General features: G+C 43.6%; 2 protein-coding genes and 1 non-coding gene across 9 annotated transcripts; 2 read left to right on the top strand and 1 right to left on the bottom strand.

The window, feature by feature from the left end:
• Positions 1 to 16,689: 16,689 nt before the first annotated feature.
• Positions 16,690 to 39,236, bottom strand: MGME1 (mitochondrial genome maintenance exonuclease 1). Of its 4 annotated transcripts, XM_007960878.3 has the most exons (6): positions 39,013 to 39,136; positions 37,772 to 38,349; positions 34,763 to 34,807; positions 31,611 to 31,830; positions 19,778 to 19,910; positions 16,690 to 17,854 (listed from the first exon to the last, which is right to left on the bottom strand). In XM_007960878.3, exons 2-6 carry the CDS (start codon positions 38,283 to 38,285, stop codon positions 17,693 to 17,695), a joined length of 1,074 nt encoding a protein of 357 aa, XP_007959069.3. In that variant the 5' UTR covers positions 38,286 to 38,349; positions 39,013 to 39,136; the 3' UTR covers positions 16,690 to 17,692. The 4 variants fall into 4 exon arrangements, with proteins under 4 accessions (XP_007959069.3, XP_007959072.1, XP_072864654.1 ...); XM_007960881.3 differs by lacking the exon at positions 34,763 to 34,807 and having other exon boundaries at positions 39,013 to 39,236; XM_073008553.1 differs by lacking the exon at positions 39,013 to 39,136 and having other exon boundaries at positions 37,772 to 38,388.
• An 86-nt stretch (positions 39,237 to 39,322) lies between these two features.
• On the top strand, positions 39,323 to 66,162 carry SNX5 (sorting nexin 5). Of its 4 annotated transcripts, XM_007960861.3 has the most exons (14): positions 39,323 to 39,455; positions 39,695 to 39,777; positions 51,167 to 51,271; positions 52,738 to 52,848; positions 54,097 to 54,218; positions 55,717 to 55,840; positions 56,533 to 56,628; positions 57,766 to 57,871; positions 57,958 to 58,033; positions 59,061 to 59,100; positions 59,188 to 59,274; positions 60,499 to 60,658; positions 64,573 to 64,658; positions 65,354 to 66,162. In XM_007960861.3, exons 2-14 carry the CDS (start codon positions 39,727 to 39,729, stop codon positions 65,402 to 65,404), a joined length of 1,215 nt encoding a protein of 404 aa, XP_007959052.3. In that variant the 5' UTR covers positions 39,323 to 39,455; positions 39,695 to 39,726; the 3' UTR covers positions 65,405 to 66,162. The 4 variants fall into 4 exon arrangements, with proteins under 4 accessions (XP_007959052.3, XP_037849895.2, XP_007959047.3 ...); XM_037993967.2 differs by lacking the exon at positions 52,738 to 52,848 and having other exon boundaries at positions 39,347 to 39,455; XM_007960856.3 differs by lacking the exon at positions 39,323 to 39,455 and having other exon boundaries at positions 39,480 to 39,777.
• On the top strand, positions 45,268 to 45,504 carry LOC119622329 (small nucleolar RNA SNORD17). The gene has a single exon (XR_005238972.1). It is a non-coding gene; the product is annotated as a small nucleolar RNA SNORD17 (small nucleolar RNA).
• Positions 66,163 to 70,555: the final 4,393 nt, after the last annotated feature.

Raw genomic sequence — 70,555 nt, 5'->3', positions numbered from 1 at the left:
GCTGCCTTGCTGGAAAGGTCACATGGAGAGACCACGTGAGAGGCCACACAGACAGGCCTCATAGAGAGAGAAAGGTGTTGAGACCACCTGGAGAGGGATCCCAGTTGACCAAACACCCCCACTGAGCCCAACCCCCCAGTCATCCCTGCCAGGACACCAAACATGTGAGTGAGCCATCCTGGCCGTTCCAGCCTGGCCAAGCACCAGTGGACTGTTGCTGCAGAGAGAATCTGCATAGAATAAAAGAACCCCCGAGCTGAGCCCAGTTAGTCCACAGAATCATGAGAGATAAGCAGATGATTGTCATTTTGAATCACTTAGTCTTGAGGTGGCTTAGCATGCAGCAAGAGATGACCGGAACACCTTCCCTGGCCACCCAAACTCAAATTGCATTTTCTTTCCTCTGCTTTTCTTCTCCTCCTCCTCCTCCTCCTTCTTCTTCTTCCTCTTCTTTTTTTTTGAGACAGGATCTGGCCCTGTTGCCTAGGCTAGAGTGCAGTGGTACAATATTGGCTCACTGCAACCTCCACCTCCTAGGTTCAAACCATTCTCCTGCCTCACTCTCCCAAAGAGTTGGGACTACAGGCATCCGCCACCACACCCGGCTAATTTTTATAGTTTTAGTAGAGGCAGGGTTTTGCCGTGTTGGCCGGGCTGGTCTCGAACTCCTGACCTCAGGTGATCCACCTGCCTTGGCCTCCCAAAGTGCTAGGATTACAGGTGTGAGCCACCACACCTGGCCCCTGTGCTTTTCTTCACACTTAAAATCTCCTGACATTTATACATGTATTTGTTTACTGTCCAGTCCTTCCACTGGTCTGTAATCTTGATGAGGTGGGGAATTTTGTTGAATTTGCTCACTTTCTTCCTGGAGCTCAAGACAGTGCCTAGATCAACACAGGCACTCAATATATTTGTAGAATGAATGTATAAGTATCCATGGCAGGCGTGGTGGCTCACACCTATAATCTCAGCACTTTTGGAGGCCAAAGCAGGTGGATCATTTGAGCCCAGGAGTATGAGAACAGCCTGGGCAACATAGGGAGACCTTCTCTCTAAAATAAATTAAAAAAAAAAAATAGGCCAGGCATGGTAGCTCACGCCTGTAATCCCAGCACTTTGGGAGACAGAAGCGGGCAGATCACAAGGTCAGGAGTTCGAGACCATCCTGCCTAACATGGTGACACCCCGTCTCTACTAAAAATACAAAAAAATTAGATGGGCGTGGTGGCGGGCACTTGTAGTCCCAGCTACTGGGAAGGCTGAGGCAGGAGAATGGTGTGAACCCGGGAGGCGGAGCTTGCAGTGAGCCGAGATCACACCACTGCACTCCAGCCTTCCAGCCTGGGCAACAGAGTGAGACTCCATATCAAAAAAAAAAAAAAAAAAAAAAAGTTGACCACCCTGGCCAACAAAGTGAAACCCCATCTCTACTAAAAATACAAAAGATTAGCTGGGCGTGGTGGCGCAAGCCTGTAATCCCAGCTGGTTTGGGGAGGCTGAGACAGGAGAATCACTTGGACTGGGGAGGCGGAGGTTGCAGTGAGCTGAAATCAACCCATTGCACTCCAGCCTGGGTGACAGAGTGAGAAAAAGAGAAAAAGAAATTTAAATAATAAATAAATATCCAGTCTTCTAAGATCCAAACAGTCCTGCTTTTAGAATGACCCCTTTTCTCTGAGAAAGCAAAACAGAACAAAATACCCAATCGCCAGCTCATAAGGGCACACACTGTTCTGCGAGGTACATCCTGCAACTGGCTTCAGGCATGAAAATCCACACATTTTTCTTGAACTACACCATGGAAGATTGATTGGAAAACGAACTGATGAACATTTAAAAATAAACGACTTTAAACAAACTGAGTTCTATGTTTGGACAATCCCCTCTGTTCTGGGAGGAAGGGGTGAAGAGCGCCCAGGGTGGAGGGCCCTGCTCCAGCTGCCCCCGAGTCCCAGGGCCCCCTCCCTGCAGCCTTTGCCACCTACCAATTCCCCCTCGAGAGGCCTCCTGAGCTCTGGGAGTCTGGCCTTCTACGCAAAGGGGCAGATTTGTGTCACCACCACCGTCCACACAGTTGCTATTTTGGTTCTCTCCCTTGTTCTGTCAGCCTGACATTTCCCCAGCCGATTCCAAGCCCAGTGTACCATTTTAGCTGACGTGGGTGAGCGTTTCGTGGGGACAGCAGATGGATGGAATGACAAATAGCAGGATGGTGGGGACAGCTGAGAAGTGCTTTTTCCTGTGTCGGATCTGTTGGCTGTGCACGTGCCCCGACGTAGTCTAGACACACTGTGGGGGCAGCGCGTGTGCCAGGGCCCAGCCAGCGCGCGGGCTTCCATTTCTTTCTTTGCTGTTAATCATGCCCATCCACACAGCCAATCAGCCAACTAGCCAGTTGTCTCCGTTTGAGATCCACCAGAAGCAGACCCCAAGATAGTAGTTTCTTTGACCCAGGAAGCGTGAGACGGTAGAGGGAAAGTGAGACTGGAAGAGAAGGAGGAGTGGTTATGAGCAGTCACTGCTGTGGACAGCCAGGGCGCAGTGCTGCTGGGTCCGGCCAGGTGACTGTGCAGAAACTGCCCCAGGGTTGTCCCGTGCTGGGCTATTCATCCACTAACTGCTTAAGTGTTGCCCCAGGGTGTTAACTCCACAGAATTTTGGCCTGACCTGCACCCAGACAAAACCCACAGGCAGAAATTCTCAGGTTCTTAGTAAGAAGCCATCATTTGGAACAGCAAGTGCTGAAGGTATGGTCATTTGTAACACTGACCTGTGCATCTGCCACATACCAGGCACTGAGTTAGACCAGCGGCAGAGGAAACATATAATGGGAGGTTTAGGCCGGGCACCATGGCTCATGCATGTAATCCCAACACTTTGGAAGGCTGAGTCGAGTGGATCATTTGAGGTCAAAAGTTCAAGACCAGCCTGGGCAACATTGCAAGACCCCTGTCTCTACAAAAAATGTTAAAATCAGCCAGGCATGGTAGCACATGCCTACAGCCCCAGCTACATGGGAGGCTGAGGTGGGAGGATCACTAGCATCCAGGAGTTCGAGGCTGCAGTGAGCCATGTTGGCGCCATTGCACTCCAGCCTGGGCAACAGAGCAAGACACTGTCTCAAAAAAATAACATAATAATAATAATGATAATAAAAAAGTTGGAGCTTGACCATTGTCTAGTGGGGAGATGGATATGAAAGCAGATATGGTGAATACCTTGGCAGAGGCCCGTGTCAAATGCAACAGGAGGCAGAACAACCACGGAGCATTCCTGGGAAGCTTCGCAGCGCAGGGAACATGAGCTGGGTCTTGCGAGCCAGACTTGAGTTCAGGGTTACGTAAGTGTGGTTCACAGTTCACAGTCTCTCCACACATATGGTGGCTGCCTTCCATGATGGGACAGCTGGGACTCCCTGTCAGAAGTTCTTGGAATTCCTAACCAGGGAGCTGTTTCTTGAGCATTCAGCAAAGGAACCTACCAAAGGAAGGGGCAGAGGCCTCTCCATCAATTCCATGTCCTGGGGTGACACCTGAGCTGCCATGCAGGGAGTGAGGCCTGCCTGGTCATCCTGATGACAAGCTGGAGGTCCTGGAGCTGGAAGGCAGTTGGAGAGGCCACCGGTCCTCTCATCTCTTGGCTGGCTCCTTGATTTTAGAGGCCCCCATGGATAGGGGACGGATGCCATCACATTGCCATTTGTTCCCCTGGTTAATGAGCTGGTGCCTATTAACCAGCTCATTAGCTGGTTCCTCACAGCTCACCTCTTCGTGCCTAGCCTCAGAATAGCCTTACAATCTGCTCTATTTATTCAGCATTTTACAGACTATAAGGCCTTATGACGTGTGGCTCACAATTGGTTCTTACAGGGACCCTGTGAGGCAGGCAAGCTGTCATTAATTTCATTTTTCTTGAGAATCCCCAGGCCTCCAAATGTCAACAGGTGAGCTCACGGTTACACAGCTAGGAAGTGGAAAGTCCCTGAGCCACACCAGGTCTTTGCCCCATGTCCTATACGTGTCTGGAGCTTCATGAAGGGGAAAGTTGTTAAACAGGCAATTTTCTCCCTCTTGTTTCTGGTCTAGCCTCAGTGTTTCCTAAATGACTTGAGAACATTTTATGTACTGCGCTGTGCTGCTCTAAATAACACCAGCGTACACCGTAAAATGTTTATCCGTTTTCCATATTTCTGATTATATTTGGAAGAAAATCTCTGTAGATAATACACCTTTTGTCACCGGCTTTTTGCTTGAATATCTTCTTTTTATAAAAGAGAGAGCAGCCCTCAGATTCTGCTTTTGGAAAGCAGAAGTGAGTTAGAATTAATAGCCCTGGTTTGTTGTTGTTTTTGAAACAGAGTCTCGCTCTGTTGCCCAGGCTGGAATGCAGTGGCGCGATCTTGGCTCACTGCAATCTCCACCTCCTGGGTTCAAGTAATTCTTGTGCCTCAGCCTCCCAAGTAGCTGGGATTACAGGCATGTGCCACCATGTCCAACTAATGTTTGTATTTTTAGTGGAGACCATGTTGGCCAGGCTGGTCTCAAACTCCTGACGTCAAGTGATCCACCCACCTCAGCCTCCCAAATTGCTGGGATTACAGTTGAGCCACTGCACCTAGCTTTGTTTGTTTGTTTTTGAGACAGAGTCTTGCTCCATTGCCCAAGGTGGAGTGTGGTGGTGTGATCTCGGCTCACTGCAACCTCCACCTCCAGGATTCAAATGATTCTCCTGCCTCAGCCTCCAGAGTAGCTGGGATTACAGGCGTGTGCCACCACACCTGGCTGATTTTTGTATTTCTAGTAGAGACAGGGTTTCACCATGTTGGCCAGGCTGGTCTCGAAATCTTCACCTCAGGTGATCCACCTGCCTCGGCCTTCCAAAGTGCTGGGATTACAGGTGTGAGCCACCGTGCCCAGCCATTTTTTTGTTTTGTTTTGTTTTTGTTTTATTTTTTTGGAGAGACAGTGTTTCCTCATGTTGCCCAGGCTGGTCTCAGCCTCCTGAGCTCAAGTGATTCACTTGCCTTGGGCTCCCAACGTGCTGGGATTATAGGTGTGAGCCATCATGCTTGGCCACTGCTTTGTGTTTATTGTATTTATTTTACAATAAATAAATTTATTTATTGCCTTCTATTTAGGGCAGGTGATAGTCACTTCCCATTGTAGTAGTTAACATGCTTCCTTTTGAAGTCAATTTCTTTTTTTTTTTTTTTTTTTTTTTGAGACAGAGTTTCACTTTTGTTACCCAGGCTGCAGTGCAATGGTGCTATCTCAGCCCATTGCAACCTCCATCTCCCGGGTTCAAGCAATTCTCCTGCCTCAGCCTCCCGAGTAGCTGAGATTACAGGTATGTGCCACCACTCCCGGCTAATTTTGTATTTTTAGTAGAGACAAAGTTTCTCCACGTTGGTCAGGCTGGTCTCGGGCTCCCGACCTCGGGTGATCTGCCCGCCTCGGCCTCCCAAAGTGCTGGGATTACAGGCGTGAGCCACCGTGCCCAGCCCCACTCTTTTTATTTAAATAAATTAATTTCGGGCTGGGCGTGGTGGCTCATGCCTGTAATCCCAGCACTTTGGGAGGCCGAGGCAGGTGGATCATGAGGTCAGGAGATCGAGACCATTCTGGCTAACATGGTGAAATCCCGTCTCTACTAAAAAAGTACAAAAAAACTAGCCGGGTGAGGTGGCAGGCTCCTGTAGTCCCAGCTACTCGGGAGCCTGAGGCAGGAGAATGGCGTGAACCCGGGAGGCAGATCTTGCAGTGAGCCGAGATCCCACCACTGCACTCCAGCCTGGGCAACAGAGCAAGACTCCGTCTCAAAAAAAAAAAAAAAAAAAAAAAAAGAAATACAAAAAAATTAGCAGGGCGTGGTGGTGGGCACCTGTAGTCCCAGCTACTCAGAAGGCTGAGGCAGGAGAGTTGCTTGAAACTGGGAGGTGGAGGTTGTAGTGAGGCGAGATCGTGCCACTGCACTCCAGCCTGGCAACAGAGCGAGACCCAGTCTCAGAAAAAAAAAAAAAAAAAAGTGAACCTGTTTAATAGTCTTAAGTGATCCTCAGATATGGAGAAAGCAAAGGTTTTTTTGTGGCACAGGAGTGACTGGAGTTTAGGAAATGAGAGTTTGCCCAATAGGGACTGAACTTTTTCATTATGATGATAACAATAAAACAGCTACTACTATGTTATGTGCCAGCTACTTCTAGTCCTTACGAAAACCCTATGAAGTAGTTACTATTTCACCCATTTACAGATGAGGACACTGAGGCTCGAAAGCTTTAGGTAACTTGCCTGGGTCATGCCGTTAGCATGGTGGGTCGTAAAAATGGTCCCATTGTTCCCTTTCCTGTTCCACAACCCTTTGCCATGTGAGTTTTTGGCTCCTTTCTGCAAGAGGTGGAATTTATTTCTCCATCCTTTGACTCTTGCCTTGGCCATGTGACCTGCTTTGGCAAAGGAGACATTAGTAAGCATGGCCCAAGCTGAGGCTTGTGAAGCGCTGTGCGCTGGGGCTTGTTCTGCTGCTGTCCGGAACCCTTCTGCTACTGCTGTGTGGATGCGAGCCCAGGTTAGCCCTCTGGAGGATGAAAGTCACCAGGTCCAGGCATCTCCATGGCCCCAGCTGACACCAGGCCAACCCTCAGACATCTATGTGATGACATCCTAAATCATCTAGCCCCAGCTGAGCCCACACAGACCAGAAATGCCCAGCTTGACCTCAGAATTGTGAGAAATAAGTTGTAAACCACTGAATTTAGGGGTGATTTTTATTTACTTGTTTTTGAGACAAGGTCTCACTCTGTCACCCAGACTGGAATGCGGTGGCACAAACACGACTCACTGCAACCTCTATCTCCCAGGCTCAAGCGATCCTCCCACCTCAGCCTCCCAGGTAGCTGGGACCGCAGGCATGTGCCACCACACCCAGCTAGTTTGTTTTGTTTTGTTTTTTTCTGTTTTTTCTAGAAGCGAGTCTCGCCATGTTGCCCAGGCTGGGTGATTTATTGCACAGCAAAGCTAGCTGACAGTGTTAGTGAGGAGAAGAGCTGGGGATGGATCTGGATTGTTCTCCCTCCAGCCTTTCCCATGTCAGCAAATAACATGCATGCCCCAAACCTACAACTTACCTTCCATTTATACGTCTTCCTCACTCTTCTCATCCAAACCCTCAGGCAAAGCTCCCGAAATACATCTCGAATCTTCCTTCCAAGCACCTCCTCTGCCATTTCTCTAGGCCAGCCTACCTCTTCTCTCATCTAGACTGAGAGTCAGCAGACTTACTCTATAGAAGTGCAGATGGTAAATACTTGAGGCTTTGAAGGCCATACAGCTTCTGTTACCTACTTAACCCTGCCGCTACAGAAGGAAAGCAGCCAGAGACAAAAGCAAATGGGTGATGCTGTGTTCCAGGAAACCTTGACTTACAGACACTGGAATTCGAATCTTTATAATTTTATAAAAATTATATATGCCATAAAAGATTCTACTCTTAATTTTTTTCAACCATTTAAAAATGTAAAAACAACTCTGCTAACAGACTGTATGAAGACTGTATCAAGCAGCAGGCCAGATTTGGGGGATGAGCCAGTGTGCTGACTCCTATTATAATAGCTCTGTCTATAATAGTCCAGCCAGGCTCTGCTTCAGCGCTTGCCTCCTGCATTCTGCTCTCCAAACAATGCTGATCTCCTTCTCCTTCTCCTTAAACTTCTCCTCCTCCTCTTCTTCCTCCTCCTCCTCCTTCTTCCTTCTTTCTAATAATTTTAATTAAATTAGGCCAGGTACAGTGGCTACTGCCTGTAATCCCAGCACTTTGGGAGGCCAAGGCAGGTGGATCATCTGAGGTTAGGAATTCAAGACCAGCCTGGTAAAACCCCATCTCTACTAAAAATACAAAAATTAGCCAGGCATGGTGGCGTGGGCGTGCACCTGTAATCCCAGCTACTCGGGAGGCTGAGGCAGGAGAATCACTTGAACCTGGGAGGCAGATGTTGCAGTGAGCCAAGGTGGCGCCATTGCATTCCAGCCTGGGAGACAGGAGCAAAACTCCATCTCAAAATAAATAAAATAAAATAGATAAGATAAAATAAAATAAAAATAGAGGTGGAGGTCTCACTATGTTGCCCAGGCTGGCCTCAAACTCCTGGGGCTCAAGTGATCTCCTGCCTTGGCCTCCCAAAGTGCTGGGATTACCGGTGAGAGCCACTGCACTCAGCCCTGATCTTAAAAGGCAATGGAATGGCTTTATTCCCCTGCTTATCCCTGCCTTTCCATCTTAGGGTAAAATCTAAACTCCCTACTGTGGCATATTGAGTTTGACATCACCTGGCTCCCCCGCCCACTTCTGCAGCCTGCAATTCCTTTCCTTTCCTTTCCCCCACTGCCTTCTGGCCACCCCTGCGTTCTTATAGCTCCTGTAACGTGCTGTTCTTTCCTACCTTGGGGACTTCAAACATGCTGATCCTTCTGCTGGAATATTCTTCCTGTGGCTCTCTGCAGTGCTGGCCACGTTTCCTTTCCTCCTTCAAGTATCATGTTATGTGTCGCCCCTCAGAAGAGCCCTGTCTGACCACACAATCCAAAGTTGCAATTCCCCTCCTGGCTCAGCGATCCTCTGTTTTCTTCATGGCACCTGTCGATCTGTAATTTTCATACTGACTTTCTCACTTGTTGTTTGCCCCTTCTCTAGACTGTCAACTCCATGTGTTTTGCAAAAAACTAGCACAAGACAGATGTGGATATTCAATAATAGACATTTGTTGGGTAAAGGAATGAATGACCACCTATAATGGTCAATCTTAGGTGTCAGCGTAACTGGATTAATGAGACCCAGAGAGCTGGTGAAGCATTATTTTGAGGTGCCTGTGAGGTGTTTAAGGAAGAAACTGGCATTTGAATCAGTGGACTGAGTAAGGAAGATCCACCCTCACTCAATGTCAGGGGGCACCATTCATCGGCTGAGGGCCAGGATAACAAAAAGGCAGAGGAAAGGAGGATTTGCTCTGTTTTCTGGAGCTGGAACAACCTTCTTCTCCTGCCCTTGGACATCAGAACTCCAGCTTCTCCAGCCTTCGGACTCTGGGACACCAGTGGCCTCCTGGATTCTCAGGCTTTCAGCCCGAGACTGAGTGCTATCAGTTTCTCTGGTTCTGAGGCTTTTGAACTTGGACTGAGCCATGCTACCAGCTTCCCTGGTTCTCCAGCCTGCAGACAGCAGACCGTAGGACTTCTCAGCCTCCATAATTGTGGGAGCCCATTCCCCTAATAAATCCCCTGTCCATACCTATAGCTACAAGCCCTGTTGGTTTTGGCTCTCTGACTTATACACCGTCTAACTACAATCCCATGACTTTCTTCAGCATCACACCCTTATCTGTACTGCCTCATTAATCTTATTTTGCAAGTCTTGTTTCACTGCATGACTCCCCTAGTTCTACACAAAGCTTTCATTTCTTTTTTTTTTTCCTTTATACACTCAAAACTTTCAAATCACTGAGCTCACAAGTGAACCCACAGCCTCTTATCAAAGGGGTGACCAGCACTAACCACATTTCTCTGGTGAGCCATTCTGGTACCCAGCTTTTTCTGCTGCTCTAAGAAATGGCAGTTTCCTCTGTTGTTTGTCTCTTTACTTATCTCTTAAAACACTATTATGGGCCAGGCATGATGGCTCACGCCTGTAATCCCAGCACTTTGGGAGGCCGAGATGGATGGATTACCTGAGATCAGGAGTTCGAGACCAGCCAGCCAACATGATGAAACCCCGTCTCTACTAAAAATACAAAAAATTAGCCGGGTGCAGTGGTGATGGCCTGTAATACCAGCTACTTGGGAGGCTGAGGCAAGAGAATCGCTTGAACCCAGGAAGCAGGGGTTGTAGTGAGCCAAGATCGTGCCACTGTACTCCAGCCTCAGTGACAGAATGAGACTCTGTCTCAAAATAAATAAATAAATAAATAAATAAATAAATAAATAAATAAAAAGATGTTTTGGGTTCAGATTTGAGAGGTTTTGTTTTTCATTTTACTTAATAGCTACAAAATAAGTAGTATTTTTTTTTTTTTTTTTTTTTTTTTAAGATGGACTCTGGCTCTGTCATCCAGGCTGGAGTGCAGTGGCGCAATCTCTGCTCCCTGCAACCTCCGCCTCCCGGGTTCCAGTTATTCTCCTGCCTCAGCCTTCCGAGTAGCTGGGACTACAGGTGTGTGCCACCACTCCTGGCTAATTTTTTGTATTTTTAGTAGAGATGGGGTTTCACCGTGTTTGTTACATATACATCTGAAATGGTGAAGTAACAGAAAAAGGTAGAATATGAACAAGAATCAAAGTGGGTGGTAAAAACAAAGGCATCGCAAGAGTTCAGTGAAGGGTAGAGTCGGTTCCAAGGAGGAAGGAGCTGATCTTTGCCCAGTGCCTATTCCACGTTCAGCATTTGTCACACATTTCCTATGTTAATCTTTCCAGCAACAGTGAGGTTAGTACTCTTCCCCAAATTACTAGTGAGGAAAAAGGCATGGAGAGCTGAAGTGACTATTAGCATTGCACAGCAGGATTTGAACCAACACCGGCCCAATTCTGAGGCTCCTGCTTCCTGCCCTATACCATTTTGTTTCCTGTGGCGCAGGTAAGTCTTGAGCAGATCATCAGTGGGATTGCGGTTCAGGTCCAAGCTCTTAGGCAAGATATGGCTGAACAAAGGGAGGAAGGGAAGTTATTTTATGCAAAGGTATCAGCACAAACAACAGCTTAGTAATGGGTGAGACTGGTGCTGTGGGACAGTCTAGACTTGCCTGAATGAATGCTTCCAATCACAGTTGACCTTAGCTTGCTGTTGTTTAGAATTTGTTTTCTTTTCTTAACTTTTTTTTTTCTTTTTTTGAGACAGGTTCTCACTCTGTCCCCAAGGCTGGAGTGAAGTGGTATGCTCTTGGCTCACTGTAGCCTCCACCTCCTGGGCACAAGTGATCCTCCCACCTCAGTCTCCTGAGTAGCTGGGCCTGACTACAGGTGTGCACCACCATGCCTGGCTAATTTTTGTATTTTTTGTAGAGACAGGATTTTGCCGTGTTGCCCAGGCTGGTCTTGAACTCCTGGGCTCAAGCAATCTGCCGGCCTCAGCCTCCCAAAATGTTGGGATTACAGGCACAAGCCACCGCACATGGCTTCTTTTTTTCAACTTTTAATATACCATTAATTTAGTGACACTATTACTTAAAGACACATTAGGTTACATTTCAGCAACATCGCTTTTTTACAGTTACCTTTAATGAACATTTTTGTTCATTACAAAATTGTAACATGTTACCTAACCTGTTAGATAACATCTGTTATCTAACAGATCTTTAAAACCATATCTATGTCTCTGATGATTAATATCTAACATTTTCATACACTTTTCAATCCTTTTAGAAGTCCTCACAGCAGAATGGCTGAGGCTGATTGGGACGCGTTAGCTGGGGCTCTGGTGAGTCGACTGAACAGAGTTCCCTGTAGCACCTGTGTGACCTGCACCAACGTGCGCATTGCCATCTCTCCTGCTGCAGAGTCAGTGCTGCCTGTGGGAAGCCCGCCCTGGTTGGAGCTGCAGTTTCCAGCCAGTTTGGTAAATAGCCTCATTTCTAATTTATCTCACTCCACTTTTCTGAACCAGTGACCCAGATGCATTTGGTAGCAAGGGGCCTCGCTGGGCTGCGTAGCCAGGCTTCCACATTATTGTAGTAGAAAAAGTGAGAGGTACAAGCTGCCTGAAAATATAGAGATATAATGGAAGAACGCTCATGTAGTTGATTTTATTCAAAACAGACCTGTGCTGGTGACTAAAATGCCCAAATTACCCTGAGGTAGATGTAGGTCCGCCCATTTTTGGCTTCTGCCCCATAATTGCAGTGTACTCCTCTCACCGCTAGATGGCAGTCGCGTTTTAAAGCAGATTTTGTTCACGTATTAATGCTGTTCCAAAAAAAAAAATGGTTTTCATCCCATCAGATGGGGGGCTGACAACTCTTGTGTTAGTGAATATGCGAGAAATCAGGAAATTTCAGACACCACTGGTGGGACTGTAAGTCGATGTCACTGTTTTGGAGAGGAATTTGGTGGTAATGTTCAAACTTTGACCCAGCAGAGACACGTCCAGGTCTGATCATTTGATAGCAGAATGGTTAACATTTTGTTCCCAACATATGTCAGGCACTTTTCTGAGTGCTTATCTCGTTGAATCCTCGCAATTTCAAGAAGCAGGTACTATTATTTTCCCCCAAATTACAGATGAGGAAATCAAGCACAAAAAGGTCAAGTAACAGGCCGGGCGCCGTGGCTCACGCCTGTAATCCTGGCACTTTGGGAGGCAGAGGCGGGTGGATCACGAGGTCAGGAGATCGAGACCATCCTGGCTAACACGGTGAAACCCCGTCTCTACTAAAAATACAAAAAAAAATTAGCCGGGCGTGGTGGCAGATGCCTGTAGTCCCAGCTACTCAGGAGGCTGAGGCACGAGAATGGCGTGAACCCTGGAGGCCGAGCTCAAAAAAAAAAAAAAAAAAAAAAAAAAGTCAAGTAACTAGTCCATGGTCACAGAGCTAGTGAGTGGCAGAGTCACAATCCACACTGCACTTTCTACTATATTGCATGTGTCTTGTGTGTACCCAGAAAACGCGTGCAAAGGTGTTCACTGCTGCATCGCTGCATCGTCTGGAGTAGCAAAACACTGTTAACCGAACAGTCCATTAGCATGACAATAAAACAGGAGGGAGAAGTGCAGAAGAGTTAAAAGTAGTTATGAAAGATCTAGAATTGGTGAACCTGGAGAGATCTCAAAAACAAAGTTGAGACAAAGCAAGTAAATCTTAAAAACACAGAAAGCAAAACTATATTTTACATGGAAACCAGTACACACAGTAAAACTACAAAAAAAATCCACATCAAATTTATGACAGCATTTATCTCAGGGGAGAGGGAAATGGGATTAAGAAAACAAGGCAACAGCTTTTATCTGTAATGCTTTTTTTTTTTTTTTTGGAAACTGAGTCTTGCTCTGTAGCCCAGGCTGGAGTGGAGTGGCATGGTCTTGGCTCACTGCAACCTCTGCCTCCCGGGTTCAAGCGATTCTCGTGCCTCAGCCTCCTGAATGGCTGGAATTACAGGTGCCTGCCACCATGCCCGGCTAATTTTTATATTTTTAGTAGCGATGGGATTTCACCATGTTGGCCAGGCTGGTCTCGAACTCCTGACCTCAGGAGATCCACCCGCCTCAGCCTCCCAAAGTGCTGGGATTACAGACATGAGACACCGTGCCAGCCTGGTCTATTTTGTTGTTGTTGTTGCTTGTTTGTTTTAGAGACAAGGTTTCACCCAGAATGGAGTGCAGTGGTGTGATCAAAGCTCTCTGCAGTCTTGGATACCTGGGCTCAAGTGATCCTCTTGTCTCAGCCTCCCAAGTAGCTAGGACTATCAGCATGCAGCCCCATGCCCGACGACTTTTATTTTTTTTCCCCCCAAGACGGAGTCTCCCTCTGTCGCCCAGGCTGGAGTGCAGTGGCATGATCTCGACTCACTGCAAGCTCAGCCTCCCGGGTTCATGCCATTCTTCTGCCTCAGCCTCCAGAGTAGCTGGGACTATAGGCGCCTACCACCACACCTGCCTAATTTTTTGTGTTTTTAGTAGAGACGGAGTTTCACCGTGTTAGCCAGGACGGTCTTGATCTCCTGACCTCGTCATCTGCCTGCCTCGGCCTCCCTAAGTGCTGGGATTACACTACGTTTTACTTTTTAGAGATGGGAGTCTTTCTATGTTGCCCAGGCTGGTCTCCAGCTCCTGGCCTCAAGTGATCCTCTAGCCTTGGCCTCCCAAAGCATTGGGTTCAAGGTGTGAACCACTGTGCCTGGCCTGTAACAATCTACTTATTTTATATCTATTTCTTAAGTAAAATGGGAAAAAACCCTCAAATCGGAACCCAAAACATTATTTATTTATTTATTTGAGGCAGGGTCTCATTCTGTTGCTGAGGCTGGAGTGCAGTGGTGCACTCTTGGCTCACTACAACCTTTGCCTCCCAGGCTCAAGCGATCCTGCCTCAGCCTCCCAAGTAGCTGGGACCACAGGTGCATGCCACCAAACCTGGCTAATTTTTTGTATTTTTGGTAGAGATGGGGTTTTGCCATGTTGCCCAGGCTGATCTCAAACTTCTGAGCTCAAATGATCCACCCGCCTCAGCCTCCCAAAGTGTTGGGATTAGTCATGAGCCACTGTGCCTGGCCATCTTTTTATGATTGGATCTTCACAAATGCATTACTCAACCTGACAATTGTTATTGTCAAGGCAACGTACAAGCCTTTTGCTCATTCAGGGGTCTCTCCCCAGAGATTCTCTCTAGTTCCCTTCAATAGAATAAATAACTGAAGTGGATCAGTAGGTTAGACTTCCAGCAGAAGCACATATCTGCTGAACTTTTAGGCCTCTGCTGCTGGAAGGGAGGCAGGCAGGAAGGAAAAGTCAGTTCTACCTTTTACTTGGCATTGATTTAACACATAGCTCCAAACAACTTATTGTTTCTTCAAACATGGAAGTTTCAACTATTCTCTATTTTGTTTCTAAAAAGTTTTTTTCTCCAATGATTCCCTTCCTTCACTTTTTTGTTGAGGGATGGGCAGGAACACAGCGTAGGTTATAATCAAATATTTAATTGCTCAGGTGGAAAGCCTCAGTGATTAAAACAAATTACCCTTCTCCAATTCCTTTTAAAGCCAGTAGGCAAATTGGTTACCTAGAAACACACTGACTTACGATTAACTCCCTTCCTATATTTACCAAGGTCAACACATGTGAAACCGTAGGTTTCCTAGAATTATAATAGGTTTACAGAGGCTAATGTTCTCAGATTATCAGGCTCCAAGGAAGAAGCCAGGTGTAAGGGGGAAAAAGGCCATATATGTGTGTGTGTGTGTATGTATACATACATATATATATATATATATTTTTTTTTTTTTTGAAAAAAAAAAATTGGCTTTTGTGTCAGCATGGAACTTCTGTCAGTTGCTGACTGCATTGGTAAGAATGGGTAGAACTGTGGAGGAAAAGGAAATGCAGTTAGCTTTGAAGCCAATGGTTTTTCTCAAAACGAAACACTGGAAGGCAACGTTTTGTACTTCTGAGAAAGCCTCCTCAGAAAAGCAATATACACACACCTCCTTTAAAAAAATTTAAATTATCCTTGAGAGTCTCTTCTTACTTTGAATGCTCAGTTTCATTTCACTGGAGTTTCATATGCAGTATATCACTTAGGCAAAAGAGATCGCAACCAACAATTCCTAACACACGTGTTAATTTTTTTTTTTTTTTGAGACAGAGTCTTGCTCTGCTGCCCAGGGTGGAGTGCAGTCGTGTGGCCTTAGCTCACTGCAACCTCTACCTCTTGGATTCAAACGAATCTCCCATCTTAGTTCCCCGGGTAGATGGGACTATAGGTGTGCACCACCAGGCCCAGCTAATGTTTTTTTAGTAGAGAAGCAGGGTTTTTACCATGTTGGCCAGGCTGGTCTTGCACTCCTGACCTCAAGTGATTCACCCGCCTCAGCCTCCCAAAGTGCTGAGATTACAGGCATAAGCCACTGTGCCTGGCCTCATACATGTTAATTCTTGAAAAACCGCGACTCATTTAGAAACTCAAATTTGACTTTCTCATCCTATGCTTTCGTAGTAATAATTTTTTTCCATTGACGTTAGCATCTCAGGAGATGTGACCCCCGAGGAGTATCACAATTGTCAGGAGAAACTGGGGAGGCCTTGAGCTCAAGAAAACCTGCCCAGGGATTTACCTTCTCTGTTCGTATACCAAGCACATCCTCCTGGTCACACTCTTCTGAGGGGCTCCCTCATAGAACTTTTCAGGCCACCATCATCTTGGGAGACTTGTGGTACAAAGTGACAGGTCTGAGGCAAATTTCTATTTACACAACACAACACCTGTATTAAAATGAAATTTTGCAGCTGGTCAGTGACTCGCGCCTGTAATCTCAGCACCTTGGGAGGCCGAGGCAGGCGGATCACCTGGGTCAGGAGTTCGAGACTAGCCTGGTCAACATGACAAAACCGTCTTTACTAAAAATACAAAAATTAGGAGGGCATGGTGGTGCACACCTGTAATCCCAGCTACTTGGGAAGCTGAGGCAGGAGAATTGCTTGAGCCCGGGAGGTGGAGGCTGCAGTGAGCTCACTGCACTCTAGCCCGGCTGACAGAGCCAGACTGTCTCAAAAAAAAAGAAAAGAAAAGAAAAGAAAAAGAAATTTTGCTAGGTCTAGCCTCCTAAATTCTAGGTTGAGGCTTATTAGAGCAGAGTGGCAAACTCTGCTAGTACAACTTTTAATTACCTCACTTCATTTCTGACTGGAAATTACAGGCTACAGAAATATGTATCTGCAGCTTGAGAAAAACCCACAACAATGCAGAAGTGTATAGAGATAATACAAAGGTCCGTGGTCCCCCTTGATCCTCCTGTCTCCTACCCAAATCTTGTTTTCCTTGCCAGGTGACCATGACTGAGGGCTTAGTGAGGATGCTTTCTTTTATGCACTTACATAGAACTCTCACCAAAGCTATTGGGCTGGTGGTAAAACTCCGAATTATAAACAAAGTGCAAACGATTTCCAGGTTTATAAAATTATCCTATAAGCACACAAAGTAAACAAAACCAAAGCTTCATTACTCATATCTTGTATTTTATTTCTTACGAAAATGGCTACCCAAAGAAGTCATTGTAGCAGGCTACTATTTTAAGGCAGCAACTATAACTTAAATGCTAACAGACTCACTCCATAAGACAGAAAACCCTTCCCCAGGGCTGTAATGGGCATTTAAGTTTCCCAAACCCAGTGACAACTAATAATGTTTATTACCTATTGAATAGAAACAAATGGATTTTAATAGTTCCCCTCCCCTAGAGCTGAAAAACTCCACAAACAATAATTGACTCTATCTACATGATCCCTTGACTCACGCCAGAAATAGCTACTAAAACACAATTGTGATGTTCAAACTGGCCTCTGGCTACTTCTGGGGGTTATTTGGTGTTATGCAACAGCACATTGCCAGCAAATGGTGAACATACTCTGTCTTTATAGTCGGCAATGTTTAGTTGAGGCTAATCACGTATTTATTTTTTTAAAAGGTTAAATGTAAGCTTTTCCCAGCTGAAATATATAGAAAACCCCAATGTATGAAACAAGTTTTAGGCATTGGTGTTGGCAGCGGTAGTGGGCTGATGTGTCCTCCCTGCACGCAGCTGGGGGTGTGTAGCCCCTTCCCCTCTGGGTGAACCCTGGGGAAATCTTGGCACCCTCAGTCTCACTGCCTTCCAATCTCAGCTCAAAGACTGGGCATCCTGCCTGGGATTCCCCCCCAGAAAAGGTCCCTCAAGGGAATCCAAGAGTCACCAGCGTGACTGCCCATCCTGCGTGTCCTGCTTTCAGGTAAGAGGTAGCATAGCTGGGATTTCGCATGCCGAAGCCTAGCTCTCTACATCTAGACTTTGGGGCTTTTCAGTCTTTCTGGTAACAACACATTTCAACACATTAATACTTCTACTTGTGTTCATGTAGCACTCAGATCCAGTGGCACCTCATTTTTACGCTGGAATAAACGGCAATATATGTTCCCAAACTGTGAGAAGGTGCTGAATGTTCCCAAATAGCGTCCTGTTCCCTATTCTGGTTTCTGAATATTCTGGTTCTTTTTCTTTTCCGTATATTCTTCTAGTCGAAGAAGCCACTTGGCCCAGTACCGGGAACAGAGCTCTGCATCCATGAAATGTGGGTGGGCAGGTGACCCGTCTTTGTAGGCCACCACAATTAAGCCACACTGAACCTAGGAAGAAACACAGGGCAATTCTGGTTTCACTATAGCAGTCCAGAGTTTAGGTTCATTTCCTTCTTACTCCAGGGCAAACTCAGTATAAAACAATCTACAGGATATCTCCTAACTCTAAAGTGGGTTGATCAAAGGCTGCACCAGGACACAAGAACACAAAGATGACAGATAAAACATTAAAGACTGGACTGTGATCATTACAGAGCCATTAAAAAAAAAAAAAAAAGCCCAAGAGGGTAGAAAAGTGCGGTTTTTTTCCTTCTTTGAGACAAGATCCCACTCCCATCGTCCAGGGTGGAGTGCAGTGGCACAATCTTGGCTCACCGCACTCTCGGAGCTGAGGCAGGCACCATTTAAGGCTGATTTTTCTTATTTTTAGTAGTGATGGGGTTTTGTCACGTTGTCCAGGCTGGTCTTGAACTCCTGGGCTCAAGCAATCTGCCCACCTCGGCCTCCTTCAAAGTGCTGGGATTACAGGCGTGAGTCACCACACCCAGCCAAAAAGTGCTATTTATTTATTTAGAGACAGTCTTGCTCTGTTGCCCAGGCTAGAGTGCAGTAGCACAACCTTGGCTCACCGCAACCTCCGCCTCCTGGGTTCAAGCAATTCTCCTGCCTCAGCCTCCCAAGTAGCTGGGACTAGAGACACGCACCATCACGCCCAGCTAATTTTTATATTTTTAGTAGAGATAGGGTGTCGCCATGTCAGCCAGGCTGGTGTTGAACTCCTGACCTCAGGTGATCTGCCCACCTCGCCCTCCCAAAGTGCTGGGATTATAGGCTTGAGCCACCACACCTGGCCTATTTATTTATTTTTGAGACAGGGTTTTACTCTGTTGGCCAGGCTGGAGTGCAGTGGTATGATCTCAGTTCACTGGAACCTCTACTTCCTGGGCTCAAGCAATCCTCCCACCTCGGCCTCCCAAGTAGCTGGCACCATAGGTGCGCGCCACCACGTCCAGCTAATTTTTGTATTATTTTGTAGATATGGGGTTTCACTATGTTGCCCAGGCTGGACTTGAACTCCTGAGCTCAAGCAATCTGCCTGCCTCGGCCTCTCAAAGTGTGTGAGCCACTGTGCCCAGCCAAAGTGCTTTTTTAAGTGGGAGAGGAACAAGGAAGAGATTAAGCGGCGGGATAAAAAGAGATTAAAAAAAAAAGTGAAAACCTCAAGGAGTTCTATTTTTTAACTTTTTTTTCTTTTTACAGTTTTTCTCCTCCTACCCCTCTGACCAAGTTTTTTTTTTTTGAGACGGATTTGAGATGGTCTCACTCTCTTGCTAAGGCTGGTGTGCAGTGGCACAATCTTGGCTCACTGCAACCTCCACCTCCCGGGTTCAAGCAATTCTCCTGCCTCAGCTACCAGAGTGGCTGGTATTACAGGCGTAAGCCACCATGCCCAGCTAGTTTTTGTATTTTTGGTAGAGATGGGGTTTCACCATATTGGCCAGGCTGGTCTCAAACTCTTGACCTCAAGTGATCCACCTGCCTTGGCCTCCCAAACTGCTGGGATTATAGGCAGGAGCCACCGTGCCCGGCCTGGAGTTACAGGTTTTTTTTTTTTTTTTTTTTTTGAGACGGAGTCTCGCTCTGTTGCCCAGGCTGGAGTGCAGTGGCCGGATCTCAGCTCACTGCAAGCTCCGCCTCCCAGGTCCACGCCATTCTGCTGCCTCAGCCTCTCGAGTAGCTGGGACTACAGGCACCCGCCACCTCGCCCAGCTAGTTTTTTTTGTATTTTTTAGTAGAGACGGGGTTTCACCGTGTTTGCCAGGATGGTCTCGATCTCCTGACCTCGTGATCCACCCGTCTCAGCCTCCCAAAGTGCTGGGATTACAGGCTTGAGCCACTGCGCCCAGCCCCAGAGTTACAGTTTTAAGTAAGCATTGAGCAAAGCTTTAAGTAGAGGCTCGGTGTCCTGACCTGAAAGCTGTAATTGGTGTCATGGTTCATGGCACCCATGTATGCCACAACTTGCAGTGGGTTGTCAAATGTACTTTGAATAAAAGGCTTTGGTTTCTCTGATGTCTTCCAATCAATCACACACAGCTTGCCCCTAAAGAGAAACCACAGGAAGACTTTGTAAGTAATAGATGACACTGAAGATCTCTACTAGGTTAACCCTGCTCTTACATATAGTTTGTTGTCACCCAATGACCATCGCTCCTATTCACCATTTTTTTCCTTTTTTTAAAAAGAGATGGGGTTTCATATGTTGCCCAGGTTAGACTCATACTCCTGGGCTCAAGTGATCCTCCCACCTCAGCCTCCCAAGTAGCTGGAACTATAAGCGCACCCCACCACTTTTTCTTTTCTTTTCTTTTTTTTTTTTGCATCAAATAACCAGTGGATTCCTCCCCCCATCCCCTATCCTGGTGGGGTTTATACTTGCCAATAACTGGTGACTCTCAAAGGACTCTATCGGTTCAATCTGTCTTTCATGACTTCAATTTCAAAATCAGCAGTTTATAGGGAGATTTTGTACAAAGCATGTACATTACTTACATGTCACTATAGCTCTAGACAGAGTTACACCTCATGCAAACTCAGTCTAGAGTAGCACTGGCTAAAATAAATAAAATGTGAGTCATGTGTCATTTTAAACTTTCTAGTAGCCACGTCGGAAAAGAAAAAAAAAAAATGCAGCTGAAATTTTAATATTTTACTTACCCAACACATCCAAAATATCATTTCAGCATGTAATCAACAAATGATTAATGGGATATTTTACATTCTTTTGTGTACAAAGTCATTGAAATCTAGTTTGTATATTGTCACAGCACACCTTAGTTTGGCCTGACCACATTCAAATGCTCAATAGCTATAGGGTTAGTGGCTACTCTACTGGACAGTGCAGGCTTACAGATAACTTTATTGTCTTTATAATGGTTTTGTAATATTGCCAAGTTTGACAATCTATGTAATTGAGGAAAGGGCCCCAGTAATTCTAGAAGGCTGACATTCCTGGTTCTTTTTTTTTTTTTTTTTAGATGGAGTCTCACTCTGTCGCCCAGGCTGGAGTGCAGTGGCGTAATCTCGGCTTACTGCAACCTCTGCCTCCTGGGTTCAAGCGATTCTTCTGCCTCAGCCTTCTGAGTAGCTGGCATTACATGTGTGTGCCACCTTGCCCAGCTAATTTTTGTATTTTTAGTAGAGATGGGGTTTCGTCATGTTGTCCAGGCTGGTTTCAACTCCTGACCTCAAGTGATCCACCCACCTTGGCCTCCCAAACTGCTGGGATTACAGGTGAGCCACCATGCTATATTTCTGCCACAGACCACTGTTTGTAGCAATGTACTGTAATTGTAGAACTTAATAAATGAACAAAACAAAACAAAACACCCTAATAGCATTCTGAAAACTATAAAATATTGATGAAAGAAACTGAAAATGATACAAATAAATGGTAAGATATCCTCTGTTTATGGACTGGAAGAATTAATATTGTTAAAATGTCCATACTATCCAAAGCAATCTATAGGTTCAATGCAATCTTTATCAAAACTGCAATGGCAGGCCAGGTGTGGTAGCTCACACCTGTAATCCCCAACACTTTGGGCGGCCGAAGCAGGCGGACTGCTTGAGCTCAGGAGCCTGAGACCAGCCTGGGCAACATGGTGAAACCCTGTCTCTACGAAAAATACCAAAAAATCAGCCAGGTGTTGTGGCTGGAGCCTGCTGTCCTAGCTACTCAGGAGGCTGAGCCTGTGAGGTGGAGTTTGCAGTGAGTCGAGATTGCACCACTGTACAACAGTCTGGGTAACAAAGCCAGACCCTGTCTCAAAAAATAAAATAAAATAAAAATAAACAAATAAATAAATAAATAAATTCTGCCAAGCATGGTGGTTTACACCTGTAATTCCAGCACTTTGGGAGGCCAAGGTGGGCAGATCACCCGAGGTCAGGGGTTCTAGACCAGTCTGGCCAACATGGTGAAACCCCGTCTCTACTAAAAATACAAAAATTAGCCAGGCGTGGTGGTGTACACCTGTAATCCCAGCTATTCGGGAGGCTGAGGCAGGAGAATTGCTTGAACCTGGGAGGTGGAGGTTGCAGTGAGCTGAGACTGCACCATTGCACTGCAGCCTGGGCGACAAGGGTGAAACTCCATCTCAAAAAGAAAAAAAAAAAAAAAATTCCAACATCATTTTTCACAGAAATAGAAAAAAAAATTCCTAAAATTCACATGGAACCACAGAAGACTCCGAAGAGCCAAAGCAATCTTGAATAAAAAGAACAAAGTCAGAGGCGTCACATTCCCTGATTTCAAAGTACAGTCACATGTAGCTTAATGACGGGGATATGTCCTGAGAAATGCATGGTTAGGTGATTTTGTCATTGTGCAAACACAGTATATTACACAAACCTACAGAGGATTGCCTACTACACACCCAGACCTTTGCTCCTCGGCTACAAACCTGTACAGCATGTTACCGTACTGAATACTGCTGGCAAATGTAACACAATGGTAAGCATTAGTGCATCTAAACACATCTAAACATAGAAAAGGTACAGCAAAAATATGGTATAAAAGATAAAAAATGGTACACTTGTATAGGGCACCTACCATGAATGCAGCCTGCAGGACTAGAAGTTGCTCTGGGTGATTGAGTGAGTGAGTGAGTGAGTGAGTGAGTGAGTGAGTGAGTGGTGACTGCATGTGAGGGCCTGGGTGGGACATTACTGTATACTACCGTAGACTTTATAAACACTGTACACTTACGCTACACTAAATTTATAAAAAACATTTTTCTTTCTTCAATAATACATTAACTTTAGCTTACTGTAAGTTTTTTACTGAATAAACTTATTTAATTAATTTTTTGAGATGGCGTTTTGCTCTTGTTGCCCAGGCTGGAGTGCGACAGTGTGATTTTGGCTCACTGCAACCTCCGCCTCCCAGGTTTAAGCGATTCTCCTGCCTCAGCTTCCCAAACAGCTGGGATTACAGGCATGCACCACCACGCCTGGCTAATTTTGTATTTTTAGCAGAGATGGGGTTTCGCCATGTTGGCCAGGCTGGTTTCAAACCCCTGACCTCAGGTGATCCACCCACCTCAGCCTCCCAAAGTGCTGGGATTACAGGCATGAGCCACCATGCCCGGTCACTTATTTAATTTATTGACGCTTGTAATAATACTTACCTTAAAACAAACACATCGTACATCTATACAGAAATATTTTCCTTTTCTTTTTTTTTTGAGACAAAGTCTTGCTGTCACCCAGGCTAGAGTGCAGGGGTGCAACCTTGGCTCACTGCAACCCCCACTTCTTGGGTTCAAGCAGTCTTCCTACCTCAGCCTCCTGACTAGCTGGGATTACAGGCATGTGCCACCACGCCTGGGTAATTTTTTGCATTTTTAGCAAAGACAGAGTTTCACCATGTTGCCTCAGCTGTTCTCGAACTCCTGACCTCAAGTGGTCCACCTGTCTTGGTTTCCCAAAGTGCTGGGATTACAGGTGAGAGCCACCATGCCCCAGCCTCTTTCTTTATATCTTTATTCTACATGCTTTTTCTATTATTAAAATTATTTTTTACTTTTTAAACCTTTGTTAAAAACTAAGACACAAACATACACGTTAGCCTAGGCCTATAAAGGGTCAGAATCATAGTAAATACATAAGCCAGTAATAGTTGTTTATTACCATTATCAATTATATACTGTAGTATACATAATGGTATGTGCTGTTTTGATATGACTGAATAGTCAGTTTGTTTACACCAGCATAACCATGAACACGAGTAGTATGCTGCACTAGAACATAACATCAGTAGATGATAGGAGTTTTTCAGCTCCATTATAATCTTATGGGACCACTGTTTACATGCAGTCTGTTGTTGACTGAGATATTGTTATATGGAACATGGCTGTATAAGGTAAAGCTGTTGTAATCAAACAACAGCATGATAATGGCATAAAAACAGACACCTTAAACCAATGGAACAGGACAGATAGCCCAGAAATAAAACCATGAACTTACAGTCAATTGATTTTCAATAAAGGTACCAAGAACAAACGATGGGGAATGCCTTGTCAATTGTGTTAGGAAAACTGGGTATCGACTTGCATAAGAATGAAATTGTACCCTATCTCATACCACATACAAAAATCAACTTAAAATTTAAGACCTGAAACTGTAAAACTGGTAGAAAAAAACAGGAGAAAAGCTCCCCGACACTGATCTGAGCCATGATTTCTCGGACAGAAGCCCAAAGGCACAGGTAACAAAAGCAAAACCAGACAAATGCATCTAATTAAAAAACTTCTGCATAACAAAGGAAATAATTAACAGAGTGAAGATACAACTCACAGGATGGGAGACAATATTTGCAAGCCACATATCTGATAAGGGGATAACATCCAAAATACATAAGGAACTCAAACAACTAAACACTAACAAAACAAGTAACTTGATTAAAAAATGGGCAAAGGAGCTCAATGAGTATTTCTTAAAAGAAGACATGAATGGCCAACAGATAGATGAAAAAAGCTCAAACTCTCTAATCATTAGTGAAAGGTAAATAAAAATTACACTGAGCTATTATTATCTCATGCCTGTTAGAATGGCTATTATTAAAAAGACAAAAGGGAAGTGCTGGTGAGGACTGTGGAAAAGAGAACCCTGGTAAACCGTTGGTGGGCATGTAAATTAGTATAGCCATTTGAGAAAACATCATGGAGGTTCCTCAGAAAACTAAAACTTCTAAAAACTAAAACCAGAATGACTATATGATCCAGGAATCCTACTTTTGGGTATGTAGTCAAAGGAATTAAAATCAGTATGTTGAAGAGACACCTGCAATCCCAGGTTCACTGCAGCATTATTCACAACCGCCAAGATGTGGAAACAACCTAAGTGTCCATCTATGGATAAATGGATCAAGAAAATGTGGAGATGTGTATATATATATACACACACATTCAAATATATGTATCTCTCTCCACATTTTCTTTACACATACACACACTAGAATACTACACAGCCTTTAAAAAGAAGGAAATTCTGTCATTTGTGACATGGGTGAACATGGTGAACATTTTGCTGAGTGAAATAAGCCAGGCACAAAAAAACAAATACTGCATGATTTCATTTATATGTGGAATCTAAAAAAGTCGAACTCGGAAATAGAGAGAGTAGAATGGTGATTAAAACAGGATAGGGATGGGGAGTGGGGAAGGGGAAAGGGAAGATGCTGATCCACGGGTACGAGGTTTCAGTTAGGTCAGAAGAATAAATTTTAGTGATCTGTTGCACAGCATGGTGACCATAGTTAATAACATATTGTATATTTAAAAGTTGCTAAAAGAGTAGATTTTAAAGGTTCTCACCACCAAAAAATGATAAACAGGTGAAGTGATGGATATATTTAGCTTATTTAATCTTTCCATTAGGTATACATATATCAAAATATATTGTAGCCCACAAATATATACAATTATTATTTGTCAAAAACATTTTTTAACATCATAGCATAAACCCAAATTAAAAGCGCAGTAACAGTTCACAAATAGCTCTTAAATGAAAAGATGCTCAGTCTCAATTATGTAAAATGCAAATTAAAAACACAATGTTATCAAAATTACTAACACTGTATTGTTAAATGTATTCACTCACATTCTTGGTAATTTAAAATGCATACCCTTGACCCAGCAACTTTCCTAAAGAAAGTATAGGATAGCAATGGCTTGATATCCTGGGTACAAGTGAAGTGACAAGTACCTGGGAGATTTAAGAAGTAGTCATGTACAGGTCTACTTCAGACCAACTAAATGTATTGTAACTGCATGTATCACACGTCTAAAAGAAACAGGCCAGGTGTGGGGGCTCACACCTGTAATCCCAGCACTTTGGGAGGCTGAGGTGGGTGGATCACCTGAGGTCAGGAGTTCGAGACCGTCTGGCCAACGTGGTGAAACCCTGTCTCCACTAAAAATAAAAAATTAGCTGGGCATGGTGGTGCATGCCTGTAATCCCAGCTACTTAGGAGTACAAGGCAGGAGGATCGCTTGAACCCAGGAGGTGAAAGTTGCAGTGGCCCGCACCATTACACTCCAGCATGGGCAACAAGGGCGAAACTCCATCTCAAGAAAAAAAACAAACAAAACAAACAAATGAATCTGTGCATCTGCCTAGAACGGTTCTGTAATATACAGAGAGGCACATTCGCTGCAGCACTGTTTGTAATTATGGAAGACTCGAAATAACCGGAATGCTCCCAATAGGGAAATGGATAAGGCTCATTCATACAAAAGTATATAAAACACGAGTTAAGAGAGAAGTAGGGCCAGGTGTGGTGGCTCAAGTCTGTAATCCCAGCCCTTTGGGAGGCTGAGATGGGTGAATCACCTGAGGTCAGGAGTTCAAAACCAGCCTGGCCAACATGGCAAAACCCCACCTCTATTAAAAAGGCAAAAAAAATTAGCTGGGCACCTGTAATCCCAGCTACTCAGGAGGCCGAGGCAGGAGAACTGCTGGAACCCAGGAAGCAGAGGTTATAGTGAGTCCAGATTGTGCCACTGCACTCCAGCCTGGGCGAGCAAGACTCTGACACACACACACACACACACACACACACAGAGTAGTAGATTGGGCAAGGTGGTTCACGCCTGTAATCCCAGCACTTTGGGAGGCTGAGGTGGGAAGATCACATTTCCTTCCCAGTTCTAGATTAGTCTGGGCAACTCAGCAAGACTTATTTCCATAAAAAATTAAAAAAAGAAAAAAGAAGATCAAAATAATAATGCCAACATCTACTGAATATATAGTATGCATTAAGCACTGTTCAGGGAATATCTCATTTTATCTTTATAACAACTCTATGAGGTAGGTACTACCATTTGTCTTATCTTAAAGATGAAAAAATTAATACAGAGAGCGACTAAGTAACTAATCTAAGGTTGAGATGAAAAGCCAAGCCAGCATCCAAACTCAAGCAGCTGGCTCCTGAGCCCAATATCTTACTAGCTTTGTGATACTGTGTATCCAGAGATGTCTGTATATTGTGACTCTCACAGTTCTGCAAGAAATCATACATAAGGGCTGCCTATGCATGGGTATTATACATAGCATTGTGTGCTAAGAGTATAGAAGGCACATATTCTTAGGTTCTCCTGATGCTATGTCACGGATCATTGGTCATTAAAAAAAGAAAAAAACTAAAAAAGAGCGTAGGAGGTAAACTAGAAGAAGATAGTGCCAAATTTAGAACGGCAATCACCTTTGGCCATGGGTGGTTCAACAGAATTTGGGGTTAATCTGTAATGCTATATTTCTTTAAAAAAAAGATCTCCCAGGGATAGGAAAAAAAAAAGTTGTAAGCAAATGCAACAGTGTTAACTGTTAATTATGGGTGGTAGAAAATTATTATATGAGAAAAGAATGTTACAGATCTATAAGAAAAGATCTCTAAGACTTTTTAAAAATAATTTTTTAAGTGGAAAAAGCAGGGTATAGCATGTTGTGTTAAAAAATGAGTGTGGAGACAAATGATTGTACATATGGTTATAAAACATCTCAGGAACACAGGAACTTTTTAAACAGAGGTTTAATACAGAGTGAGTGTAGGGAGTTACTCTTAATAGCATATTACTCATTAAAAATTCAGCAGGGCTGGGTACAGTGGCTCACACCTATAATCCCAGCACTTTGGGAGGCCGAGGCAGGCAGATCACCTGAGGTCAGGAGCTCAAGACCAGCCTGGTCAACATGGTAAAACCCCATCTCTATGAAAAACACAAAAAAGAGCTGGGTATGATAGCAGGCGCCTATAATCCCATCTACTAGGGAGGCTGAGGCAGGAGAATCACTTGAACTCGGGAAGCAGAGGTTGTAGTGAGCCAAGATCTCGCCACTGTACTCCAGCGTGGGCGACAACAGCAAAATTCCTTCTCAAAAACAAACAAACAAAACCGGGCAGGCGTGGTGGCTCACGTTTGTAATCCCAACACTTTGAGAGGCTGAGGCGGCAGATCACTTGAGCCCAGGAGTTCAAGACCAGCCTGAGCAAAATGGTGAGACCCCACATCTACAAAAAATAGAAAAAGTAGCTCGGGGCGGGGCGGGGGGGGTGCATCCCTGTAGTCCCAGCTACTTGGGAAGCTGAGGTGGAAGGACAGCCTCAGCCTGGGGAGTTAGAAGCTGCAGTGAGCCCTGAATGCATCACTGCACTCCAGCACGGGTGACAGAGTGAGACCCTGTCTCAAAAAAATAAAATAAAATAAAATAAAATAAAAAATTCTTAGCTGGGCGCGGTGAATCACACCTGTAAATCCCAGCACTTTGGAAGACGGAGACAGGCGGCTTGCTTGAGTTCAGGAATTCTAGACCAGCCTGAGCAACATGGCAAAACCCCATCTCTACAAAACATACAAAAAAATTAGCTGGGCATGGTTCACACCTGTGGTCCCAACTACTCAAGAGGCTAAGGTGGGAGGATCGCTTGGGCCTGGCAGATGGATGTTGCAGTGAGTCGAGATCACACCACTGCACTCCAGCCTGGACAGCTGAGCAAAATCCTGTCTTTAAAAAAAAAAAAAAAATTCTAGGCCAGGTGAAGTGGCTCAAACTTGTAATCCCAGCACTTTGGGAGGCAGAGGCGGGTGGATCACTCAAGGCCCGGAGTTCGAGACCAGCCTGGCCAACGTGTCGAAACCCCATCTCTACTAAAAACACAAAAAATTAGCCAGGCGTGGTGGTGGGTGCTTGTAGTCCCAGCCACCTGGGAAGGCTGACACAGGGGAACTGCTTGAACCCAGGAGGCGGAGGTTGCAGTGAACTGAGATTGCACCACCACACTCCAGCCTGGGTAACAGAGCAAGACTCTGTCTCAAAAACAAAACAAAACAAAAAACAACAACAAAAAACCTTAGTTTCAAAAATGTTCACATTACCAATATTGAAGCTGACTTAAAAAGCAAAAAACAAACAGTGCTATGAACATATTTTATCATCTCTATGATAAGCATTGGGTGTCAGGAATTTCTTGTAGGCCTTGGGTGGAGGTGACTGTATGGCTTCCTTGGTTTATCTAAAGGGCAGCCAAAAATAGTCAATTAAATCTCTTGGTACACAGGGCTCTTCTCAGATATGACGCAGTTGTGCTATAGGTGGTCTAGGCTAGGCGCAGTGGCTCACGCCTATAATCCCAGCACTTTGGGAGGCTGAGGTGGGTGGATCATCTGAGGTCAAGAGTTCAAGACCAGCCTGGCCAACATAATGAAACCCCATCTCTACTAATAACACAAAAATTAGCCAGGTTTGGTGGCGTGCACCTGTAATCCCAGCTACTCAGGAGGCTGAGGTAGGAAAATCGCTTGAACCCAGGAGGCGGAGGTTGCAGTGAGCCAAGATCGTGCCATTGCACTCCAGCCTGGGCAACAAGAGTGAAACTCTGTCTCAAAAATAAATAAATAAATAAATAAAAAATAAAAACATTAGGTGGTCTAAACAGTTTTCAGACTATCAAGGGTATCCACTCTTTTGGCTTCCTGGGCCACATTGGAAGAATTGTCTTGGGCCACACAATAGCTGATGAACTGTAAATAAATAACCAAAAAAAAAAAAAAAAAAAAAAAAAACCTCAATGTTTTAAGAAATTTTACGAATTTGTGTTGGGCTGTGGATTGGACAAGTTTTTAAACTTAAATTTTAACTACAGCTTCAAGGTTTACATGAACAGATTTTTCTATCTTGTTCTTAGTGCTCCCTTGTCTTATTTGGAGTAGGGGTACCTGCAGGTTGTAGCCACCTTGGTGTCAGAGGCGTTCGAACTAGAGTACCTCCATCTTGAGTGAGGGCTGGGAAAATGAGGCTGGGACTTGCTGGGCTGCATTCCCAGAAAGTCAGGCATTCCTGGCCTCTAGATGCTTAAGATTAAGGGAACAAATTAATAATGTTTACTAAACAGACCCAGGCTTGGGAGTATCCAGATACCCTGGTATCTGGAGAACAAAGGCATTCCTAATTTTGCTTTAAAGATAATATTGATTCTTGCAAAATACAGTAATTAAGAAAATTAATCCTTTATCATAAACCCTTGCAGTAGAGCACATCTCCCCAAGATCTTTTATCTTATATATATGAGCATTGTACTTAGGGTGGAAGTGTTCCTCCTCTTACTTTCAGGAATGCCCTGCTCTGTCTATGGAGTAGTTATACTTTCACTATTTTACTTTATTAATAACCTGCTTTTACTCTGCACTGCAGACTCATCCTGAATCCTTTTTCTTCTTTTTTTTTTTGAGACGGAGTCTTGCCTGTTGCCCAGGCTGGAGTGCAGTGGTGCCATCTCGGTTCACTGCAACCTCTGCCTCCCAGGTTAAAGCGATTCTCCTACCTCAGCCTCCCGAGTAGCTGGGACTATAGGCGCACACCACTGCGCCTGGCTAAGTTTTATATTTTTAGTAGAGATGAGGTTTTGCCATGTTGGCCAGGTTGGTCTCAAACTCCTGACCTCAGGTGATCCGCCCACCTCGGCCTCCCAAAGTGCTGGGATTACAGGCATGAGCCACTATGCCTGGCCTCACCCTAAATTCTTTCTTGCCCAAGATCTAAGAACCCTCTCGGGGTCTGGATCAGGACCCCTTTCCTTTAACACTTGGACTCTGAAGAACCTGAGTAAAACAGTAAGACAGCTATGATATAAAAACCACGGGGACCGGGCATGGTGGCTCATGCCTGTAATCCTAGCACTTTGGGAGGCCGAGGCAGGCGGATCACCTGAGGTCAGGAGTTCGAGACCAGCCTGCCCAACATGGAAAAACCCCATCTCTACTAAAAATACAAAATTAGCCACATGTGGTGGCACATGCCTGTAATCCCAGCTACTCGGGAGGCTGAGGCAAGATAATAGCTTGAACCCAGGAGGCGGAGGTTGCAGTGAGCTAAGATCACACCATTGCACTCCAGCCTGGGCAACAAGAGCAAAACTCCGTCTCAAAACAAACAAACAAACAAACAAACAAAAACCAAAAAACAAAAAAAACAAAACTACAGGAAGATTTAGTAAGTTCAGAGCTCTGATCCATGTCAAGCACTGCCTGGAAGCCAGGAAGAGAGTTGATTTTCAGAACCAACAGATCATGGTGCGATCTTTAGGAAAACAGGAAAGAAAACGCAGGAATGAAATTGCATCTTATGGCAGGTACCTCGGTTTGGGGGAGGGGAAGGACAGGCTGGCAAACAGGCCATGTTAGGGATATTGAAAAATCTTGGCCGGGCACAGTGGTTCACTCCTGTAATCCCAGCACTTTGGAAAACCAAGGTGGGTGGATCACTTGAGGTCGGGAGTTCGAGACCAGCCTGGCTAACACGGTGAAACCTCGTCTCTACTAAAAATACAAAAATCAGCCAGGTGTGGTGGTGCATGCCTGTAGTCCCAGCTACTCAGGAGGCTGAGGCAGGAGAACCGCTTGAACCTGGGAGGCAGAGGTTGCAGTGAGTCGAGATTGCGCCACTGCACTCCAGCCTGGGTGACAGAGTGACACTCCATCTCAAACAAAACAAACAAACAAAGAGTATACCTTTCTCCAACAAATAATTTGATTTTGGAGTACTGGATGACAAAGGTTACATGGCTCTTCTCCTTGTACCTGTTCTCAAACCTGCCCCACCCAATTCTTTTACCTAGCACAAAGGTTTGGACATTGAACAGACAGAGGCTACAGTACCTACAGGCACACCTTTTGACAGGCACCATCTTTCCTACCCTGTATTAATTCACCTCCATGCTGTATTGAAACAATCTCATACTTACTGATACTCAGCCACACAGTCCAGCAGACCTATATAGTTTAAGGTTTCATGTTGAACAGCACTTTCAAGAGCTCGCACTCCACTGACATCTTTCAGAATATGCTGGACACTTTCGATGTAACCAGACTTGAGGAGATTTTCATCTCTCTCTTTTAAGGCTTCCTGGGGTGAAAGTATGCTTTCCAAGGCTTCATGGAACCGTTTCCCTTGTAAAAAGATGTCTGAAAAGAAAATCAGGGGAAAGGGGAGGGAGAAAACACAAACAAAGCTAACACTAAAAAACTAGTACTCTAAAAGGCTCTGAAACATAAAATTAAAAATTACATTTTTTTCTTTTTCTATTTTTTTAGATGGAGTCTCCCTCTGTCACCCAGGCTGGAGTGCAGTGGAACGATGTTGGCTCACTGAAACCTCCGCCTCCTGGGGTCAAGCGATTCTCCTGCCTCAGCCTCCTGAGTAGCTGGGATTACAGGCACCCACCACCATGCCTGGCTAATTTTTGTATTTTTAGTAGAGACGGAGTTTCACTATGTTGGTGAGGCTGGTCTTGACCTCCTGACCTCATGATCCGCTCGCCTTGGCCTCCCAAAGTGCTGGGATTACAGGAATGAGCCACTGCACCCGGCCAAAAATTACATTAGTTGTTTTTAACTGACAACCCCTAAGACCAAATTTCAGCCTCTTGTGAAACCTAAGAATACACTTTGAAACCAATGGGATTATTAATAGGATTGCTAGGCAATAAAATGAATTAAAATTAAGTACTTCTAGGAGAATTGGGCCAAAGTCAAAACTGAAGATCTGGAGGCTACAGGACCACACCCAGTTTATGGTACTATGTGTTTAAGTATCCAATTTAAAAAGTTAACTGGCTGTGACAAAATAAAAAAAAAATAGAAATCTAGGAACGGTGCTTCTGTTTATAGTTCTTTTTAGACCAAAACTTAATTATGAACATAGGTGGGGGAATCCTTTTACTAACAGAATTAGTGACAAACAAGGAATGGAAAATAAGGCATGCACAAATGAAAAGTAATGAATTCGATATTATGGAATCTGGAGGGGGACAAAGAGGAAAATATGTGACATTCTTCTCCTGTACTTTTTTTTAGTGCTGGAACAGCCTGAAAAATTCAGTTGTGTCCTGAATTTTTTCCCCCTTATATATTTTTTCTAATATTTAATACCTAACATGTAATATTTTTCTAATTAGCTTTAGATTATTAGAATTCTGATTTATGGCTTGCAGGAGGATACGTTTTCTCTCTTCCTAACATTTTATAACATGTGAATACTAGAGAAATTTCATTAGGACACATTATTTTTCCTGTATGTTTATTTTCTGAGGTCAAAAACCTTACTTTTCGTCCCCAGGTTTCTCTAAAAGAACTATGGTGTCCGGATTTGTTGGCGTATCCCAGGATCTAACTTGATTTTTGAACTCTCTCCTCATTTTCAGTGCTCCTTGGCCTCCAAGTGCTTGCATAGTAAGCCCCTTCCTCACACACATTTTTAAAAAGGGAACATGGCCGGGCATGGTGGTTCACGCTTATAATCCTAGCACTTTGGGCGGCCAAGGCAGGCGGATTACCTGAGGTCGGGAGTTCAAGACCAGCCTGGCCAACATGGTAAAACCCAGACTCTACTTAAAATACAAAAATTAGCCAGGTGTGGTGGCGCATGCCTGTAATCCCAGCTACTCTGGAGGCTGAGGCAGGAGAATTGCTTGAACCCAGGAGGCGGAGGCTGCAGTGAGCCAAGATCGCGCCACTGCACTCCAGACTGAGTGACAGAGCAAGACTCTATCTCAAAAAAAAAAAAAAAAAAAAAAAAAAAGGAACACAAAAGAGATTCAACAAATGCAAGAAATATTATATATTTACTTGTTTCTTAGAGGAGAGAAATAAAGAGGGGGGACTGTTATGCTAAGAAATGGCCTTGGAGCTTTCAAAACATTATTTAATTTTCAAACCCAACAACGCAGCAAAATAAGGATCGTTAAGTTACCCGTTTTTTAATGAATGAGGCCCTGTCCCACTAGGCAGTGCTGTTAATTTGCCCCAAAGCAAAAAGCTGGACAGGCAGCCTGGCACCAGAATCTGTGTTCTTTCCAATGTACCACACAGTACAGCAAAGAGGGCAATCTTGGAAATCACCAATTAGATACACAGAGAAACAGAGCAGGAAATACACGTGCTTGGAACATGCCTGCAGACAGACCCACAGAAAAGGAGGAAAACAACTTTATATTTGTTCTTTTTTTTTTTTTGAGACGGTCTCACTTGTCACCCAGGCTGGAGTGTACTGGCTCCATCATAGCTCACTGTAACCTTGAACACCTGGCCTTAAGCAATTCTCCTGGCACAGGCATGTGCCACCACGCCTTGCTAATTAAAAACAAATTTTTTTTTGTAGAGAAGCAATCTCTCTCTGTTGCCTAGTCTGGTCTGGAACACCTGGCCTCAAACAATCCTCCCACCTTGGTCTCCCAAAGTGCTGGGATTACAGGCATGAGCCACCGCACTCAGCCTTCAACTATTTTTTACAAAGATGGAAAAGTCAATTCTTTTTTTTTTTTTTTTTCCAGGCTGGAGTGCAGTGGTATGATCTCCACTCACTGCAATCTCCACCTCCCAGGTTCAAGCGATTCTCCTGCCTCAGCCTCCCGAGTACCTGGGATTACAAGTGATCGCCACTGCGCCCGGCTACTTTTTTTGTATTTTTTGTAGAGATGGGGTTTTGCCATGTTGACCAGGCTGGTTTCAAACTCCTGACCTCAAGTGATCTGCCCACCTCAGCCTCCCAAAGTGTTAGGATTACAGGCGTGAGCCACCATGCCCGGCTGGAAATGTCAATTCTATCATTAGCAAAAAATGGAATCCCTTCTGAAAAATTATTTGGAGAGTTAAATGAAATTCAACTTAGGAACTAAGTTATTCTACTCCAAATTTACTTGGCTCAGTTGGAATTATTAACATGTGAAAGACCTACAAGAAATTTATGACTGATGGAATTAAGGCCTAGGAAAAAGAAGTGTAGCATTCATCTACACACTAGGTTAATGAAGCAGGAGACAAACATGTTAAAAACAGGAAGGAAAAAACTTAGCAAATGCCATGCCAATAGACCGTACATTTCTCGCTGCAAACTTACCCCTGGCTAGGTTCTTCACATACACATGATCACAAACATGAAAACCTAGATCACAGGATCCTTCAGACACTAAGGCTCAGAACATTCAACATGATTCAATTTATAAAAATAAAAAACGATTCAAGAATATTTACTGCATGTAGCATCAAGTCGGTTTATTCACTCAAAGTAGTAAAAGTGAAATGCTTTCAAGTCCTCATATATGAAGTGCACTAAAAAAATCTTCATGCATCTCCAGTATTCTCATGATGGAACTGGCAGGATGGCTAATACTTCAGGATTAAATCAGCACAACCAAAAAAAAAAAAAAAAGAATTAGGCCGGGCGCGGTGGCTCAAGCCTGTAATCCCAGCACTTTGGGAGGCCGAGACGGGCGGATCACGAGGTCAGGAGATCGAGACCATCCTGGCTAATATGGTGAAACCCCATCTCTACTAAAAAATACAAAAAAACTAGCCGGGCGAGGTGGCGGGCGCCTGTAGTCCCAGCTACTCGGGAGGCTGAGGCAGGAGAATGGCGTAAACCCGGGAGGCAGAGCTTGCAGTGAGCTGAGATCCGGCCACTGCACTCCAGCCTGGGCAACAGAGCGAGACTCCGTCTCAAAAAAAAAAAAAAAAAAAAGTAAAAAGAAAAAAAGAATTAAAATCTAAACCCCAGCCCTTTGTGTGTATTTATACTCAAAATACAAAACAGAATAAGTCAGACTTTCTCATCCCTGCCAGTCTTCAAAAGGTGAACTGACGCTTGGGAAACTGCTCAAGTATTTGGAAGAATGCCAGACACATTTCTATGCTCTTACCTTTCAGAAGACTGGGTAGAAATTAATTTATTGATCCAATATTTTTCATTAAAAAAATATTTATAATTTTTAAAATGTAATTCTTCTTGGGTACCACCTTCTTGGGTTTGGGATCCAATATCCTCCAGACCCACTAATCAACTTAGTGAGCCCTTTTTCTTTTATTCACCATGACACTAATTGTCCCCTTATTTATTTCAGAACCCGTTGCTTACTAATACTTATTTTCTTAAAAAGAGTGATTCCGCCTGGGCGCAGTGGGTCACACCTGTAATCCCAATACTTTGGGAGGCCAAGGTGGGAGCACCGTTTGAAGACAGGAGTTGGAGACCAGCCTGGGCAACATAGGGAGACCCTCGTCTCTACAAAAAATAAAAAAAATTAGCCAGGCATGGTGGTGCACGCCTGTGCACTCAGCAGGCTGAGATGGGACAATCACTTGGGTCCGGTAGGTCAAGTCCAGGCCGGGTCAGTGGGGGGAAGCGATTCTGCTCATTTTTTTTTTTTTTGAGACGGAGTCTCGCTCTGTCACCCAGGCTGGAGTGCAGTGGCAGGATCTCAGCTCACTGCAAGCTCCGCCTCCCGGGTTTATGCCATTCTCTTGCCTCAGCCTCCCAAGTAGCTGAGACTACAGGCGCCCGCCACCTCGCCCGGCTAGTTTTTTGTATTTTTTAGTAGAGATGGGGTTTCACCGTGTTAGCCAGGATGGTCTCGATCTCCTGACCTCGTGATCCGCCCGTCTCGGCCTCCCAAAGTGCTGGGATTACAGGCTTGAGCCACCTCGCCCGGCTGATTCTGCTCATTTCTTAAGGTTGCTACTGAGTTAACTGAGAAACACAGCTGAGTGCTAAGCTAGATCAACAAAGCTGACTCTATATGAAAAAAAACAACCAGTCTTCTCTCTGCCTGGGCTATTGGGGCTCATTCACATTCCAAACAGAAACTCCTCTCTGGGGCACTTCCTTACTTCGTGCCAAGAGCTACAGGCCCTAGGGTCCCATGTGTTCCAGCAGGTTTCTTCTGCCTTTTAATATTTCTTATCAGTAATTTCAGCTGTGACATTCCTGGTTTAAGGAAAATAACTTCTCATGAGGAAACTATCAATTCTAAATTTTAGTGGTACAAATACAAAACTTAGGATGCCATTAAAAGATTTTTATGTTGCTTGCTTGGAAAGCAGACAATAGTTTGGTGGTTGCTACTAATTAACTATCTTAGGAAGGCAGTTAGCTCTTGCATATATAATCCTTGCCCCACACAGCTGAGGAATGTTATAAGGAGCTAAGGCCTTGACCATTTCTGCTATATCCAGTACCACTTGTATATACTTAGTATTTTTCTTTAGAACATGTGACATGTTTAATGTGTTACACAGTTTTAAGAGTCTGGATTAGGGAAAAGATGACTTAAATAGAAGCCCAGGCTTCTATTAAGCCAAAGGTCAGTACACTATTCTTAAAATAAAAATAAAAGAGTTTGTGTACCACTAAGAGTACACGTACTGCACTTTGGGAAGCTTGGGTAAAGGAACGATCGATGTAAAACTTTCCTTTAACAAAAGACCCCTATATAATTTACAGGACCAGCTAATTCACCGGTGCCAGCTAATTCACCGGTGCCAATCGTGTTTTTGAATGGAATATTAAATTTTAGGAACCTATTCTCCTCACTTGTCCAAGTTAGTAAATTAGAAGTTGAAGTTTAAAGTGTATTTATTCTCAGATCCTTATGAAGAACCTCTGATTATCTCAGTTTACCAAGGTCTAAATATAGGTCACGTGATCTGGTCTGCTCCAGGGTCTTTAAATTTACGAGTCAGTTGACGCTAATAAGTAGGGCAATGGGTATTTACTAGATTCTAAACAGAATATCTAGCAAACTAGAATTCTATTACCAGGTGACTTTTTTCCATAATCAAGGAAAACAAGCAATTCTAATATTGTTAGTAGCTCATAAAACAAGTGAATTTTATGTATTATTTAGTCAAATTATTTGATCTATTTTAGTTTCATCTGTAAAATGTAGGTAACTATCTATACTTCACAGGACTATCATGAGGATCAAGTGAGTTAATACACATAAAGTGCTATTTAATGTTAATTACTATCTGAAGGGAGTTCCTTGCAAAACAAAACCTCATTCTTTTGACACCGTTGCTCTCTATTCTAGAAAACATAGCAAACACACAGAACCAGAATTGAGATAATTACTTGAATTATATTCTTTAAAGCCATCTTCTCCCAGTTCCAGAATCATCCGCTGTTTCCACCTCTCCAACCAGAAAATCTGTTGTTTTGTCATGGTCTGCTGAAGCACTCGGGTCACACTTGGTATCACATTCCTTTGCAAGGGGATTTTCAAAGGAACTGAAGGATCACTTGCATTTGGTTTATCACTTCTCTCTGGATTGAAGATAGGAAACCAGTTTTGTGGCACTCGTCGGTCCTCACCTTGCTTTGGCGGGTTATGCTTGCTCACAGGTCCACAGAGTAAAGCATCTTCCTCCACCGATCCTGGGGTGTGGGAGACGCCTCTGGATGACAAGACAGACTGAACTAAATTAGAATATTTTTCTTGGTCCACTTCTTCATATGGGTTCACTTTTTTCTTCCGGCCACAAGAGTAAGAGGAAGTAGAGAAAGCCACAAGGGCAGCTGATTCCACAGAAAATCCCTTTGAACTCCTGAGCTGCCTGCAAATGGTCTGAAGTAACTTCATCTTCATTCAGATTTGTTTTCACTTTTCTCTAGTCTATTTGCAACGGTCGAGGCCCTTTATGTTTGTATTCCTATTAGAGAGAACACAACCATCAAAGCGAAAGCTGCATCGGAATAACATTGCACATCAAAATTGTGAACTTTTTCGACATGCTTGGACAGAGCTCTTTCTTAAGAAAGTCGACAGAGCGAGACCCTGCCTCCAAAAAAAAGTTTATAAATAAATTAAGACTCTCAATACCCGAAGGACTGGCACATATTAAATGTGAATTAGCAGACAGCTTGGGGCAAGACGTCCCCCGTCTCTAATATGCAAGAATGGGACGCCCAGGCAGGGAGGCGTGTGCGAGACACGGAAAATCACAAAGATGGAGCCCGTCCCATGGCGGCCACACAGTCCTAGGTGACAGACAATTACTGATTCCTAGACACCAGGCTCTCTGCTAAGTATTCTGTATGGATACTTCTCATTTGGTCCTCACACCCTCTACCGTGGGTCTAGAATGAACCCGTTGCACAGACGTGGAAATCGGGTTGGAGGGTCCAGTCGCTCGCCGGTCAGAGCTGGTGGCGGCGCTGAGGTCCCATTACTGTGACCGCAAAAAGGCGCCTCCCTCTCCGCCGTGGGTACGGACCCCTCGCGGGGCCAGGACGGCGGTGGCCCCTGGGGCAGGAGTCTGGATTAGAGAAAAGAGGACTTAAATAGAAGCCCAGCCTATGGCCAGTGTCGGTACCTTGGGAGCCACAACACTTCGCTTAACTCTCAAGGCGCGAACAACCTCTCGCGACCCGTACTTTCATCCGTCCCGCGCTTTGGTTTCGAATCAGGCACAGCCTAAGGCAAAATAGGTCCAGAATGCCCCGCGGCGCTCACGCCCCACCCGAGGCTCTCTTAGGCCTCCGCCGACGCGCCACCAGCTAGAGGCAGGGAGTACTTCCTCCCAGCTGAAGGGCCGGCGTCCCCAAAGCGCGGGAGCCTCTAAATCGCGCCCTTCTGCTCTCACGAGATCTGGTGACGTCAGCGCTCGCCGCCATCTTGGACTCGGGCTGAGTAATAAATTCCCCTGGCACCGAAACACGGTCTTTCTCTAGACGCGTCTTGCTGGGAGAGTGTCCGTGGCTTTGCGTCCGCGTCGCGGCCCTGCGGTCGGCGGCCTCCTCGTGGAGCGTAGCAAGGGTAGGCCCCGCGTGGCGTCTTTGCCCGGCTCCAAGATGGACGGCAGCGGGGACTGGGAGGCCGCTCTGGGGGAGCACGTGGCGCCCTGCTCGCCTGCTCCCGGGGCAGCTGGGATGGTGGCGGAGTCCGGAGGCCTCCTGCTGCGGTCGGGCAGGGAGACCGGCGGAGGCGGGGCCGTGGCCGCCCCCGAGAGGCGCCCAGGCGGCGGCGGCGGCCCAGCCTCTTCTTTCCTCGCACAGCCAGGCGGCCCCTGCTCGAGTCCCGCGTCGCCATGGCCGCGGTTCCCGAGTTGCTGCAGCAGCAGGAGGAGGACCGCAGCAAGGTGAGGTCCTTCCCACCTCAGGCTCCTGGGCGGGCGGCCCTGCGAGCTCCTGGGTCGCTATATTCTTTCCCTGGCGCGTCCGTAGGCCCTGGCTGCTCGTGACCATCCCTAGCGCGGGAAGCACCCGTGAGGCCTGGGCAGCCCCTGTTCTTCGTCTTCTCTGAAGGCTGCCCTGGGGAATCCCTGTGGATCCCCCGGATTCTCTCAGGATAGAACCGGAGACGCGGGACCTTAGCCCCGGCTCAGGCGCCCGTGCCGAGTGGACTTGGAGAGAGGATCTCTGGAGACCCCGGAATGTTCATTTTAAAACTTCCCTCGGCTTCGTGGTGACCTGTAGGTGAACGTGAAATTGACTTAACATGCGACAGACCAGTTTGGTTTGTTGCCCCCAAAATGCCCTCCCTTTTCTCCCCCCGCTTTTTTTTGGGGGGGGGGGCCAAACAACTTGGGAAATTCCATCAGGTGTCCGAATATGCTTCCTACAACTTCAGAAACGCAAAATGCGTTGTTGTGGGGAGTTGTGTAATTTTTAGTAGGTGCTCAAATACTTGCTGAACTTGGTGTCTATTTTTAAGTCTTGTCCATTAATGTAAACTGTCCCTAGGTCACGTGTATCTTGAGGTCTAAAAGATTATTAATACAATAAATTGAGATTACCATAGCCAATTAAAGATTCAGAGATGGGCCTCCACTGTTTCATTGGTTCTTTAAATTTGCCTCGTTAGCTTTGCGATGCGTGGTTTGTGAGCAACATTTCGTGTAGAATCGTCGACATAAGTTTTTCTGACCGATGAAAAATAACCTCTAAAAATACAAGGCTCTCTAAAGTGTAACTTGGAGCCGTCTTAGCTTACACATCTCTTGAGAAATTAAAGGCACCTCCATAGAGAAACGTGTTCATCTAGTAAGTAGATGCCATAGTTTCAGAGCGGCTGGATTGTTCCAAGAAGGGTATCATTGTTAATTATTGAAATAGAGCTTTGTATACAGGAGGTTGTTGTTTAGAGTGTTTTCTTTGAAAGTTCTTTTTTACTAAAACAAGGTGGAAACTTGAGACGTCGATTCTTTGTAAAACATTATAAATAAAGGTACTTTTCTCCATAAAGGGTAGATACTGGATGGGGGTTTTGGTAGCATTTTGGTTTTTTTTCTTTCTTTCTGGTACATTATTTTAGCTGTCTTGATTCAGAGTCAGCTAGGTAAAAGGACTCAATTGCTTCACTCCACTCTGATAGTACAGTATATTGCAGCTGGTTTTTTAAATGACTTTTCCACCACCCTGATCCTCCATCAAAATTGGAGAATAGTTATGAAGGCCATTTCCTGCCTGTTTTAGAGGCTACAGAAACTGTCGGTATCTGTAGTGAAGAGGGTTATATGGCATTATTTCCCTTTTTACATTACAGGAATAAAGAGACAATAAAACTAAATAATTACCCTGACGCGTGGCTTTATTTTTGTTTTCTGATCTCTGCTGATGCCGATACCCTGCAGTGGTCTGGCCTAGATGGTATTACGGTGTTACGATTAACTGAAAGGGAGTTCGGGGCAAGTATGAAATAATGGGAAACCAAGTCCTGGGCAACTTCTTGCCATAATAAAATTTCAGTAGTCAAATGTTTTGTGTGTTACTTAAAATGTTTAAAAATGCCCCCCTGATAATTTACTTTGGTTTGGAATTCCCCTGAGGATGGAGTTAAGACCAACTAAGGTAGGGGGACATACTTGATTCTTCAGGATTTTGAATTCTAGCCCAATACTCATTTTGACTAATTCAGCAAAACTGAAAGGGAATATTGTGTCAAGTCGCGTCTGGTAGCCAGACACTGGCATTTTGTTACATTCTTTAGCTGAGGGTGTTTGGTTTGCCTTCTTCCTCAGAAATAGTTCAGGGGAAGAGATGCATGGTTGATGTGGTTCCTAACTGGACCTCTACTAATGAGAAAGATTGGTTTTTGATTTTTTTTCCCCCCTTTTGAGACGGAGTCTCCCTCAGGCGCGGTGGCGCGATCTCAGCTCACTGCTGTCTCTGCCTTCTGGGTTCAAGCGATTCTCCTGCCTCAGCCTCTCAAGTAGCTGGGATTACAGTCTGCACACCACCATGCCTGGCTAATTTTTGTATTTTTGTGGAGACCGGGTTTCACCGTGTTGACCAGGCTGGTATTTGAACTCAGCCTTTCCAGCCTAGTGCTATATTTGACTAAGGGGTTCTCTTTCCTTGATAATAACAACTTGGCCTTAACTTACTTACTGCTTGGTTACAGGGACTTTGCTGAATATCTGTCCTCTTAGCTAGTCAAGAGTGTTTGTAGACTAAGTACTGCTGCTCTGGTTTCATGTTTAACTGGTATGGAAACTGCTCTAGGGGTATTTTTGTTCTCCATTAGCTAGGATGGAGTGCAGTTCGTTAGTATAGGAACAATCCTGAACTTTGACCAATACCATAGCAAGTCCAAACTTACAAATTTTGTGGACTGAAGCTTTATGCTACCCTTGCAACTATTTTCTAAGTTGAGGAAGTATGACATACCAAGCTGCCCACGCCTTAGTTCTAGTTCAGTAACTTGTACTCGGTGTCTTAAGATCCCCATTTGTGAATACTCTAAAAGGTCATTATCTGCTCACATTATTTCGGCCATAGGTAGAAATGGCCAAAAGGCTTTTTTTGAGACGGTCTGGCTCTGTCACCCAGGCGGGAGTGCAGTGGCACGATCATAGCTCCCTGCAGCCTCGACCTGGGGACCTCAGGTGATCACCGCCACCTCAGCCTCCTGAGTAGCTGGGGCTACAGGCATGCACCACCATGCCCGCCTAGTTTTTGTATTTTTTTTTTTTTTTTCTTGCTAGAGACAGGGTTTCACCATTCAGTTCAACATGCTGAGATTACAGGCTTGAGCCATTGTGCCTGGCCAAGGCTTTAAGTTTCTAGAATTGTTTCTGAGCTGTAAACTCGCATTCGTTGAGACCTAGTGATCATCTAAACTAGAGGTTTAGTTTAAAATTCAGTTTCTCAGTCTGGGGAGCAGTGTTGACATTTTGGCCTGATCACTTTTGTTGAGGAGTGCCCTCTGTTGTAGGATGTTAAGCAACGTTTTTGGCCACTGCCAGGACTCCTCCCCTCCCATGGTGATAGTAAGAAGTCAAAATTGCCTGCTTGAGAATCACTGGTTTAAACGGACTTCCTTCTAAAATGATGTGATATGAGTGGGGTCAGGTTGTGTTACAGAAGCTGGTCTTTGCTTGTTGCGAATTTTTCAGGTTTTCTATTAATCTTGCCTAAGGAAGTAACATGCCATGTAAAAATTAGCATTGTTGGATATCTTTGTGAGAATTAAGCTTTTCCACTAATATTGAGGAACCATATCAAAAGGTGGTGAAAGATGGTTTTCTTCAGCAGGTTCTGGGTATTTGAGAGTTACAAAGGGAGGGCTTCATGTTTGTGAGTGCAAGCTTTGGACACTGGAAACCTACCTGAGTTTCTTGTGCTACAGAGGGGAACTTGGTTTAAAATCCTGCTGTTTTCAACATTTTGTTGTCTTTATTATCAGGGTCTTGTTGCTTGAGCAAATTAGGTGAGAACAGTTCTATAGGTTAGTACCCTGAATGTCTCAAATAGCCCGTGGTCAAACAAGTGTGTAGTGAAGTTAAATAGTATTTAAGGAAACAGACTAATTTTAATGATCCCAACAGTGAGAAAACTATTTCAGAGCTTTGTAAGTTCTGTCTTGTCTTATTGAAATTGTAAAGGAAGATGGCCATAGGATAGCTCTCATCTCACATGAATGTGGTAAATTTGATTTTTTAAAGTATAAATTAAGTTTCTCTGCATGATCTAACTTTCTAAAAAGTGGCTTCTTCACCCTTAATACCTATTTTCTGATTGGCCATTGAGGTACTCTGACAAGGTCTAAAAGAGATTCACACCTTCGCATGCTGCCTAAAGGCAAACCATAGTACCTAAGGAGGAGTGTGTAAATTGCAGTTTGAGGGGCAGCCAAGACTTCAGTTTAGAAATGGAGGTCCTTGGCTTGACTCTTCCCCTTTTTACATTTTGGCATAACTTTTTTAGGCACTCCTATATGGTCTGGAGAGAAAAGTATAATTTTCTGCCTGAAAAGCTCAGTTTCTGAAGGGCACACTCTTCAGCATTCTAGTCATGGTAAATGGTGAGGAATACAAATCCAGATGGCTCCCCTCACAGGGTTTTCACTTTTTCTTTGAAGAGCATGGCAAAGCCAGGACATTGTGCTGTTAGATACTTGGTAGCTGGCGGGTGATAAAATGTTGGATTTCTTCCCCCACCCTTCCTATAGCTTTCATTAATTTTATTTTGAATTCTTGTTTTTATTTTGTTTAGAATTCTTTTTTTCAAGACAGTCTTGCTGTGTTGTCCAAGCTGGTATCGAACTCCTGGGCTCAGGCCAGCCTCCCGCACTCAGTCTCCTGAATGGTCCCCTGGCTTGAGTATTGGAATATTTACATCTGAATGCTTTGGGAAATTTGCTGTACCTCAAACTCAGAGTGAAAGAAATGTCCAACCAAAAAGCAGGCAGCCTGCTCTCCATGCTGCCATTTATGTCTCAAACTGAGATGACCAAGTTTAAGTTCAAACTGGCAGCTCTACCACTGTTGCTGAAACATCTTTCTTGGTAAAGGTAAATTCTGAAACCTATTTCCTATTCATCTTGGTTTGATCATGAAGTGAGACCTATGGAAGGCAGTGAACGTCCTTCAACACCCTCATCCACATGAGTAATACAGACCATCTTAGCTTTGTCGAAGAGGGCTTGTTCCAGCCTTGGCGACAGAGTGAGACCCTGCTGCAAAAAAAGGGGGGCTTGCTGACTTGATATACCAGCGAACTTTTGGGAGGGAGCCTTGATGGGATTCGGTAGTAGGGAAGGCCTTTAGCTCTGAATAAAGGAAATTGGCATTTCTGTTTTTTACTTTTTGAGACAGGGTCTCAGGGTCTCAGCCTGCTCCCAAGCTGGAGTTCAGTGGTCTGATCATAGTTCACTGCAGACTCAAAATCCTGAGCTCGAGTGATCTTCCCACCTCAACCTCCCAGAGTGTTGGGAGTACAGGCATAGGCCACCGAGCCTAGCTGATTTTTTTTTTTTTTTTTTTTAAGGCCTTGCTGTGTTGTCCAGGCCTGTCTGAAACTCCTGGCCGCAGTCAATCCTCCTGCCTCAGCCTCCCAAAATGCTGGAATTGCAGACAAGAACCTCTCTGCCTGGCTGGGTTTCTGTTATTCATTTGTTGGACCTGCTTTCTTGGTAGCAGTGGTGTATTGATTCCCACTAGAATTTCTCTGCCAGGAGATCCTTACAGATCATGTAGTTCAACCCTTTTGCTTTGTGAATTCATTTGAAAGTATTATAATTTCGGTACGTAGTAATTAATGGATTTCTTGACATGCATTAGATATTTAAGGCAGTAATTTAACTCTGGTTCCACGTTGATTCCATTAGTGCATGGGCCTGCAGCCTTGTGAAATGATGATTCAGTTTATCCATTCGCTGAGTGCGCTGCACTGACCTCCTTCCAAGCCTCAGTTCCTGTTCTAGGAAGTTGAAGCTATGTAGCCTGCAAATGCCCTGCAGTCTGCAGTGTTCTACTGTGAACTGCTTGTGTGTTGGCAGGCTACCGGTAAGAATGGTTGGTGTCAGCAGGGATGGGGCCCTCTGGGACCCATCTCACAAAGATGAGTGGTGAAAATCTGATCACTTGCTGCGGCCCTTCAGTTTATTAAGCTGATGCCTGAGTAACTTTAATAGCTATTAGCTATGTTAGTAGACTGAGATCTTCTGTTAGACGTCCTTAGTTCTGTTTTCCTTGGGGACTAAAATTATATTGCAGGCGTGAATTACAGGAAGGTGAGAACCAATGGCTAGGGAATGAGAGCCAATACCTGTAAAAGCAGAGTTGGGCCAGGTGCGGTGGCTCATGCCTGTGATCCCAGCACTTTGGGAGGCTGAGGCGGGCAGATCACGAGGTCAGGAGTTAGAGATTAGCCTGACCAACATGGTGGAACCCCTTCTCTACTAAAAATACAAAAATTAGCCGGGTGTGGTGGTGTGCACCTGTAATCCCAGCTACTCAGGAGGCTGAGGCAGGAATATCTAGGATAATTGAACCTGGGAGGCGGAGGTTGCGGTGAGCTGAGATTGTGCCACTGCCCTCCAGCCTGGGCGACAGAGTGAGGCTCCGTCTCAAAAAAAAAAAAAAAAAAAAAGGCAGAGTTAATGTATTGCTTATAGTTAGTTGAACCAGTTGTTTTTCACACACCAGTGCCATAATCTGCAGGTGAGATTGAACACAGTTAAGTAGGTATTAGTTATCTTTAGGATGGAAGAGAACAGTAACAATTCAGGGCACCAATGGGAACATTGTTTCCTGAGAGTTCAAACAGTAACAAAGTAACATATGTTTCCTAAATATGTATCATGTGAATCTTTAACGTTTGTGGACAGTAATACAAACCTAGAGTGTGACAGAACATCTTAGAATTTTATGTCCTTACTTATGAATATTGGACTAGGCAAGGTGTAGATACCTTTCCAGCTGAAAATCTGATCAAGGAGGCAGACTTATTGGCTCCATGCTAAGAATCATGGGTGATTTGTCATATTGGCCCTCTTTCTGGCAAAATCTTAGTTTTCTTAGGCAGTGGAATGAGGCATAACAAAACAAAATCCCTGGAGGCTAGGAACAGTTTGAAAGAAGACACTGTAGCATGTGCTGCTTAAGTACGTGTCTCCTGCTTTTGGAATGGAGACTAGGAAGTAATTTAAATAGATACATGTGTTTTTTATCCTATCTGTAGTAATTAATGTGGGATATTCAAATAGGAAAATACAGGCTAGCACTGCATATTGTATACGTGTCTTACATTGTATGCAAATGACTATTAGATTTAGATGACTAATTAGATTTAAATGACGGTTCAGCTAGCTCCAATCTTAACAGATCAGAGATTGTGGAGTTTAACTTCTTTGGACTGTGTCTTTTTCATTTTGGCGCTGTGTCTGCAGTCACCATAACCACTTAGAAAAATCTGTATTTTTTTCTGTTCTCCTCGTGTGTTCTGAGTTTTAGAATCTTGCCTTTTGTGGTGTTCAGTCATCCAGGTGCCCTTTGCCCTCTGTAAGCCATTAAACCTTTTGAAGAGGCAGCTTTGCTGGGATCATTGTCTTGTGCCACGGTGAGTCGTAAGTGAAATTTGGGCCAAAAGTGAGTTTATGAAGATTGGTGGGCAGGAGCTCAAGAGCTGCAGGGTTGTCCTGTAGCCGGTGTCTGATGTGCCCCAGCTGGGAAGCTGATGAATAGGTGAGGAAATGCACAGGGATTCCGTAACTGCTTTTCTCCTTTTAGAGAAGTGCTTTGGCTCTCTTACCAAAAGCATTGCGATTTCTTAAAACAGTTGAAAATGTACTTTCCAAATGAAGCTATGCTTGTTTACCATGAAGGCTGATTATAATCTGTATTGTAAGGATTGACCTGGTAGGGAAGTACATCATGAACTGAAACTTTACCTAAAACTTTGAATACATGAGCCAGTAGTTTCAAGAGAAATCTACAAAAGTCAGGTTTTTTTAAATTTTTAAAAAGTTCTGAAATAGAGATGAGGTTTCAGCATATTGCTCAGGCTGGTTGTTGGGATTTTTGTTTTTTGTTTTGTTTTGGAGAATGAACTGAAACTTTACCTAAAACTTTGAATACATGAGCCAGTAGTTTCAAGAGAAATCTACAAAAGTCAGGTTTTTTTAAATTTTTAAAAAGTTCTGAAATAGAGATGAGGTTTCAGCATATTGCTCAGGCTGGTTGTTGGGATTTTTGTTTTTTGTTTTGTTTTGGAGACTCACTCTGTTGCCCAGGCTGAAGTGCAGTGGTGCGATCTCGGCTCACTGCAACCTCCGCCTCCCGGGTTCAAGCAGTTCTCCTGCCTCAGCCTCCTGAGTAGCTGGAATTACGGGCACGTGCTACCATGCCAGACTAATTTTTTTTTTTTTAAGACGGAGTTTCACTCTCATTGCCCAGGCGGGAGTGCAGTGGCGTGATCTCGGCTCACTGCAACCTCTGCCTCCTGGGTTCAAGCGATTATCCTACCTCAGATGTTACAGTGCTTACAGTGGCAGTTTACAACAGTTGACAAAGCAGGCTTCAGAACCAAGTCCCGCCTTGGGCATGCCAGATGTTTACCATGCAAAGTTGGCCCTGTTGGCCAACACTGAGTCTCTGTCTTAGGCCACACCTGAGTAGCTGGGATTCCAGGTGTGCGCACCACGCCCAGCTGATTGTTGTATTTTTGGTAGAGACGGAGTTTCACCATGTTGGCCAATATGTTCTCGATCTCCTAACCTTGTGATCCACCTGCCTCTGTCTCCCAAAGTGCTGGGATTACAGGCGTGAGCCACCGTGCCTGGCCAATTTTTGTGTTTTTAGTAGAGACGGGGTTTCACCATGTTGGTCAGGCTGGTCTCTCCTGACCTCAGGTGATCTGTCTACCTTGGCCTCCCAAAGTGCTGGGATTATAGGCGTGAGCCACCACACCCAGCCAGAAGTCAGTTTTAAAACTTAAATTATTTGAGAGTAGGTATATTTTCAGTTTGATTCTTACAAGTGACCTAAGGGATCTGGAAAAGAGGTAAAACTTTGCATGGTAACGGTCTGGCATGCCCAAGGCGGGACTTGGTTCTGAAGCCTGCTTTGTCAACTGTTGTGAACTGCCACTGTAAGCATTGTAACATCTGTGGCCTAAGGCAGAGACTCAGTGTTGGCTAGCAGGGCTAAGGAGTACTCTGAGCCCTTCAAGCTAAGGGAGATGGAGGCAAAGGCAAGTGAGAGGGGAAGAGTGGAGCCTGGTCATTATTTAGCAAGTTCTGTAGCACTGTGGAGTGGGTTTGTTGACTAAGCAGAAGAAGGAATGCTGAACTTTTAGTTACACTTGATGCTTCCCGAGTGAGGGTACAAATGCTGACTTAGAAGCTCTAGTCATTTCATTACTTTTACCCATGTTTGTCTCATCTGGAGGGTTATATGCTGTAGTATGAGAAAGTTTGTTTAACTTGTGCCTGAGGGACATTGAGTTGGTGATGGCCTGGATGCTGAGGGATTTTGCCAGTATTCTCTTTTAGACAGTTCTTTTAGGTCCAAATACAGAATTGCAGTATTTGCTTATTTGGTGGTTAGGACTATCATGTCAAGTGATTGGATTTTTGCTTGAATCCCTTCCTAGGGTGAAATGTCTGGGCAAAAAATGGCTGCTAGTGAAGCTCGGATGTTTGATATGCTGTGGTTGCAGTCACTCATACTTAGTAGTTTTCTTCTTTTTGTCCTCATCACATTCTGAAACAAAAAATGTTTCTATACTAACCAGGAAGGAAGACAGGTATAGTCGGGGGTATTACCTCTACATGGGAAAAGGAACGAAAACAGAAGATAATTATTCAGAGGAATGAAAAGCAGCTAAAGCAGCTGGTAGCATCCATTATAGCTTTAACTGTGGTGCTTGAATGAGCTGCATTTACTTGATTACATCCCCCTTGGGTCCTCCTATTTGAGTTCCAAGGGTATCCCATATGGAGTTCACAGGCTCAGTGAGTTTACTGGGCTTGTGAGCAGAAATGGAACTGTCAGCATATTCATTTGAGCGGTGCTAGAAGTCAGGGTTTGTGACTTCTTTAGGAAATGGAATCTTAGGAAATGTGGCAGTTTTAGAGCTCTGGGAAACGCACCTTAGACCTGTCCTGTGAGATGCCCTATGTCTCCTCCAGAGACCATGGCTACTTCTTACGCCTGGCTCTGTGAATTCCTGTTCTTGGGCCTGCCTGACCTTGACAGATAAGCCTAAGATCAGTAGGGTCGTTGGTATTCCTCTGCACATCTCAGTTAATGGTTTGAGGTATTGTTTTTAAAGGCTGTATTTGCCCAGTGTTAACTCAGCAGAAGGAAGGAAACTTATCAGAAAATATGCCAGAGCTGGAGTCACAGTTATGATCAAATGAAGTCTCTGACCTTGAAGCTTTATCTTTGTTTGCAGAGATCTCACAAATGGACATGTGAAAATTAAGCCAGACAAGCAGATTTCATAGGAATTATCAATAATTCATTTGGAAGAAAAAGTACTTAGGTTGAGATGTGAGGACTCAAAAGTATCTGTTTTGATGTTACTCATAGTTGCTGTTAAAAATCAACTTCTGGTGACTACTTGAGCTTAATTTCTGGGAGGAAAGCCATTGTGATATCTCCCTCTGGCTTTCAGAATTATAAATATACAGTGTTAAGGAAAAGGGAAGTACTTGAAACTTTTAAGTAATCCATGTGCTTTTAGTGAATGTATTTAGTCTTTTTGTAGCTGATTGACTAGATTTTCAAGTTTTAGAGGTTAAGTACATAGTTTTTAGTCTTGAACTTTTTAGTTTGAAGAAAGGGACCCAAAGGGAAATTTGGAGTGAAATACCTCATCTTCTTTATTCTAATCTTCAGTTGGCATTCCCTGCTTTGGGTAATCCAGTGTTATGACAACTTTAGCACTTTTTACAGTAAAAGAAATGGGGCAATGAGAGGCTCACTCTGTGAGTTCCTCGTGCCTTGTGTGTCAGGCTTTCAGATTGGCCACCACCTTGTCTGCTTTAATTTACCTTTATTTAAGTTACTTTTCCCTAATAGCCCAGTTCCTATCAGTGCTGCCACTGTTCTCTCTCTCTCTCTCTCTCTCTTTTTTTGACTGGCAGAAATGGAGTTACGTAGTTTTTTCCTCTGAATTTCCAGCTCACAAAATTAGTTGAGTATTCAGAGCGGTGCTCACACTTGTTGCTCATGTGTAACCACAGTGGGATTGTACTAATTAAGTAAGGCCTTGGTTGGTTTTTCTAATTCACCCCTCCTGTCTAGATTCCTTGGCTATTTGAAACAGTCCCAGGTTTACTCTGAACTCTCCACCCAGGATCCTATTCCTCATGGCTGTTCTCTGTGCCATCTCCCTAGGTTTTCCTGTCAGATGTTTGTGTGGCCTGGTTAATGCCTCTTGAATGTTCATTGTACTTTGGCATTTATGTAAGAATTCAAGATTTTGTTCTTTAGTACTGTACAGGCCTTAGTGTACAGTCAGGTATTTGGCCAAATGTATTTCTCATGTAGGCATAAAAATATGTAATGTACATGACATTATTGTAGCAGTTGTTTTGTTTACATTACAGGAATACTTTGGATATACCAATGCATTTGAAGAAGGGGTTTCCCCTCAGTTTCGAATAAACTTAGAAATGTCTCAATTGACATTTCTAAATGATCTACATATAAACTGCTTTTTAGTAACTACTCATTTTTGGAGTAATTTTTTAGGGCCAAATGGGTTTGAAACTAATATGCAAAAAATGTATTTCAGCTGAGATCTGTATCTGTGGACCTGAATGTTGATCCCTCGCTTCAGATTGACATACCTGATGCACTCAGTGAGAGAGATAAAGTCAAATTTACAGTGCACACAAAGGTAAGTAACAAACAGTGGTAATACATATAGTGCTAGGTTGCAGCCTTGTTATTCACAGTGGATGTGAGAAGAGATTCCCTGAGCTTGAAACAGTTGCTATTCATAGGGTAGCACTATTAAGTGAGAACTTCCCTAATCTCACAGTAAGCATCAGGTGAGTGCCATTTTGGCAGCAGCATTCTGCTCTGGCAGAGCCCTGGGCTGTGGTTTTTTTTTTTTTTCTGACAGTCTCACTGTGTTGCCCAGGCTAGAATGAAGTGGTGCCATCTTGGCTACTGTAACCCCCAACTCCCGGGTTCAAGCAATTCTCGTGCCTCAGCCACCAGAGTAGCTGGGATTACAGGCCTGAGCCACCACACCCAGCTAATTTTTATATTTTTAGTAGAGATGGAGTTTCACTGTGTCAGCCAAGCTGGTTGCAAACTCCTGACCTCAGGTAATGACGTGCCTCAGCTTCCCAAAGTGCTGGGATTGAAGGCTTGAGCCAGAGCCACCACACCCCGGGGCCCCACCTTCGTTTTTAATTTGCATCCAAGGGAAGTTTCTCTCTGTAGCTTGCTGTTTTTTCAGCATTTACTAAATTGGGAAGGACCTTTCCCATGTGGTTTTTTCTTAACGCTTGGGCGGCTTGAATAGCACACTTCAGTTATTCCGGAGGCAGTGTAAAAAGACTGGTGACATAATTCTCTGCCTGAGCTTACCAGATCAAAGGAGGTAAAATCAGCATTCACTGGAGTGAAAAGGAAGGAAGCCAGGGACAATTTTTAGAACCATAGTAAGTAACAGCTAAGAGGTTTTTTTAAAATTTATTTTTCTTTTTTGTTACATGTTGGGGGTGGGGGGTAAATTCAGACTTACAAAAGTAGAATTTGGGGCTGGGTTGGGTGGCTCACACCTGTAATCCTAGCACTTCGGGAGGCCAAGACAGGCAGATCTATTGAGCCTGGGCAACATGGCAAAAACCTCTCTCTTCCAAAAATATAAAAATTAGCTGGATGTGGTAGCGCACACCTGTAGTTCCAGCTACTCAGGAGGCTGAGGTGGTGGGAGGATGGCTTGAAAGCCTGGAAGGCAGAGGTTGCAGTGAGCCAAGAAGCCAAGATCATTCCACTGCACTCCAGCCTGGGTGACAGCCAGACCCTGTTCCAAAAATGTATATATACAAAAAAAAGTACACAGAAACAAGGGTTGTGGCTTACTTCTTGGAACTGAACTTCTACCAGTAGATTATCTGATTGGATATTCATTACAAGCTTCAGAAAGGTGGAGTTTGGGGAGAAATCCTTAGAGTTCAGGTTGAAGCTTAGCTGGGACTTTCATGATCGGAGATCATGTGTTACTGCTTGGTTCTTTACTGGATCATACTATGATGTATTATGCAGAATTTTCCTGCCATGTAGCCCAGGAAACCCAAATCACTTATCTAAAAGTCGTGGTTACCAGTTAATTTCTTTCTTTCTTTACAGACCACATTGCCCACGTTTCAGAGCCCAGAGTTTTCTGTCACAAGGCAACATGAAGACTTTGTGTGGCTACATGACACTCTTATTGAAACAACAGACTATGCTGGGCTTATTGTGAGTCTTTTAGACTAAATCAAATAAGCTAGTTCTTTCTGCCTTGCTATGCATTTAGTTTAAAAGAGACTTATATCCACTTTTTGTAATGGATTGTGAAAAGTTAGATTTCATCTACCTATGGGAGTATTTGCTAACTGTCAAGTGGAAAATATGTGAAGGAAATAGTGTTAGAGCTTTGAGGTGGTGCATCCAGGCTTACATTATTTACATTGTAAAGGGGTGTGAACAGTGTAATGACTTTAGTCTTACCTACCTTTAGGTTTGGTTTTTCTCTGGTATGTTTTTTTCTAGGGTCAGTAGAATTGATTTCTAGGAAACATTAGTATTGGTAATAGTTTGTGATAAAATTTCTCAAAAGTTGCTGAAGGAGGCCATACTTGTAATCCTAGCACTTTGGGAGGCTGAGGTGGGTGGGTCACCTGAGCTCAGGATTTTAAGACGTTCCTGGGCAACATAATGAGACTGTCTCTACTAAAAGTACAAAAAATTTGCTGTGTGTGGTGGCACATACTTGTTGTCCCAGCTACTGGAGAGGCTGAGGCATGAGAATCGCTTGAACTTGGGAGGCAGAGGTTGCAGTGAGCCGAGGCCATGCCATGTCACTCCAGCCTGTGTGACAGAGCGAGACTCTTGTCTCCCAGAAACAAAAAAAGTGCTCAAAGAGGCAGTTTTCAGCCCTTGATTGTTAATTCTTGGCTGCAGGAACAGACTTAAACTGATTTTAAAGATTTCCATGCGTTTTGTCCTGCCAGGCAGACTGAAGAATCTGTCCAAATGATGATTTCTTAATAAACAAAATTAGTACTGAAGCTTATATTTAGGTATGTTCTGTTCATTCAAAATTAGAGTCCTTGATTATCCTTTAGGATTAGGAAAAAAATTCTTTTGGAATACTGGAGACTGTATAAACTTGATGGCTAATCGTTGGTGTTTGGCATTCGTTGTACTAGTTTTAGGCCAACATTGAAGCAGTATAGACACTGTTGTGCTCTGAACAATTGTCTGTAATGGATAAACTGAACAAATGATTGCCATCAAAGTGAATACGCAACTCTCAGGAAGACACCTCATTTTAAGTGGCCAGAAGAAATAAGGAAGGTTAAGAAAAAACAGGAGTTGACTTTTAAATAGCCCCACAGGAGTGGAGTGGTTGTCTCCTGTGGACCAGCAAGAGTAGAATGAGGCACCAACTAGAAAACATCGCTGCTGGGACAAGAGGCTCATGAGTTCCTGCCTCTGCTGCAGATTCCACCTGCTCCTACGAAGCCCGACTTTGATGGTCCTCGAGAGAAGATGCAGAAACTGGGAGAAGGTGAAGGGTCTATGACCAAAGAAGAATTTGCCAAGATGAAACAAGAACTGGAAGCGTAAGTGAATTTTCCTGGTGGGCTCTGTCTTTTGAGAAGTAGAAAAGTGGTACTGTATACAAAAATAAGTAGAAGAACCTGACTTAATTTTAAGTGCAGCTGTTAATTAGGTCACTAACGTCATTTTCTAAAACTAGTAATACATCTTGCATAGTGTGGGGCATGGTCCTTGTACTTCACACATTGATTCATTGGAGGCCATTGACACTAATACCTGATAGACTAGTTGTTTTTTCCCATATGTAGAGCATACTTATTAGGGATGCTGGTCTGGCACAGTGAGGAAATAAACTTTTGTGCCTTTATAAATTGCTCATAATGTACAAAACTTTTCTTTCAGAAGGTTGATTACTAGACGTTTAGAAGAAACTAGATTGTAATGAATGCTGTTACATGAAAAAAAAAAAATCTTTTTTTTTTGAGACGGGTTCTTGCTCTCTTGCCCAGGCTGGAGTGCAATGGTGCTATCTCACTGCAACCTCCACCTCACAGGCTTCAGCGATCCTCCCACATCAGTCCCCTGAGTAACTGGGACCATGGTTACTGGGACTACTGGCACATGCCACCACACTCAGCTAACTTTTAAAATTTTTTTAGAGATGGGGTTTCGTCATGTTGCCCAGGCTGGTCTCAAACTCCTGAGCTCAAGTGATCGGCTCGCCTTTGCCTCGCATAGTGCTGAGATTATAGTGAGCTGTCCCCGGGCCAGACCAAATAATGAGTGCTGTTTACAGAGCAGCATTCTCAGTAACCATCACATTGATTTGAAAGAGGAAGTCCAGGTCTATAGGCAGCAAGTATATTTTAATCTGGTTGTCATTTATTTTTTTCAAACAAAAATAGATTTTTGGAAAGTTTCTTGTGAATCCGTCCTTGACTTCCTCATTTTAGCTGAAAAGTACTCATTCCTCCGCTCTTCCACCATCAGCTCCAAGTCCCCCAAGCCCCTGTGTCATCTAGGGCAGCACTCAAACCTCCAGGCACTGAAAGCATTTAGCAGACACTTGAGTGGCTTTGGGACCAGCTCTGGGGAATGAGGCACTGAACACAACAGACCCAAGTTTCTAGCATTAGGAATTTTAAGGTGACCCTTAATGTCTAGGTTGAGATAAAGCTGCTTTGTAATTTTTGTTAACTTTTAGCTTCATTAGACTCATGCTGTGTACTCAGGCTGCAGAGTTATAGGGTTTTCATTGCTTTAAAGAAACGAATGTTCTGTGGCTGCTAGCTAACAGTAATTGCATGTAGATTTGGGAGCTCATGGACTTGATCCATCAAATCCAATGACAACATTGCTTTCCTCCATAGGCTTATTCCACAGATTCAAAAATGGCAATTGCCTTATCTAACTAGACACCAGGTTATACTGAAACACTGTTTGGTCCAGTTGCAGTGTTTTATGTGGTGGCATGAGCAGAGCCATAGAATTAACCAGGAGTGGTATTGGTCAGGTAGTTGAGCTGTGTCAACTGAATGCTGTGTGCGCATCTCTTTTCAGTGAGTATCTCGCTGTTTTTAAGAAGACTGTCTCCTCCCATGAAGTCTTTCTTCAGCGGCTTTCTTCTCACGCTGTTCTCAGTAAAGATCGCAACTTTCATGTTTTCCTGGAATATGATCAGGATGTAAGACATTTTTATTCCGTTTTGATAATCCACCTCAAATGTTTATACTTGCAAAATGTTCTTGATAGTTTCTAAAAAATTGACTGCTTTAGAGTTTTGAATTTCTTACACAATGGAAACCTTTTTAGATGCTGCTTTTCCTTCATTGTGTAAGTCATTTTTTGTAAAACTGTGCTTAAAGAAAATTTTGACTTCTTTCCCCTTCCAAAACCTAGATTTCTTTTTAAGAAATTAACAGTCCCAAACATCCCTTAATTTCTTAACAATCCCGAAGTTAACTAAGTTCATTTTAAGGGAATTAAAATTTGTGTAATTTATTTTCTTCCCATCTACCCTTTTTATTGAATTATGACTTTTATGCTATTTTTCTTTTTAACATGTTTTGGTTTTTGCTACTTAATATGTATAGAAGAGAACAGTGATTTTCCCAAGAATTTCAAAGCCAGTAAGACTTGGCTTCTAGTCAGTCTTTCAAAATCTCTTCAGCCTTTTAGAATGAGATGATCTACCTATGTTTAGGTTTAGCCATTAGGTGTTTTTAAAGCTTGGAGGTTAAGGCAGAATTAAAGATACTTTGTGCATTTGCCTGTAGTAATAAAGAGGATTACTTAAAATGTTACTCAGAACTTCTTTAAGAGAACCTAGAAAAATACATACCATATAAACTGTTCTTTGGAATTTTCTTCCTTTAGCTAAGTGTGAGGCGGAAAAATACTAAAGAGATGTTTGGTGGCTTCTTCAAAAGTGTGGTGAAAAGTGCTGATGAAGTCCTTTTTACTGGAGTTAAGGTTAGTGACCTTTGGCTGTTGGAGAAAATTTTTGACTTCATTGGGAGTAGATGACCTTTTATTTCTTTGAAAGAGATACTTGTGAAGCAGATGGTTAACTTTTAAGAAATGTAAGTTTTCTTCAGATTTTGGTAATTTTCATCTACTTATTCAATTTTCACTTATTTCCCAAAGCACCTTGTTCTCTCCAAGAAGCAACTTGAACCTTTCCACACTTGGCTTCATTTTCTCCTTTTCTGTAAGGAGGGAGATTACTCAGTTAATTTCTAAAATAATATACAAGATCAGTATTTTATACAAGGTCAGTATTTTATCCCATTCTCAGAACTACACTGTCCAGTTTGGTTACCAACTACAGGTGATGGAGAAGCACTTGACATGTAACCTAGCTAGCACTACTAAGGAACCAAACTTTAGATTTTATTTACATATTGTATTTCAAGGTGTTAGCACAAAGATAAGAATACAAAAATTTCCAAACATTTCCATTACCCTTATAGGTATGATTTACTTTCCTCTCGGCCCTTCTCATTCCTTTGTAACTGAGTAACCCTTACAGTTACTATCTGGTATCTGCCTCTGCCATTCCAGGGAGCCCAGAATACAGGTGCTCAGTAGAGAGGGCATCATCAGAAATTAGGAAACTCGAACTTAGTCCAGTTTAAGGTGTATGGGACAGTCCTGTATCCATGCATTATGGGATATTTGGCATTGGCATCCTTGGCCAGTGCCTGCTAGATACCTGGATTTCCTCCCAGTCTGAAACCAATCGAGAAAAAAAACCCCTCATTCACACACAGATAGGTATGCAAGGCTAAGTGGCCATGTTCCACCTGGTAGAACCATTGTACTAGTGTAAAATAGCTGGGTCTTAGGATGCCAGTTTTACTGGGGATTGTTAAGTGATTCTTCTGTAGACATTTTCTGCCAGCCCTTGGTTTTTGCCAGTCTTGGTTAAGAAATAGTATCTTACAAATAGTAAATTTGTAATTCCCTGATCTGTAGAGGTTAAACTTTACTCATGTTTATTTGCCATGTTCTAAGCAATATATTTTTATATTGATAAATATAAAAGGCTACAGGGATAGTATATTTTCACATTCATGAAATGTCTGGTTCTTTTTTTCTTCCTTCTAGGAGGTAGATGACTTCTTTGAGCAAGAGAAGAACTTCCTTATTAACTATTACAATAGGATCAAAGATTCTTGTGTGAAAGCTGACAAAATGACCAGATCTCATAAAAGTAAATATCATTTACCACTAGTCACATACAGCTTTGCTGATGAGCCTGGCTGTGTTTGGATAAAAGACTTGTCCTTGTTTCTGCAGATGTTGCCGATGACTATATCCACACTGCAGCCTGCTTACATAGCCTGGCTTTAGAAGAGCCCACAGTCATCAAAAAGTAAGTTTTTTTGGAAAAGCATTTCCCCAAACCCAATTGACGAGTGCTGAGTGGTAAAATTAAAAGCATAAATGAGTAATGACTGTATGGTCCTGCTGTGGAGTTAAGAGCTCAGTGAGACAAGTGTCCAGCACTCATCTTATATGTTCTCTGGACATAAGACACTTACAAGACAATTGTAGGGGACTTGGGCTCTTCTATATGTGAACAAATACAGTAAATGTTGTCAAAGCAATAGTTTCTGTCACACTTAAAAAGCCTGTTTTCTTTAGTTTTGGCGTTTGTGAGAGTTTATCTTGAATCTTCCCCTGGCAATTGGTGCTTGCCATTTTGCCTGGTAATGCCCTAGACCTTCTTTTTTTTTTGGCCTGTGATGCAGCCCCAGGAGATCCGGAGAACATGTGCCTCTGCCCTGGACTTTGAAGAGATTTGGTTATGGTGGTCATGAGAATAATTTAATGACCCCAGTCTGACACACAGCTGTTTTGATGTACAGTTTTCTGAAATTATCTTCATTCATTGAATTAAAAACCCTTCCATTTTCACTCTGCACTTACATATATGTTTCAGTTTCTCCATCCTGAGCGTTTCTGGTGTAAGACAATATTTTACTTAACATCCAGGCTTGGCAAAACAGGTGATATTACTTCTGACTTGAAATTGAAAGGCTAATGGCAGAACCATGATGAATTAAATAGCGTATTTACTGCTTTGCGATGCCCATAGCAGAGCTCATTAGAAGCTGACCTTGGTTAACACAGCTTTGGCATTTAATAAGAATATTTGGGCACATGGCAGGATGACCAAAGGGTCACCAGGGGGCTGAGTGTGGTGTTGTACATGTGTGCAGTTTTGTGACCATCTTCTCTACTATTTGGGGTCAGTTGAAGTGAGAGCACTTTCAAATTAACGCTAAAGTGCCACAGGCTCGGACTGCTGAGTTGACCCATTCCTGTCTTGCACGCTGGTAAGATCATGTTTATAGATGATTTAAGACCTTACACCAAAATTACATGTACATTTTCAGGTACCTGTTGAAGGTTGCTGAGCTATTTGAAAAGCTTAGGGTAAGGATTTTTGTGTTGGTCTTCATAACATATATTTTATAATCTGTAGCTTTCTGCCTTGATGGTGACCTTTCCTTTCCTATATAGAAAGTAGAGGGTCGAGTGTCATCAGATGAAGATTTGAAGCTAACAGAGCTCCTCCGATACTACATGCTCAACATTGAAGCTGCTAAGGTAGGAAGAGAGTTGCTCAGCTTCTCAGAGCAATGCAGGACCAGAAGTCTGTTTAAAAAGTTTCTTTACACAAAGGGGCAGAATGAGAGTTTATCAGACTTGTTTTTATGAACGACATGCCTCTCTGGCTGTGTGTCCATAAAGCTTGTGTATCTGACAGCACTGTGGGAGTTGTGTGCAGTAGACAGGTAATAGTTTGGGGGATGATAGGTCATTGATATGAGACATAACATGCAGAAAGGGCTGTTGCTGGGGCAGAGAAGATTTGGGAATTTTTATTGAATTGCAAGTATCCCTGCAGCCTTTGAGCCATAAGGCTTTATATACATATATGGGCAAATTGGTAAGCAGAATAACCTTTGGGAATGAAACATGCATTGTCTGCATTGCCCTGAACAAATATGTTTTAATTTTATGTGAAATGTATTAAATCAGGCAAAATAAAATTAGATAGGATTCTATGCCCTCTGAGGCTGAAATGTCATCAGAAAGTAAGAGTAAAAATTTATTTTTTCCCCCATCATGTAGTTTTATTTTAGTTAATTTGCCCTTTGGCATGTTTTCTGAATCTTGGAGTTTTTAAAAACATACTTTTTTAGTGGCTTATTTTCTTCTTTCATGGAATTTGATCTCACTTAAGATTATTTGAGTATATACAAAAATAGGCCTAGTAGTTTCACCCATCAGTTATTTCACCTAGTTTTAAATGTATAATCTATACATCATAATTGCAGATTTCAGATACTGAAGTAACTTCTACTTTGTTGTAAGATTGCAAAGAACCTTTATGTCTGACTCAGTGGATCTCCAAGGTAGATTACCAGAAGCAGTATTTGCAGGGCAGGGTTAACTTCATTGCCCAGTTTTATTTTAGCAGCTCTCAACTTCACTTACCCAGCAGTGACTGTATATGTGTTCTGATGCACAATATTTAATTTTTGAAGTTAACTTTGTTTACTGAATTAACTGAAAAAAAATAGTTCTTCTGTTTTCACTCTTGAGTAATCACTTGATTCATATAAGGGATTCTTAAAAAAAGCTCTCAACAAAGCTATCAGCGTTGCTTATCGCTGCCGAAGCTGGAGATTTAAAAATACTCTGGGAGAGGGAAGGTGTAGAGGTAGATTATTGCCACTTAACATCTCAGGTGGTACATTGGCACTTGGGCTATTTTTTAGACTGGTTTAGATATTTAGTATGTATACCTGTTAATTTTTTTCCCAGGATCTCTTATACAGACGCACCAAAGCCCTCATTGACTATGAAAACTCAAACAAAGCTCTGGATAAAGCCCGGTTAAAGAGCAAAGACGTCAAGTTGGCTGAGGCACACCAGCAGGAGTGCTGCCAGAAATTTGAACAACTTTCCGAATCTGCAAAAGAAGGTTGAGCAGGGACATTCTTCTTTCTGTACTCTAGTTTGAAAATAATTTCAAACTTAGAAAAGTTGCACAAATAGTGCAAAAAACACCTATCTATCCTTCACCCAGTGTCAACACTTCACCCCATCTGCCTTATCACTTGCACATGCACAGTCACCCTCATGGCTTTGTGTACTTACAAACGTTACACACCTGATTTTTCTGTACCAATGGAGATTACGTTGCATACATCATGCTCCTTTTAGCCCTAAAAACATTGTTTATGTCCTAAGACTGAAGACATTCTCTTGTATGGTTACAGTACGGTTATTTGCTGTGATAAATTTAACTTTGGGACTACAATCTGCTGTCTATTCATGTTTGTCTTGATGTCCTCTACAAGATCCAGTCTAGGATTGCATCTGGTTATCTTAGCTATTAGTCTTCTTTACTCTGGAATAGTTCTTAGTTTTTAATGATATCAGTCTTTTTAGAGAATCTCTTTACAATTCCTGTATTTCTGACTTTTGGTTGATGTCCTCATGTTTTAGATCTGGTTATGGGTTCCTGGCAGAATAGAAGTAATACGCCCTTCTTGGGGTGTCACTTCTGATTGAACATTGTGTTTCTCCTTCATTTGTGGTGGTAATTTTGATTACTCAGTTAGATAGTGTCCAAATCCAATTTCTCCACTGTGTAGTTACTGTTTTAACCACCATCAATCTGTGGTGAGGCAATTTAAGACCACGCAAATATCTTGGTCTTCATCAAACTTTCTCCTTCTCTAGATTTAGCATGTATTAATGATTCTTACCTAAAGCAGCTGTTACTCTGATGGTTGGAGAAAGACGATTTCCCTCATCTCCAGCTCTAACTTTCCTACCCAAGTTGGCACTTGTTATTCTACTACAAAAAGCCTTCCCTTTTCTCAGAGATTTCCTTTATCTTCTTTATTAGAGTCATGAATTCCCAGTTTTTAAAATGGTTTGGGATTCATTATTACCAAGTTATTTTTGATGCTTGTCCAGACTTTGCCAATAGGATCACCTTTAAGCTGGCATGTGGTTGTAACACCCTAATCCCTCTTTTAGAGCAATAGGCTATGCTAATCTTACTCTCTACTCCAGCCTTGAAACTGGCCATTTCTTCAGGGAGCCAGGGTTCTTTTTCTTTGAGAACAGTTACCAGCATCTGAGTATGCTCATTGTTTTGGGGTATCTCTGCTTCTGTGCCCTTCAGTGGACTGAGCTAGGAAATGTATGTGTGCGCGCACATGCATGCTGTTGCACACACATGCAGGTTGCAGGGATCACAAGTCCGGTCCATGTCCACGTCCACTGGGTTCTTTCTTGCCTTATCCATTTCAGTCCTCAGAGCAGAGGACTTTTACCATTTCCATTGAACATGAGTGTAATATGTAGTCCTCTCTGGGTTCTCAGGAGCCATGGAACATGCCAGAGCACATGTTGGAATGGATTACCCAGAATGTGAGTAGTTGTAGTCGGGCACTATTGGACTCAGCCCCCACCCCCTGAACTCATGTTTCCATGAAAAATTCATATCTTAACTTAGCTTTCTCCTAACTTGGTTTCCCAGTGGTTGGGTAATCTAGACGTAGGGAAAGATCTGTTCATCAACATGCCTGAAGCTACCTGGGGGAAACCTAAACTTGGTAGAGTTCTAATCATTTGTCTTTTTGTCTATTCAGGGTTATAATACAATACCTTAACTGAAAGCCACAGAGCTTCCTGGCAAATGTCACGTAGATAGGCTCTGAGGCTGTCCTGGTTTCTTCCAAAGTAACCTTCGTGCTACCCTTTTCCTGAAACAATTACAGCTTTTTTTTTTTTTTTTTAACTAAAATTTTCAAGGAAACATACACACTTCAGAACTACTGAGTTGAAATCTTATAGGCAAGTTCCATGGCTCTGGCAATTTTAGAGGAGATTAAAGAAAAAACACAGAACTTTAAAAAATGATGCCAATTCAGGTCTACCTTTACTGCCTAAAGTTTTCGCCCACATTGATTATACCCTATATTCAAAATGCAAAATAGGTACATAGAATGCTGAGATTGGTGGGTCTTAACCTGTGTTTGCCTCTTGTACAAGTGCTTTCTGAGACTTGTAGCTGAGCTGACTAGACTTGAGTCAGTGGGTAAGGGCTGGTTTCACAGCAGGTGAGTAGTTAGCATATGGAGCCCTGGTACTATGTGTAGGTCCAGAGGAAGGCAGGGAGCTTATTTTCACCCAGGATATCCAAGGGACTGATAAACATCACCTTGTAGTGCAAGCACTATAGACTTAACATATCACTATGAAATTTGTGACTTTTTAACTCAGATGTGGCTGCCTATATTGTAGTTCTTTCGCACAACACTAGAGACAGGAGGAGGGTGAGTCTGCTCTGAACACTTGAGCACCAGCAGAAGGTTGAGTGATGGTCAAAGTTTTACTCAAGCAAAACTGCGAGACAGAACTTAATGTCAAAATTTAATGAAGGTAGTAGGGCGAGACACGCATATTCTTGGTTTGTTCCAATTTCCAATAGGTCATTAATGCTGAATTCTGATGGCAATAGGAGTAAATGAAAAGGAAGCATGCCCTGAAGATCATCAAGTAAACCTGTCTTGAATACGAGTAGCAGTTTTTACTGTTTCGGACTTTAAAATGTTTTAAGTTTTATTTTTAATCGACAAGTCATCGTATTGCATTTATGGAATACATTGTGATCCTTTGATACAGGTATATAGTGTGAAATTATTAGATCAAGCTAATTGACATCTCATTTTTTCAGTGGTAATACATTTGAAATTTACTGTTTCAATGTACATTATTGACTCTAGTCACCCTGTTGTGCAATATATCTCAAAATTTACTCCTTGAGTTTATGAGCTGCAGCCTTCTACCCATTCTCTTGCTCCTACCTTCCCCAGAACCCCACCCTCATCCTCTGATAACCATCATTCTATTCTCTACTTCTAGAGGGTTCAACTTAAGATTTTACCGATAAGTGAGATCATGTAATGTGTTTGTCTTTCTGTGCCTGGCTTATTGTATTTGGCATAATGTCCTCTAAGATCCATCCATGTTGTCCCATGTGACAGAATTTTGTTCTTTTTAAAGGCCGAATAGTATTACGTGTCTCTACTACATTGTCTTCATCTGCTGATGGACACTTCTCAATTGATTTTGTATTTTGGCTATTGTAAATAATGCTGCAGTGAACATGGAAGTACAGATACCCCATTGAGATACTTATTTCAATTCCTTTTGTTACATTCCCAGAAATGGGTTTGCTGGATCATATGGTAATTCTATTTTTAGTTTTTTGAGGAACCTCTACACCATTTTCCATGGTAGCTGTACTGATTTACATCCCCAGCAACAGTGTAGAAGAGTTCCCTTTTCTCTGCATTGTTGCCAACACTGATCTTTCATCTATTTGAGAAAATCCATTCTAGCAGGTGTGAGGTAATCTCATTGTGGTTTTAATTTGCATTTCCCTAATGGTTAGTGATGCTGAACATTGTTTGCACAAACCTGGTGTGTCTTTTGAGAAGGTTTTCACAAGCCATTGGTGAAGTATGTGGCTCACCAGCACCCATACTCCAGCCCTGTTCCCAGTCACTGGTACCTAGAGGGTGAGAGAGAGGCTGCTCATCACATGTTCTCCAAGTCGCCAGCTGCTGCCCTCCAGCTCACCATGCTTGGTGATGCGGTGATGTTTTCCACTTAAAGACAGTGATAGCTGTATCACCACCGTTAACAGAAGATGTCTAGTGTGTCCCGGTCACAGAGACAATACAAATGTGAGGAAATAATGCTGGTGCATGAAAGCTTTGGAGACCATTTGTAAGAATGCCATTTGGTAGTTAAAGTGAACATGGAAATTGTTTAGTTTTTGTTGGGTTTCATAAGCATTTTTTCTTCTTGTAGAATTGATAAATTTCAAACGGAAGAGAGTGGCAGCATTTAGAAAGAATCTAATTGAAATGTCTGAACTGGAAATAAAACATGCCAGGGTAAGTGTTTTCTACAAATGAAGCCAGCGTCTTTTATGGTTTTTTCCCAAGTTATTTCCCAGTTTACTAACCCATTGTCATCAGGCAATTGGGGTGGCCTTGTGGTATTAATCCTCTGTAGTACTTAGTTGATGGGAGCCACTCATTGTTTATTTGTAGTCTTGTTTATAATGTCACCCATGACTAAGTTTTAGCAACTTTTTTTTGTCTATTAATAGAGATGGGGTTTCACCATTTTGGCCAGGCTGGACTTCTGACCTCAGGCGATCCACCTGCCTTGGCCTCCCAAAGTGCTGGGATTACTGGTGTGAGCTACGGCTACCAGCCCTAATTTCTAGCACAATTTATTCAATCTTTCCAAGGCCCTCGCCTTCATAGAATAACGCACTGATAGTGTCTAAGAAGTTATAGTAAATAGGATCACATTTAGGAGCAAGCAGGTGAGGGCAGAGGTGCTGGGCGAACATCAGCTCTTTCGCTGGTAGCCTTACCCACTGAGGGAGAGGAGCTCTCCTACATGAAATTGGGATGAGTGGTACGTTGCAGTTCACCTGGGATTTCATGAAGAGAAGGGCCAGCTTGCTCTGGCTGACTTTAAATCTCCTGTGAAAAGCTATGTTGGTGGACTTGAGTCATTACAGGCATATGGCAAGTTTTAATAATTCATTGGTCTGCCTTGACTTTTTTCCCCACAGAACAATGTCTCCCTTTTGCAGAGCTGTATTGACTTGTTCAAGAATAACTGATATGCCTTCACTCAGAAGAAAAGAAATGAATGTGAAAGAAAGCCAAGCATCACTTGCACTTAAATCATTACCACGGAAAATTTATTAGCTTCAACTTTAAAATTATGTGAATAAATATTTTGATTTCTACAAATCTTAACATTTAACCATGTTGGTTTAAAAACATTATTGCTTGCTACTTGGACAAACTAATTTTTCCTTGTGCATTTAATATCTCTGGGCAGAATCTAAATACTGGGTTCTCCTGTAGTTCGTCTTTAGTTACTGAGAAAGGGTGTAGGAGACATTTGCCTTCTGGAAACAAGTAGAAGCAATCGCCGGGCCTATGTCCCTACAAACCCATGATTGTCAGGGAGGTGCCAGTTGCAGCAGGTGATTCAGCTGCTCGAGGCAGGCAACATACCTTCCATTCCTCGCTGAAGGTGGGGTTTGTGTTTTTGTTTTGCCCCGTCACTCCACTGGTAGTCATCTGGTATTGACTACAGCAAGAAACATAACAGCAAGAAAATCTCATTTATCTTTATATACTCTTTGCACCTCCTTTTTTTAGTTGAGATACAAATATTTGAGGGGAGAGAAATATCTACGGGTATATATGGAAACATAATGTGGTCTACTTTGTAAGATGGCCAGATCTACATTTCTAGGAAGAGTATGAGCTCCCTCCCTAGTGGCCATTGGGGGGTGAGGGGGGTATGGTGTATGTCTTTGGGCATTTGGTTTTTATAAAGCATATAATAAAATAATCGTGCTACTAACATACAGCCTGTTTTTGTGGAAACCAAAGCCAGGGTGTGTCCCGGGAATGCAGGTGGTCCTAGGCTTTGGCTGTGGTTACAAGGGTTTCAGGGTCTGCCCAGAGTCCTGGGGTCGGGGCGGGGGGGTGGGGTGGTGTCAGGGGAAATTTGTCCTAGTCTTAACATTTTTAAATACTCCAGGCCTTTTTTAGATGGTCTCTAAAACTGGGTTTGTCTGTCTGCTCCTGACATGATGGAAGTTTGCATTTTGACCAGGGGCTTTACCATAGGGCAGTCATCCCCAACCTCAGGTCCATGGCTTGTTAGGAAGAGGTGAGCTAGCATTGCTGCCTGAGCTTCGCCTCCTGTCAGATTAGCAGCAGCATTAGATTCTCATAGGAGTGCGAACCAGTATTGTGAACTGGGCATGCAACAGATCTAGGTTATACGCTCCTTAGGAGAATCAAATGCCTGATCTGATGTGGAATGGTTTCATCTGGAAGCCATCCCTTTTTTCCATATCCCACCTTGTCCATGGAAAAATTGTCTTCCATGAAACCAATCCCCAGTGCCAATGCCATGTCTTTAGGAGGTGTGTGTCTATTCTTTTGTTGATGACTGAGCACTTCGGGTGGTAATCTGCTTTACCTCTCTAAAGTAATTCATGGAAAGATCATTTGAGAGTAAAAACATTTTACCCACCACTTTTAGCATCTGTTGCAACCAACTGATATGAGGGTTGAAGAACTGATTTCAGTACATACAGGGAGCATGTTTCTTAACATTTAACTGGTCTTCATGTCTTGCCTCCCCAGTTATTTACAGGTAGCCACAGTGTTGTCTACCTTCACAGTACATACTTGGGAAACGGTGCACAAAATGAGTGAATTTAAACTTGGCAGTTCTAATGTAACTTCAGTCTGGGCTCCTAACCACGTCTGTCCTTCCTACCCATCTGCCCCATAATGTCCACAGCAGCCACCCACACACACCTAGCATCCTGTCAGTGTAGAGCTAGCACTCCTGTCAGGTCCCTGGGTGGCTGTGCTTGAGCACCAGTGTGATCAGCCCTGGTTGGAGGAGCTCTGGCTGTGGGCCTTGGGGCCTTGGTACATATTCTTGAGACTAAACCTTGTAAAATGGACAGCTGAGACATGAGTCTGAGTCCTGGGTCTGCTGCTCACCAAGTGATCTGCCTCTCTCGAGTAATCTGAGTTGGAGTCAGCACTTAAGTGGCCCCTTGAATTAGTTTTATGCCAGCAATCTCTAATACAGCCTTAATCGATGGCATGATTGTAGATGTTTTTACCTGCTGTATTTGTTTCAAAGCTTTTAATTAAATTGCATCTGACAGTCACTTAGGAAATTTGAGGCACTCTGGGTCAGGGATGTAGTCACCTGGTGAGTTGCTACCTTTACATGTATGTGAGGGTGCATGCATAGTGGTCTGGGTTGGGGGGATGGGTTTAGATGCTGACCACAACCTACGTGGTCTGCAGAACCCACCATGGTGGGTCAAAGGGAAGGCTGGTACTGAGACCTGGAAAGGCAGGCAGGCACTTGTCAGCAGGAGGAACAGCATGAGATGGGAATCCACAGCTATCTTGCTGGAGCGCAGGGGTGCATGGGTCCCACATTGAGAAATGGGAATTTGGGTCACTTCAGGGTGATGTGTGGAGAGGCTTTTGCTGTGTGCTTGTATGGTTTGTTTTGAGAACTAGTGATCCTCCAGGAAAACCCATGTGGGTGCACAATTCTTCTGGAACCCTTGAGGGTTTCTAGAAATGATGGGAATGGGAAGTGGTTTCAGATGGGCTGCCTTAGGACATCCAGGCCAGAAAGGCTGTGACTTACCCAAGTCACAAGTGAGAAAGTTGCCTTGTGGCACACGCAAAACTGCACAGTTCACATGTCATGGTTTCATTAAAAGCTAGGATCCAGCCTGAGAAACATCACAACCCTGTCTACAAAAAATGTTAACCTAGAGTGGTGGCATACTCCTGGAGGGTTAAGGTGGGAGGAGGACTGCTTGTGCCCAGGAGGTCAAGGCTGTAGTAAGTTATGATAGCACCACTGTACTCCAGACCAGACAGCACCTCCCCTCTCCCCGCCCTCCCCCACTCTGAAAAACAAAACTAGGAAATTGTCACCAGGAAGGGAAGCACACCCCTCCCTGGTCTGTGAAGCCGTTAAGGTTGAGGTCATGTCAGACCACTGGGGTCATTTGTGGTGACAGAGCACAAGCATTTGGCCAGTTCGCCACCCAACACATTCACTTGTGACATCTCAGGGTTTTGGGGTCTGTTTTTCTGAACATTGCCTTTTGCACCTTTTACTGCTGTGAGGTTTCTTGGTGGTAATTCCCAGGCTCGGCTCTGTGAAGGGCGATTTCCGTTTGGAAGGAAACCTTGCACTGTCCGCTTTCTGCCTGTAGGCGGCAGGGGCGACCCAGCACAGCCACCTGCCCACCCACAGCTGAGCAGGAGCCTGGTGTCCCTGTAGAGCTGCTCAGATTATCAGCTTATAGCTAAGGTAGCAGGAAGAGAAATGTCAGGCTACCTGAGAGTTAATGTAGTTCTGGATGGCATCTTCCCAGACCAGCAGTCCCCTCCAGGATTCCTGCGGGCTTCAGGTTTCTGGTTACCCAAGGCAACCTCCATTGCTGAGGCCATTCTGTTTCAGGAACTCGGCATCTGAGCCTGGTGTCAAAACAGTTGTGAGGTTGATGGGGGTTCACAGCCGGGCCATGTGTTGTGCCTGGAAGGAAGCTGTTGGGGGGTGGTGGAAAACATTTGGGCAGTGACCTTTAGACACAGCTGGGTCTGCAAGGTCCAGGGGACCGCCTTCCCCATCCACTCCTTGCACATACACAAGGTGCCCCTTGCCTGGGTGAGCTGTTCAGTGATTTCTTATTGGAGGTTTGGTTTGTCACCATTCAAAACCATTGATATTTTTTGGTTTTAATCTTTATTTCTAACTTTAATACATGTAGGGAATTAATGAAGTCCCCACATCTTATAAAACTTAAATAACAATAAAATACCACATCTCATAAATAAGTTATTAAATATGTTTATAGATTTTTTTCCTGTCCATATAGGAATTGTTTACAAAAATCGATTCAGGATGTCAGCATTGGGGTTGGATTCTGGAGGTTTTCTGCCGTTGGTTCTCTTTCTCCTTGGAGTAGTCTCCATGGAGATCTATGGAGGAGTTTTCCTGAGGCCCCAAAACAGCTCCTTTGCATCTTTGTCCTTCCACTGCCTGCTTCCCAGGAGGAAGAGGTGAGGGCCCCCTGCAGACAAGCATGGAGGCCCTGACCCTCCCAGCCTCTTCCCTCCCTTCAGCAACCACCCCACCCAACCAAAGTCTTCATTAGCTAGAAGGCATGAATGGCTTAGGTAGCTGTTTTGGAGGATTTTAATTTTTAATTGAGCCTTTCTTTTTTTGGGTTGGTTGGTTGTTTCTGAGACAGGGTCTCACTGTTGACCAGGCTGGAGTGCAGTGGTGCGATCATGGCTCACGACAGCCTCCAGCTCCTGGGCTGAAGCTGTCCTCCCACCTCAGCCTCCCAAGTAGCTGGGATTACAGGCATATGCTACCATGCCTGAGTAATTTTTTAAAAAAAATCTTTGTAGAGACGGGTCTTGTTTTATTGCCCTGGCTGGTCTTGAACTCCTGGCCTCAAACAGTCCTCCCACAACGGGATTACAGGCATGAGCTATTGCCCAACTGGGCCTGCCTTATTTTTTAATACATGCTTTACAAAACTCCTTAAAGCTTCTTAAGTTGTTGGACCTGTAATATTGAGGTCAGGATAATAAGAGCCTGTAATCCTAGTCCACAGCCACTTCTGGTAGTTGCCTTCCAGCTCTTATCCACATTTCATTAATTCATTTGGTGTGCCCTCAGCTAAAGGAACAAAGGCCTATTTGGGGGGATTTTTAGCATCAGTCAAAGGGTAAGGATTTGGGGGTTTGGGGTATAGTTTCCACTGAAACTTGCTGCAAGGATAATGTAGCAGGAGACCGGCCAGCTGCTTAGGTTTCAGGAACTGTTTATGACCGGCCTTACTTTTTAACTGTTACATTGCAGATCCTTTCCGGTCATTCTGGTGGGTTTTGGAGAGGGAATGGAGGTCATGTGTTTGTTGTTTACCCCATCCTCTCTACATTGCAAAAAGACAGGGAGGGGATGACCCATGCTCTGGACGGTCAACCTAAGACAGGGCAAAGTCAAGGAACAGTTAATAAGAACGGTGTTCTGCGGGTGTTAGGCTATGTATCAGTTACCCCTAAATCAGGCCGGATACCCATAGCAATTCTTGACATAGCTTCCCATTGCTCTGCCCTGCTGAAGTTAGGAGGTTTCTGCAAAGCAGTTGCGCACTTCGCTTGAGGGTGGAAACCTGTAG

The sequence above is a fragment of the Chlorocebus sabaeus genome, chromosome 2 (genome assembly GCF_047675955.1).
Source record: "Chlorocebus sabaeus isolate Y175 chromosome 2, mChlSab1.0.hap1, whole genome shotgun sequence".
Taxonomy (NCBI): Eukaryota; Metazoa; Chordata; class Mammalia; order Primates; family Cercopithecidae; genus Chlorocebus; species Chlorocebus sabaeus.
Note: the sequence above shows the minus strand (reverse complement) of the source record. Positions and strands in the feature narration are given on the sequence as shown.

What these genes read in the sequence shown, in the direction of transcription:
- SNX5 (XM_007960861.3), top strand. Translation starts at nt 39,727, where the DNA reads ATGGCCGCGGTTCCCGAGTTGCTGCAGCAGCAGGAGGAGGACCGCAGC. An exon ending in TCCTTTTTACTGGAGTTAAG is followed by an intron (nt 56,629 to 57,765) that starts GTTAGTGACCTT and finishes TCTTCCTTCTAG; the next exon opens with GAGGTAGATGACTTCTTTGA. An exon ending in TTCCGAATCTGCAAAAGAAG is followed by an intron (nt 60,659 to 64,572) that starts GTTGAGCAGGGA and finishes TTCTTCTTGTAG; the next exon opens with AATTGATAAATTTCAAACGG.
- MGME1 (XM_007960878.3), bottom strand. Translation starts at nt 38,285, where the DNA reads ATGAAGATGAAGTTACTTCAGACCATTTGCAGGCAGCTCAGGAGTTCA. An exon ending in CTTTAAAGAATATAATTCAA is followed by an intron (nt 34,808 to 37,771) that starts GTAATTATCTCA and finishes CCTGTGATCTAG; the next exon opens with GTTTTCATGTTTGTGATCAT. An exon ending in GACTGTGTGGCTGAGTATCA is followed by an intron (nt 19,911 to 31,610) that starts GTAAGTATGAGA and finishes GTTTCTCTTTAG; the next exon opens with GGGCAAGCTGTGTGTGATTG.